The following is a 72,089-nucleotide window of genomic DNA, read 5'->3' on the forward strand; positions in this document are numbered from 1 at the left end:
ATCCGTTCCAACGACGGATTAAGCGAACCTTGTAATTAAAAGCGTTTTTATTTGTAAATATTGGAGTTTTGAATTGTTTTCCTATCCAAATGGTTTTGTACAAAAATAAACGGACTTGTATGCTTAATCACGTTTTTCCGGTTAAAGATTCTTATCTCACATTTTCAAACGCTCGAGTCGTTCCAACGGCGATTCGAGTGTAAATTAACGGGGTTTTGAAACGTACCTAAATTGTTCCAACAGCGATTAAGGTATGAACCATGTAAATAAACTCGTTTTTGGGGGAGTGAGATTAGTGTAGATTTAATATGTAAATTGAAGCATAAGTCACACTGTGAATAAATCAATTCTTTCTTCTATCTCCCTCTTCCTCTCCTAAATACTTTAAATTCATGCAAAATGGGTGATTCTTTACTAAAATGGCTTTCAATAACATGCTCAAAACGGTCTTCAAAGCGAGAAAGAAAAGGTTTCAAATGAATTTTAAACTTAAAGAGATATACGATTAGTCCGTTATCGCCTAACACGCTAAGTAGGAGGCCGGTGGTTCATAACCGGGCGATGTCGGGGTGCCTAGTAGCCTTTCTTCGGAAAGGAGCTAGCCTTCTAGGCTTATACCTAAGTTTCCCGAACCCTCACCGGTCTCTCGCAAGGGATCTGTGTTCATTTTTCCATTCGTGGGTGGCGACTCTTCCATACTCCTAGCTCCGGCCCTGCCGAGTAGCTTGATTCCGCGATTGGTTGCTTTCGGCGCCAATCACAACATCTGTCGTCAACGATGTCCACCCCCCGGTTCGCCCGGGCGAGGCCGCGACACCTACAGCTGTCTTATGTACCATTGACGATGCTGACACCAAGGTCAGAATTTACTATTTATACCTCATTACATTATTCAACATGCTAGCATTTACTTCCTACTTTCTCTTGTAATGTGTAGCTCTTAAGTTTATTCTGCTTACTCATGAGTCCCTCTAGCCCTCCCTTCTACTCTTCGATTTCGACTCTCTCAGATTTGATTTCAATGTCGGCAGACAGTCTCAAACCAATCGATTTGAAGCCCATCGTGAAAAAATAATGAGGTTTCATCTCTCAACGAAGAAGTTAAATGACGTTCAACGGTCTAATTTTAAGTTGTCGAAGATATTATCTGGTTTGCATTCTTCTTGTTATATTTCATTGCCTCTTAGGAATTTCATTCCATGTGTTAAATGAATCTTGTAGAGAAGCTAACAAATTCACTAGGATTTTGATTGATTTGATGAGATTTGGATTTAGTAGTTATTTCACTTGATTCTGATATTGATTATGCAAAACCATGACATAATCTCTGTGTTTTTCTCTCCTATGTTTGTTTCTTCAGTTTCTTAATAGAATCTTCCTACATGTTCTTGGTATGTTAAAAGATTTATTTTGGTGGAATCTGATTGCAAGACTGTCTTTCCTTCTTTTGTTTTTCCATCCTGATAATTAACTTGTAGAAACGTTACTCATTTCCTATCTTTATATTATATTTTCAGAAGATCAATTTCAACTCTAAACACTTAGAGCAGTGGTCTTTGTCATATCTGATTTTATTTCAATTCCATATTATGATGCAAGCTCTATATTAAGAGATTAACCATTAGTGTGATTCTGTAAATGAAGGTTGGAAAAGCTGGGGGTCAGAAGTGGAGATCATTATCTCTTGCTGTAAGTACAACAATATTTTCCATACAATCTTGTACCAAGCTTCTATTGTCTTGAATATAGTAAATGCATTGTGGTTTCATGTATACCAGTGGGATTCATATAAATTGTTCTTGGAGTTGACGTAACTCTAGATCTTTTTGGGTGGAAATTGGGCATGATTTTGTAATGAATTTGTGTTATTACGGGGACTCCACTCATATTGGAAGTTAAATTTTTCTCTGTTATCGTTCTATTTGGATTACCATTCTGAAATAGCAAAGTTGCTTTGTCATTGAACAGGTTTTAGATAGTCGTGGACACTTGCTGGTAGCATTGAGGTATGGATTATGGCCTTCTATGGTTCTTATCTCTGAAATTGTCCATACTTTCACCTTAGCAGACTTCTGTTATTATTATATTAAGAGGTACTTATTATTTGAACCTCTTTCTTTTACCCAAGTACAAGATAGATGCATGGAAATTGATTATGATTTTCTTTTTGGTTTTGCAGTGTATTTAGAGGGCTACTTGTTCTTCGTCTCCTTCAGGAGTGGTGTAGTTGCAGGTCCTCGTCAGCCGTGGTCGTTGAGCAATATCACGAGTGAGTGAGAAAGGGGTGAAATGCTGCATAAATCAAGGAAAGTACTTTATAAGGGTCCTTATATGGTTATTGATCTATGATTGTAATTTTGGAAATATTTTTTCTTGGTAGCTTGATTGTCCTATCTTTTTGCTACATTAGGATTATGATTTTAGAATAGTTCATACCACTTTCAAAACTCTAGCCCTTAAAGCTCAAAAACTAGAACATTAAAGTAATTTTGGATATATTGTGTGATTATTTTGGATATATTATCTTATTAGTTTGATGACTTGATTAATATTTTTTATTATTTTAGTGTATGAGATATTATTTATTAGTTTAAAATTATTTAAAAATTATATAAATTTGATGATTTATTATTGCCAATGACAATATTACAAACGACTTTTATATTATTGAATTTACAAACCACATACAAATAATTTCTCGACAACACATGTTAGCAACGAGATAGCAACACCTGAATTACCGATGACTTACAAACGATACATATATTTCTAAATTGGCGTCAAATATTATTTACCGACTATCCACCGACGACAAAGTTGTCTTTATTTTTCGCGCCAATTAATTGGTGCCAAATTCACGTGAAGATTACCGACGGTATGCCGACGACATATATATTAGCGATGACTTAATGATGACATACCTCGTGTCCAATAACGACACCAGTTAATTCTTTTGGTTGGTCACTTACAACTTACCAATGACAATGTCGTCGCTAATTCAAACGACAATGATTTTGTCGTCGGTAACCATTTTCCCAACAAGCAATCTGACTACGACATGAGTTTCGTTTGTATGTCGTCGGTAACCGATATTACTTACGAAAATCTTGTTATTACCGACGACATTACGTCGTAAGTAAGCTGTTTTTTTCTTGTAGTGAAATCGCAACAAAACAGAGTAGATACGTACCTTTTTGCCGCTTCTTGCCATTGAAATCGAAGAAAAGAAACACAGAGATTGAAAGTTCGAATTCGTAAATGGTAAACACTTCGAGTGCACAAAGTGAAAGAGAAAGAAGAAAGAAGGAAAATGCATTAAGTTGTTATATAAATATATATATATATATATATATATATATATATATATATATATATATATATATATATATATAGAGGAGAGATCGGGTGTGACACATTTTTTATGGTGTGACAAGGCTTATTGTGTGACAACAGTGGCTTTTTAGTAATTGTGTAAAAAATGGAAGGGTATATTTGTAATTTGCCGCGCTTAGTCTAAATAGTTGTTAAGTCAGGGGTATAGTTGTAATCTCCTTTCTTTCTCTGGTTCTTTCTTCTCTGGTTATTCTCCGATCTTTCTCTCATTTTTTTTCGATTGCTTTTTCATTTCCGATCGTTCTTTTGTGGAATTTTTTGTTCGATTACTTTGTTCTGGCTCTCATTTTGTGTTTTTGGGAAGATATCGGTGAGTGCCTCTATGTTTCCGTTTTCATCGTATTTATGTTTGTTGTTTTTCATTTCCCTTCGTTTTTTTGTTGAATATTTTGTTCCATTTATGGCTCTGATTTCATATATTTTTTACTTTATCGGTAGGTTCGGCTCTGTTTTTGTGTATTTTTGAAGATATCGGTGAGTTCCTTTGTCTTTTCTTTTTTCATTTTAGATATTGTGTTATGCATGTTCTTAGTTTTTTGTTTATATGTTCTGTTTAGGTTTTGTATTTTGTTTTTATTTTGTTTCTTATTTTTTAGGGTTTCAACGGTATTTCATTTTGTTTTTTCATTCTTTCCGTCTATCATTTGTTAGTTTTCTGGCTTGTATATGTGTTTTTTTGTTGTTTTTCATTATATATCAGAATGTCTAAAGCTACTTCTAGTAGGAAAGATTGTTTGCGTGAGAATGTTATTGAACCTGCATTGCTTGATGCTATAAACTCTGATTATATTGGAGATGATGACGACAGGTACTATTTTGTTATGTTTTTATGGAACAATATATGCATTTTTTTGGAACAATATATGTATTCGTTTGGAACAATGTATGTTTTTGTATGGAACTATATATGTATTTGTTTCGAACAATTTATCTATTCGTTTGGTACAATATATGTATTCGTTTGGAACAATTTATAAGTTCGTTTGTAACTATATATGTATTTTGTTGATCCAGTATTGTTGTTAATTTTGTTATTTGTTATGTTTCAAGGGTCTTTGAAAAGAATAGTAATAAAGGAAGTAAACAGAGATTTGTGAAGAAATCTCATGTTTTGAATAAAAAGTCATCAAATATTGGTGTTCCTGTTGATGAAAGTTCTTCTGATGCTTTGAAGGATGTAGAAAGTTGTTCTGATGCCGATAAAAGTTCTTCTGATGCTCGTGATAATATGAATGATCCTGATTTTGTTATCACTGCGAGTACACCATCTGAAGAACAAGCAGATGATGAATATGTTGTTTCTGGTTGTGTTAGAAAGAAAAGAAAAGTTGGAGTTAATTTGAAGGGAGATGGTTCTTCTAGATTGAAGATGAAGAATGTTGAGGTTGTGAAAGTATCTGGTGGTTCTAGATTGAAGAGGAATAAGGTTGAGGTTGTGAAAGGAGTTGGTTCTTCTAGATCTGTGAACCGTGATTGTGAAAGAAGGATTGTGAAGAAGGATAGTTGCTATTCTATTATGGAGGAAGATTTATCTGGTGCAGTATTGAATCAGAGGGTGCGTCCAACAGCATTTATTAAGTTTGTTAAAACTATGCCAGAGACACACAAAGCTGCCATTAGGAAGATATGGTTTGGTGGTTTTTTGTGTCTGGATATTGGGAAGCTCAATGGAATGTTTTGTCGCAAGGTTGTGGATTATGTTGATCCTGACAGATGTTGTTTTATTCTTCCTGGTAATGACCGGATTGATTTGAGTGAAGAGGATTTCCATTGTGTTTATGGCCTGCCATGTGGAGGAAAGGAAATTAAGGAAGCAGATAGTAACAGTGGGGATAGTTGGTGTAATTTTTTAGAGACTTGGAGGAAGTCTTTTGGTCTAAGTAGTGGCAGTCCTAAGGATAAAGATGTGCTTTATAGGCTGAAAAATCTGTTGGAAGTGGATGTTTGTGATGAGTTCATTTGGAACTTCATTGTTATTGTTGTCAATTGTTGCATTCGTTCAACCAAGAATAGGTCGTTGTACAATAAGTTTTTATTCAGTTGCATGAATGTGACTGAAATTTCGAAGTTGGATTGGTGCCGGTTTAGTTTTAAGCATCTTATAGATTCAGTTCGTTCTTTCCAGAACGATTCTAAGCCATATTTTTTCACAGGCCCTCTTCCATTTATACTGGTAATTGTTTTAATATGTTGGAATTTATTTTGAATAATTTATGTATTTGCTTATAATTTGTTTTTCTCATTTTTTATTGTAGATATGTTATTTTGATCGTTTGCAACGTGGGGTGGATTTGAGGCCACGTTCCTTTCCACTAACTTCTATGTGGAATAATGTTCTAATCTCTGAAAGAATTAAGTTGGAAAAAGCCAGTGGTTTTGGCAAGGGAATTGTATGGAAGAGATTAGTGAAATCTGAACCAGAGGTAGAATGTGAAGGCCCTAACGTTGAAGGTAAGAAGAAGAAGAAGAAGAAGAGGGAAGAAGAGAAGAAGAAGAAGCATGTAGAAGAAGGAGAAGAAGAAGGTACTCAAGAAGGAGTTTCTGGCTGTCCCAGTTACTTCATGGTATGCATTTGTGTTTTTCTTTTATATAGAAGATTGTGTTTCGTTTTGATAAATTAGTAAATAGTGTTTTTATAAATGCAGGAATTCACTTTTAGGTTTAAATCAGTGGCTAGAAAATTAGCTAATGTTGTAACTGAGATGTTTATGTTGGTGGATGAAGCTGAAAATATGTTTGAGGAGAATGACTTACCTGTGCGGATGAATACATTTGTTGAAAATATTTTTACTAAGTACAGAGTAAGGAAGAGAGGATGAGCCAGCGTTCCGAGCGAATGCCAGCAAGTGAGCATTCGAGAAGATTATTTAAAGAATCTGATGAGGATAATGATTTTTTTAATCTGCCTGGCTTTTAGGAAGAATATAATGCTGTTAATGAAGAATATAACAAGCAGGTACAGAGAAAGATAGCTGAAGATTTAAAAAAAGAGAGAGGAGGAGCACAGAAGGAGAAGAATAAGAAGAAGAAGAGAGGAGTAATGAAGAAAGTTAGAGGGAAAGTAGGGTCATCTGAAGGTCTGAGGTTGAAAATAAAGATGAATTCTGCTCCTCAATTTGAGTTGTTAAGCCAGTCTTTAGCTGATGAACTTGTTTCATCTGAAATGTAATTTATTATGGTTGAATAATTCATGTTTTTTGATTTGGAACATCTCAAATAATATTTGTGGATTAATTGATGTTTTATTTTGTTTCTAGGGCTGCTTATATAGTTTCTGGGGCTCGTGCTTTAGTTTGTGTAAATCAAGATCAATGGGATGAGGTTGTTGATCGTACTGATGAAATTGTGTAAGTTATTATTTGTTGAACAAATGATTCAGTTTTTTGGAACCTTTCTTGTATATGTGTGGAACAAATTTTTTTTTTTTTGTTATATATTTGAGTTGTTTTATATTTTCACTAGTGATATCGATGATGTAATTGAGACAGAGATGTCTGATTCTGATGATGATGATGATATAGACTTGGAGTCTTTGCCTGGAGATGTTCCAGATGAATTTACCGATATGTGTAGATGGGCTAACAATTATTTATGTCATGGGAGGACGGTTTTTACGACGTTTGAAGATTACATTTTTGGTCATCCGATGAAAGCAGTTATATTGAGGAGTGATATTTGTGAATTGGCTGATCTAGCTCTAATAGGGTGTGGCCCAATTTTGTGTTACATGAGGTTTTTTTATCTATAATTGCATGTTTATATTAGTGATTATATTGTTTTATTTTTTTGAATGACATGTTTACTGTATATATTTTCGTGTGTGTTTTGTACATGCACCTTTATGATGTGATTGTGAATAATGATAGATTGGATACCACTTTCTGCCTTGTTGATCCAAACATAACTAATCATTTTGAAAGAGTTAATACGTTTGGGGAGAAGATCAAGTTTTTGACAGAGAGATATGAATAGTCCGGCAACAAATGTTTGTATCTGATACCGCGAAACAAACATTATGCATTATTTGTCTATACTGATGATTTATTTTATTTGGTTAATAATGTATTATAGTTTTACTAATGTGTTTGTTTTCTTCAGGTATCATTGGACTTTGACTGTCGTTAATCTTGAGCGGAAACGTGTTTTTCTTTTGGATCCATTGAAATCTCGTTTGGTCTTGGAAAATGATCAATAGAGATATGTTGTTGATGAGTATGTTTAATAATCAAATACTTTTTTGTAATGTATTTTATTTTTTGAATGCAATAGTTTGACATATATATGAATTTGTTTTGCAAATCTATTATTTCTTTTTATCATGAGAAGTTTTTGGTAAAATGGATTTGCCCTGTGGTACGTGTTTAATTTGTATGTATATTTGTGTATTTTTGTTTTATTGTTTTTAAGTTGTTTGTATTTTATTTTGCAGAATATTCCATCTCAGACAGATACAAAAAGCTGTGGTTATTATGTGATGAAGTACATGGATGATATAGTGTTTGAGAAAGTGTTGAACATTGATAATATTGTAAGTGTTTATTCTTTGAACAATTGGTGTTTCTTCTTTGAACAATTGGTGTTTATTCTTGGAATAATTAGTTTTAATATATGACATGTTGAAGTTATAGTTTTGATGCATGATTTTAATTGTGATATGTTTTTTAGTGAGATAAGTATGCTAGGAGGTCATCTTACGGTATAGATGTGATGAATGAATTACGTCGAGATTTGGGAGAAATTATTTTGAGATATGGTATTGATAATGAAAATGGTGGAGGAGGTCGTGTAAGGAGGACTGTTAAGGAATCTAAGTACCTCCGTTCTCCATTTATTTCTCGGCATCCAAAGTTGATGGAGAACATGGATAGTAAAAGGAGGATTGTTGAATTTGCACTGAGTCCTGGTTTAAGCAGGTAAGAAGTTGAAGTTATGTTTGTTATATGAATTTATATGTTATTTTGGCATATACTGATAGTTTTTTTCCTTGTTTTGAAGTGATGGACAAACCTTTATTGATAAACGGGAGATTTTATCACTGTCTGGCAATGATCATATTGTCAATAATGTTGTGGATGCTTGGAGTTCAATTTTGAACACTGAAGAATTGAAGAAATATAATGGAAAACTGAAAAGATTTTTTTTTCAGTACATATGCTTTTGTATGTTTCCTAACTTTGTAAGTTTGTTTTTTGTTTTCATTTTGTAAATAATTGTTGTGCTAAATGTTGTTTTGATTATTTTGTAGAATCTTCTGTTATCAAGAGCTAGTAGATCAAGAGAATATAATTTTAAGGAAAGGCTTCAGAATGAACTTTTTTTTTCAATTTTAAAAACTTGGCTGATGTTGAATTGGTAAGTTTTATGGTGGAACAGCAGCAGTTGAATACTGTAGAATGTATTGAGATACTAATGTATTTTGGGTTTATTAGGTGTTTTTCCCTGTTATTTCTCATGTCCATTTTTATCTGATTGTTGTCAACAATCTTTCAAAGACTGTTGAAATAAAGGATAATAGTACACTCCCTCGAAGAATCAGTCGTGCTGATAAGTATGACGATTGTCCATAACAATTGGTATGTTGTAATATGATTTACTTCATTCTTTGTTTTTTTTTTGTATATGTGATAACATATTTTCTGATTTGTTTGTTGTAGTTAAAATCCTATGCTCATTTTGTTTTAAAAAATTATGCTTCTTCATTAAAACAAATGTGTGCATACAAAGTGCAAATCCTGAGGATGAAGTGGAGAAGCAACAATAACCACAATGATTGTGGTATTTTTCTTTTGAAACATATGGAAACATACATGGGTCAGAGTGTGAAGGAGTGGAATATTGGATTGACAAAAAATTCTAAGGTATATGTTGTAAATTCTTTATGTAACAGTTTTTATTACTATTATTCTATTTTTTTATATCATTTTTTTCGTAGGGAAAAGATTTTAGAAAGCTTAGAATTCATTATTGTTGGAACATTCTTTTGAATCCAATAAATCAGCTTATTGAAGAAATTGATAAGAAGTCAAAAGAATGGGTTGTTGGAGCTGGACTAAATTTAGAATAGCATATTTGTATTTTAAATTTGTAAATATATTTTAGAATTTGTAAATATACTTTAGAATTTGTATATAAAATTTTATATTTAAAAAGGTTTTTCAAATTATATTTGTTTATTCTTAACAGATGTCAATATATTCAATATTTAGCAGATATAATTCATTTAGAACAGACGTTACATTTAATTGGAACAAATGGTACATTCATTCGGAACAAATTATATAATTATATGGAACAAGTGGTACAATTTGGTAGAATTCAGTCCACAGTCTTTTTCAATACTCACAACCACTTAATGGTACATTAAGTTGAAATAAATGATATAGTTATATTAAACAATTTGTACAATTTATGTATACCTTTGGATCAATATAAGAGCATATCCAATGGTTCATACTCACAACCACTTTATATACATCATCCATTTAATAAACATCATTTTATTAAACAAATTGTGTTGTAACATAGTACTAATTATGTTGGAATGGGAAATGAGTTTAGATCACATTAAAGTAAATAAAAAGAATGTAACTATTTCTGATGGAACAATGTAATATTTATTCCGGAATAACATATGTATTCGGATGGAACAATACAGTTCATTGAATGGAACAAATAGTACATTCATTCGGAACAAATGATATAATTACATGGAACAAGTGGTACAATTTGGTAGAATTCAGTCTACAGCCTTTTTCAATACTCACAACCACTTAATGGTACATTAAGTTGGAACAAATGATATTGTTATATTAAACAATTTGTACAATTTATGTATACCTTTGGATCAATATAATAGCATATCCAATGGTTCATACTTACAACCACTTTATATACATTATCCATTTAATAAACATCATTTTATTAAACAAATTGTGTTGGAACATAGTACTAATTATGTTGGAATGAGAAATGAGTTTAGATCACATTGAAGTATATAAAAAGAATGTAACTATTTCTGATGGAACAATGTAATATTTATCCCGGAACAACATATGTATTCGGATGGAACAATACAGTTCATGGAATGGAACTTATTATGTATACCGTTGGAAAAATATAAGAGTATATCCAATTGATCAGTAAGTTTGTTTTTGAGGATTCATCCTGTAAAATAGAAAATGAAATGATATAGTTACATTTGTTTCAGTAATAAGGGATCAATAAGTAATCACTGTTTGTTTGAATATAAATAATACATGGTATATGTTTCATTAAAGTTTTAATTGTTAATAAAATGAATACAGATTTATTTTAATTTGATTTTAATTCATCCCCTTTGCAATAATAAATAAATGAGGAAATAATTATTGATTCTGATATTTTATTAGTACTTAAATTTCAATTAATATAGGAAATAATACCAATAGTTTAAGAGACTGATTCACAGATTTATTTTAGTTTGCATTTAATAAAAAATTTCATATACGTAATAATCTTAATACTGTTGAGATTCCCAATATACATTTATTTTGAATGAAAAGCCGTGTTTCATTGCAGGAAAAGTAGAATTTGAAGAGTATCAATAAATTAAAGCTGCTGAGTTTCCCAATAGATAATCATTTGAATGAAAGAAAACGTGTTTGATAGTAGGAAGTTAAAGAGACTAAATAAAATTCTATAAATAGTATTGCTCTCTTTATTGATCGTATTTTTTTAGTAGAAGTTGAATTGAAACAAAGATGTCAGGAAGCAGTTCGAGTTCGTCTAAGAGAACGAGGTCTTCTTCTCTTGTTGAACCTTTAGTACCTAAAGAACGGAGTGAAATTCCTGATGAGCTATTTAAAGTTATTGAAGATATGGAGGAAACTTTTATGGAAGGGGATATTGACGTCATAAAGAAGCTGAAGGGTATGAAGGCTTTCATGTCTTTATTTTGTGACTCAATGATGTCTTTCATTGAGAAAGGAGTGGAGGAGAAAGTGGAGTTGAAGGAGGAGCTGGAGGAAGTGAAGATGAATCTGAAGGACCACATTAAGAAATATAACAATGATGTTTTGGGTCCTGATAATGATTTTTTTAATGATTTTTTTTAATTGTGAACAATTGTTTTTATTTTTATGTTTGTATGTTTTTTATGTTTATGTTTGTATGTTTTTTTTATTTAATGATATACTTTTTTGTTATGTTTTTTATATTACTATATATTATTGATGTTTATATATTGTTAGTGTAAGCATATGTTGTTTGAAATTAACACACAGGTTCAGTACGTAAAGCAGGTAGTGATATTCCTGATGAACTTTTTAAGGTCATTGTTGATATGGAGGAAACGTTTATTGAAGGGGATGTTGATTCCATCATGGTGAAGCTGAAGGGCATAAACGCTTTTATGTGTTTATTTTGTGAGTCCGTGATGTGTTTCATTGTGAAACGAGAGGAGAAGAAAGTGGATTTGAAGGAGAAGTTGATTGAAGTGAAGAAGAATCTGAAACACAAGACTAAGCAATATAACAATGATGTTTTAGGTTGCGATAATGATCTTATTTGATCTTTTTAATTATATTTACTATGTTTTTTGTTTTTATTTATTATGAACGTTTGTTTTTATATTTGTGTTTATATGTTTATTTTTATTAAGTTTTTAATGATATAATTGGTTATGTTTTTTCTTATTGCTTCCAGAAGTAAATTTATATTTTTGTATTACTTGATTAAACATGAGTTCTTGTAACAAATCATATATTATCTAGGAACAGATCATAAATTAATTCGGAACAAATGATATATTTATTTGGAACAAATCATATATTTAGTTGGAACAAATGTTATATTTATATGGAACATGTTGTTCTATAGTAAGAAATGTATTATCAAGACATATAATAACAAGTTGTTCCAAAAAAAATCACAGGTTTCCAAGTTAAGTCAAATAACAAAATATACTGTTAGAGGAAAGAAAATTTAAACATAGGGATGTTACCTTATCTCTTTGCTTTTTCTGGGCAGTTTCTAATGTCGTGGTTGCACAATTGGTGACATCCTTTGCACATCTTTTGTTTTTTCTGTGATTGTTCAATTGCTTTCTCTTTTTCTCCCTTCAATATTTTCTCACTGTTTGTAAGCTGAATCCCAGTTCCTTTGTTTTTAGAAATTTTAGGTTCTTTAATTAGAACTTCAGAGGACCGACTTGTTCCAACCAACATTTCTATGTCTTGAATTTTAGTAGAATTGTTGATGTTCTTTCTTTTCTTTGCTTCCAGCTCTGTCCTCAATGATTGAATTTTTCTTGTGAGACTATTTAGGTCCTCTTCATCCCCTTCAGCCAAACACACAGTCATGTGAATCTCACTCCATAAGTTATTCAACATTATTTTCTTTCCCATTGTTCTAGCACATTCTTCTATAACATTATTTTGCAATGTTATCTCTGGTAATATTTTCCATCTGTTTAGCACATACTAGTCAGGAATTTTTTCCAGCATTCTATCCTTCCATACGAGCACCATATGTCTACAGGGAATTCCTGCTCTATTGAACATCTTGCACAAACATGTTGTGTCACTGTTTTCTGTATTATAAACAACCTGATATGTTGTTTTTTTACCTTTTTCCCTTACAGTGATTCTGCATTTGTCAGTGTGTTTCTGTATATCATCAACGCCACATTTAAATGAAGCATCTATCACTTGTTTTTGAAATTCATAGAAGATTGTTCTTGTAAATACTTCTGATCCATGCTTTTCGATAGGAATTGGTGTTTGAGTCATAGGTATTGAGTGTTTAGAATCATTGTCATTTTTTCCTTGTGCATGTCTTTGTGCTTCCATTGCACCCTCAAACCGGAGGAGGAATTCAATGAGAGTTAAATGACTTTTTGTGAAAGAAGTGAAGAAGTGATTTTCACTTTCTGACCTTGAGGTTGTTCTCATTAAGCCCGCTAGGAATGAGTCTCTGAAATAAGTAGGAATCCATGTTGATCTTATATCATACATGTGTTTCAGTCATCCATGTTCTTGTAAATTGAATTCCAAAATAATTTCCATCCATTTTTGTTCAAACTCTTCTGGTTCCAATTCTACACTCCACACGCAAGAATTTATCTTTGTGATAAAATATGTTTCTTGCATTATTTGTCTTCCAGTATTAGTAAGAAAAGAGTTTAGAATAAAATGAATGTATGCGTATTGAACAACACATATATCCTGTTGGAACATTTTATGTATTCGTATGGAACAACACATGTATTCTGTTGGAACATTGTATTTATTGAATGGGATAATAGAAAATAAATATCATAGAATGATTTTTCGTACCTATTTTGTCTGACATCTTCTTCATAATGTGCCACATGCAAAATCTATGTTCTGTTTTTTTTTAAACATTTTTTATTGCAACTATCATTGCTGGATCTTGGTCTGTTATCAAGCAAGTCGGCTCAGTGTTGTCCATTGCTTTGAGAAATGTTTTAAAAACCCACTCAAATGATGCAATATCTTCGTTAGCCACGAAACAAGATGCAAATGTAATACATTTTTTGTGGTTGTCAACCCCAGTAAATGGTCCAAATATCATATTATACCTGTTCATTGTAACATAAAAATAAGTTTTCTGTTTGAAGAACATGACACAATTTTTGTGTTTCAAAATCAGTATATGAATGGCAGAAGGCAATAATTTTATGTCAAAGATTATTATGTAGTACCTGTTTGTGCTATATGTGGTGTCAAATGAGACCATATCACCATAAAGAGCGTAGTTTTTGATACATACAGGGTCTGCCCATAAAGCTCTACAGAGTCTGCCTTCTTGATCTACTTCAAATTCGAAAAATAATGCACTCCATAACTCCTTTTTTTTAAATTATCTACAAACATTTGTGCATCTGAATCCTTAATATATGCTTTCAAGTCTCTCTGGAAGTTCTTAAAATCTATCTTCGATGCACCAATATTTTCATATCCTCCATAAAGTTCCTTTGCTTGTCTATAAGTTCTTAGAGGACCAACATTCATCTGTTCAACCAAATCAGAATTTATTTATTTATAGATGAAATGAGCAAAATTCTATAAGTAAACAGTTTAGTATTTATAATTCATAACTATTATGAAGAAGATGTTTTACCTTTGCATTATTAACTACCATCTTTTTGAGTAGAAGGTTCATTTTCCTGCCCTCTTTTTGATATTGTACACATCCTGGAGTGTATAGAAGATGATTATGTTCTTCTTTAAACTGTGTCACTTCATAGTTTCCATTGTCGGAAAGTTTGATAATCATTTTAGCACTGCATCCTACGCGACTGAGTGTCCTTTTTCTGGTTTTTATATCACTGGATGTTGCTTTTCTTTTGTGATATTTGTAACCTTCTTTATTGCATACAAAAAATTGTTCTTTTATAACACCTTGTTTCTTTCTTGAAGTTGATATCCTACTATTAAATCCAGCAGCACATGCATATGATTTATAGAATTCTTGAGCTTTATTATAATTCTCAAATATCATTCCAAGAGCAGGTTTTAACTCATTTGAACAATTAGGAATCCATAATTTTGTTCCGTTAGGGCTGAGTCTTGTAATTACTTCTGGTGTGTAAGGTACAATTGCAGTAGAAGAGTAACTAGGCGAAAGCAAATCTACAAAACAGGTAAGAGAATCGAGAATAGGACAAATATGTACTTGGAACAAATGGTACATTAGTTCGGAACAAATAGTATATCTAGTTGGAACAAATAATATATTAATTTGGAACAAATGATATAGTCACATGGAAGAAGAAGTACAATTTGTTAGAATTCACAGTACAGTTTTTGTTAATAATTAGTGTAAGAAAGCTATTATCAAGTCTGAAAATAAGTTTAGAACAACTATTATCAAGAAATCCATATATATCAGATAAATTTCAGATAAATCTATTATCAACAAATCCATATATATCAGAGAAATGTAAAGTTTCAGATATAAGCAAAATACCTGGAGATGATATTGTGGTGTATGCCATATTGCACTGATTGTTGTCTTCAGATTCCATATTTTGGTGTTCGTATTCCATATTCAGATTGAATTATATGAATACAGATGAGAAATCGATCGATAATGTTAATGTCAAGAGAATCGATCAGTAATGTTGAGAGTAGAAAATCGATCGATAATTCAACGGAGAAGAAAATTAGAGTTTAATCTCAATACAGATTAGAAATCGATCGATGATTGTGAGAGAAGAAAATCGATCAAGAATGTTGAAGAATGATGTTTGATTCGCGCGTTTTTCCTGTGAGGAACAGAGGAGTATTGACGCGTGTTTTTTTGTTTGAATTTTATTGCCAAAACGACGTAGTTTTGTTATGTCACACAATAAGCTTATTGTCACAACTTAAGTCCTTGTCACGCTGGATCTCACCCCTATATATATATATATTGTGAGAACCCTGAACCCTGGCCACTTCACATACACTCCATACTACTTACCACTGAGCTAATCGTTTTCCTTGTTTATTATGGAGCGCGCTGATTAATATACCATTATCCATGTAGCTTCCATTGTTTAATATTTGACACATGCACTTATTAATATCGATTAAATATGTATAATAATAAATTATTAATAGAAAAAAAAGAAATGTGCATAATAATGAATTATTAATAGAACAAAAAATCCAAAAATATGCTCCAATTTTTTATTTATTTAATTCCTCTATATTTTTTTAAGAAAACTCAATATATTAATAACAGAAAGAAGCATCCCGAATTAGAATGCTTCGAATAAATACAGGACTAGACCAATGAGTTAAAGAATTAGCATAGGAACGAGCATTTTGTGCCATAGCGTGAGCTGCTTCGTTCGCTAACCTTGCAACAAAATTCACCTTAAAATTTGGGTGATCATGAATGAAATCTCTAATGTCTTGAATAATTTGCCCAAACTCAGTAAGATCTCGATGTTGTGATTGGATTGAATCTAGCACAACCTTTGCGTCGCTTTCGAACATAACTGAATTATAACCTAAAGATAGAACCCAACCCATACTTTCCTTAAGTGCCATTGCTTCCGCCATTTTGACCGACACCACACCCAGCTGATGTGGGCTATAGCCTTGGATGAAACTACCAATACAGTCGCGCAAAACTACTCCTGCACCGATAGCTCCCTCGTCATTGAACATTACGGCGTCAACATTACACTTTAGATAATTACAAGGTGGCGGGCACCATTTGGGATTTTGAGGTAATCTATTGCTTTTAGTTCCGAGCCTGACCTCGCTGTTCCCCTGCATTCTGAAGGTTTCGTTGAAGACAGAACTGTTTTGAGCACCTATGGGCGTAGCTGCTGCGGCATCTCCTAAATTAACTGCTCCTGAAGCTGCGTTACGGCTCTGCTGTTCGGAAGAAACTCCAAAAGCTTCATCGCGTCTGATCTTCTCCTGATGATAAGCTTCCAGAAGATGCCTGTCTGCTCCCGCGACCGAGGTTCCAACATGTCCGCCGTCGTTTTTCGGAGCTGCAAACGCAGCACTAAGTCGGCGTCTTTCTGCCGGCCCTGCAAAACAAAAGTTGTTAAGAATATACGTTATGTTTTTTTAGAACATGTGTTATGTTTTTTCGAACATGAGTTATAAATTATTATAGAACAAATGAAAAAACGATCCAGATATCTACTGATTTTTTTAGAACATTATACTTAATTTTTGGAATACAAACTATAAACTTTAGAACATACGTTATGTTTTTTAAAACATGCGTTATGTTTTTTCGAACATGAGTTATAAATTATATTATAGAACAAACACGAATTATGAAGTTTAGAACGTACGACATATTTTTTAGAACATACGTTATGTTTTTTTAGAACATGTGTTATGTTTTTTCGAACATGAGTTATAAATTATATTATAGAACAAATGAAAAAACGATCCAGATATCTACTGATTTTTTTAAAACATTATACTTAATTTTTGGAACATAAACTATAAACTTTAGAACATGTGTTATGTTTTTTAGAACATGCGTTACTTTTTTTCGAACATGAGTTATAAATTATATTATAGAACAAATGCAAAAATGATCGAGATATTTACTGATTATTTTAAACATTTTACTTAATTTGGAGAACGTAAATTATAAAGTTTAGAATTATGTAACATTATTTAGAACATCGTCCTTAACATTTAAAAACATAAATTACAAAAAAATATAGAGGAATTAAATAAATAAAAAATTGGAGCATATTTTTTGATTTTTTGTTCTATTAATAATTCATTATTATGCACATTTCTTTTTTTTTTTATTAATAATTTATTATTATGCATATTTAATCGATATTAATAAGTGCATGTGTCAAATATTAAACAATAGAAGCTACATGGATAATGGTATATTAATCAGCGCGCTCCATAATAGACAAGGAAAACAATTAGCTCAGTGGTAAGTAGGAAGTGTCCTCACCTAAAAAAGGGTTCTCACAAGAGCTCTCTCCTATATATATATATATATATATATATATATATATATATATATATATATATATATATATATATATATATATATATAGACACTTTCTTATGGTGAGAACACTCAAAACTACGTCGTTTTGAGTATAGAAATCAATAAAAAAATAGACTTAATACACAAATAACCCCTTGAACTTGTCCAATTGTAAAATATAACCCCAAATTGCTGACATGGACTACAATTGAAGGGATACGTGAAATGCAAAATCTGCAACGCTCGTGGAGTGTGATAATCAGATCTTTAGCGTGATACGAATCCGGGGAAACGCTTTTACTGTTGCTTCAAGTACGGGATAAAAAAATTCTCAATTTGGGGTTATGTTTTACAATTGAACAAGTTTAAGGGGTAAGTTGTTACAATTGAAAGTTGAGGGGGGCAGTTGCAACATTTGGACAAGTTTAGGGGGTTATTTATGATACTAGTGGGGGTCGAACCTGGGACTTCCCACCTACACTCCACCCTACTTACCACTGAGACAATTACTTCTCTTGTGGATTATATCACGCGTGCTGCTTAAAATACCATTGTACTAGTAGCTTCTATTGTTTAATATTTGACGCATTCACTTATTAATATCGATTAAATATGCATAATAATGAATTATTAATAGAAAAAAAACAATGTGCATAATAATGAATTATTAATAGAAAAAAATGTGCATAATAATGAATTATTAATAAAAAAATCCAAGAACATGCTCCAATTTCTTATTTATTTAATTCTTTTATATTTTTGTAATTTATGTTATATAAAAATATATATTTTTTAAAACATACCTTAGAACATATATTTTAACTTTTAAATTACGAACTATGAAGTTTAGAATGTACGACATATTTTTTAGAACATACGTTAAGTTTTTTAGAACACGTGTTATGTTTTTTCGAACATGATTTATAAATTATATTATAGATAAATAAAAAAACGATCCAGATATCTACTGATTTTTTAGAACATTATACTTAATTTTTGGAACACAAACTATATATTTTTTAAAACATACGTTAGAACATATATTTTAACTTTTAAAACACGAACTATGAAGTTTAGAACGTACGACATATTTTTTAGAACATACGTTATGTTTTTTAGAACATGTGTTATGTTTTTTCGAACATGAGTTATAAATTATATTATAGAACAAATGAAAAAATGATCCAGGTATCTACTGATTTTTTTAGAAAATTATACTTAATTTTTGGAACACAAACTATAAACTTTAGAACATACGTTATATTATTTAGAATATGAGTTTTTTTTAACCAAAAAAAAATGGTCCATATATTTACTATTTTTTAAAAACATTATCTTAATTTTTAGAATACAAATTATAAAGTTTAGAACATATGTAACAATATTTAGAACATCGTCCTTAACATTTTAAAACATAAATTACAAAAATATAGAGGAATTAAATAAATAAGAAATTAGAGCATGTTCTTGGATTTTTTTCTATTAATAATTAATTATTATGCACATTTCTTTTTTTTTCTATTAATAATTTATTATTATGCGAATTTAATCGATATTAATAAGTGAATGCGTCAAGTATTAAACAATAGAAGCTACAAGGACCATGGTATATTAAGCAGCGCGCGACATATTACAGAAGAAAAGCAATTGTCTCAGTGATAAGTAGTGTGGAGTGTAATTAAGGAGGCTATGGTTTGAACCAAACTAACAGCAGCGATTTTTTTAAAATTTTATACTCAAAACGACGTAGTTTTGAGATGCATTCTTATGTAATATATATATATAGGAGAGGGCTCTTGTGAGAACCCTTTTTTAGGTGAGGACACTTCCTTATGGTGAGAAACGTCGGAGTGACATGTTTGGCGGAAGAGACGGAGAGGGCAAAAGTAGCACAAGATAATGGATTTTAATTGCAAAAGTTAAAATTGGAGATGCAGGGAGTCAAACCCTGTTTACTCTCGCATTCATGCGTTAGCTCTACCATTTGAGCTACATCCCCATTTATTTAAAAAAAATAAATTATATAATCTAATATCTAATAAATTTTAATTTAGCGAATAGAAAAAAATTAGAGATGCAGAGTATCGAACCATGTACCTCTTGCATGCAAAGTAAGCAATGCTACCATTTGAGCTACATCCTCTAATGATAAATGGCTGAACATATAGATATATATATTTCGTTTAATTAAATCATAGCATTGTTAATTTATTTTACATTTTTACCGAGGATTGTAACATTGAAAAATTAGATTCAATGAAAAATAGATATTATTCCGTTATTTGATTTTTTAGGTAGGATTGTAACACTTGGTGGCCTTTACAATCGGTCTCAAGCTCAAACATAGGAGGAGGGTTGCGGTAGGTTTGTGGCGGCCAACGTAAAACTTAGCCACATCTTATGACATGAACCACAATATAAATATCGTGGGGGCGTTCCCTACTCAGCGACGCGCTCCACTTCCTAGACCCGAGTGTAGTGATAAATGTGCAAGGGTTGCTAGGTCATCACCCCGAAGCGGCGCGCCACCCCAGGACCCGGGGGTGGTGTCAAATATGCAAGGGTTGCGGGTAAATAAGCTAGTCCACAGTAATGGTAGGGGTAGGGGTAGTAGGTTACGCTTTGGGACATGGAACATAGGTTCTTTGACAGGAAGATTAGTAGAAATTGTAGATGTTATGAAGAGGAGGAGAATAAATATAATGTGCCTACAAGAAACCAAGTGGGTTGGAGCCAAGGCTAGAGAGATAGATCCTTGGGGTTATAAGCTTTGGTACTCAGGAAAGGATAAAGGTAGAAATGGAGAGGGTATTCTTATTGATCGGGAGTATATTGATGATGTAGTAGCAGTGTCTAGAAAGAGCGATAGAATTATGAGTGTTATGCTACTGATAGGGGATGAGGTTGTGAATGTCATCAGTGCATATGCGCCACAAATAGGATTAGACGTCTCTATAAGACAAGCTTTTTTGGAGGACTTGGAGGAAGTGGTGCAATAGGTTCCTAGGGATGAAAAGATGGTACTAGGGGGTGATCTCAATGGACACGTGGGTTCTAGGCAAGATGGGTTTGAGAGTGTTCATGGAGAGTATGGTTTTGGAGATAAAAATGAAGCATGAAATGATATTTTGGAATTCGCATCAGCCTATGACTTGAGTATCATGAACACATGGTTTATGAAGAGAACATCCCATTTAGTGACTTATCAGAGTGGCGGTAATGCGAGCCAAATTGACTTCTTCTTAGTAAAGAGTGCTTGGAGAAAGAGTTATATTGATTGTAAGGTGATCCCTGGTGAGAGTACGACAACCCAACATAGAGGAGTGGTGCTTGATTTTCGAAGTAGGAGATGTATAAGAAAACGAACACCACAAGTGGAGACTAAGATTAAGTGGTGGAAATTGCAAGGGGAGAATCAACAAAAATTTGTGGATGAGATGGCCAAAAAAGATATTTGGACTTGTAATATGAATTTAAATATAGATTCGATATGGACTAAGATGGACCATAGTATAAGGGAAGTAGCGAAGGAAGTTCTAGGGGAATCTAAAGGTAGCATGCCACCGGGTAAGGACATATCTTAGTGGACAGAATGTCACACCCGACCCTAGACAACCTCAATCGGCATCGGGCGTGAAATAGAAAGATCACAATTGACACTTAAGAGTCTCCAAATTATCTCAATATCATATTATATTACAATTGAATTACCAAAGTTCTAACCATAATTTTAACAATAAGCAGCTAACTTCCAAACATCGCCTAAACGATCGGTAACCTTCTCTATATCCTGTACTTTCTCACCTAAAAACATTTAAACATTTAAAAACGTGAGACAAAAATCTCAGTAAGAAACTATCAGCTATAAAAACCAACTTTACTTAACATAGCTACATATATACCTTTATAAAGGGATTTAATCAAAACCTTCTCAAATATACTCAAAACTTAACGTTTCATCTAACCATTTCATAATCAAATAAATCTTTTATCAAACCAACTCATAATCAATCAAACGTAAAACCTTATATCAAAATCAATCATAATCGAAAATATAATCCAAATGAACTTAAAACACTGTATCCATCCTCGAGTTTCTCCTCTTAAGTATCAATCCATAACCACATATATAGTCGAGACGTCTCTTAACATTGTCTATCCCATATGGTCGTACCCAACACTTCGCTGCCATACCCAATAGGTCTTTCAGTTTACGAAATATATCAATATTATTCAACCAATTATTTCCTCAACTAAAAATATAACATAATCTAATATTGAGGACTAACGACTATAAATTTTAGGCACGAACGTGACACAGAAGAAGTACGACAAGCAGTAAAGAGTAAGCGAGAATCCTATAAAATATTGGGGAAATGTAGGAGTGATGAGAACTACGAAAAATACAAAGAGGCTAAAAAGGAAGTAAAGAGAGTCATACGAGATGTTAGAGCAAAGGTGAATCGGGATCTGTATACAAGATTGGATACGAAAGAAGCGGAAAGAGACATATATAAAATTGCTCGGATGAGAGATAGGAAGACGCGAGATCTCGGAAAAGTTAAATATGTGAAAGATGTGGACCAAAAAGTCCTAGTTGGAGATAAGGATATCAAGAAACGATGGAGGTCCTATTTTGATGACTTATTTAATGGAGATCGCAGACAAGATGTTGGAGATATAAGTATCCCTCACGATATGATAAATCATGAATGCCTGCGGAGAATTCAAAAGGGTGAAGTCAAAATGGCATTAAATAAGATGATGTTGAAGAAAGTAGTAGGACCTGATGGCATACCTATTAAGATTTGGAGATGTTTGGGAGAGAGAGGAATCGAATGGTTGACGACGTTCTTCAACAAAATTTCGAGAAACAATAAGATGCCATCAGAATGGAGGAAAAGTATCTTAATCCCTTTGTATAAGAACAAAGGCGATGTCTAAGATTGTGCCAACTATCGAGGAATCAAATTAATGAGTCACACTATGAAACTTTGGGAGCGAGTGATCGAACAAAAGCTAAGGAGGACGGTGAAGATCTCGGAAAACCAGTTTGGCTTTATGCCGGAAAGATCAACTATGGAAGCCATCCATCTAATGAGACAATTAATGGAGCACTATCGAAATAAGAAGAAAGACTTGCATATGGTTTTTATTGACTTGGAGAAAGCATATGATAAGGTACCAAAGGAAGTACTTTGGTGGGACTTAATAAGGAAAGACATTTCGCGGAAATATATTGACATCATAAAGGACATGTATAAGGGAGCATGCACGAATGTACGTACTAGTGTTGGAAAGACTGAAGAGTTTCCTATTACGATTGGAGTGAATCAAGGTTCCGCACTAAGCCCATTTCTTTTTTCCATCATTATGGATGAACTAACAAGTTCACTTCAAGATGGTATATCATGGTGCATGTTGTTTGCAGATGATATTGTGTTGGTTGATGAGATGGAAGAAGGAGTAGAGAGGAAGTTGGAACTATGGAGACAAATTCTAGAATCTAGAGGCTTTAAGTTGAGCCGAAGTAAGACAAAATATTTGGAGTGTAAGTTTAGCGGCCATAGGAGTAGGGAGGCAGGGACAATCACCCTAGATGGGAGAGTTGTTGAAGCCTCGGATTGCTTTCGATATTTAGGATCTATTATCCAAACGGATGGAGAAGTAGATGGAGATGTTGCTCATAGGATTAAATTGGTTGGTCGAAGTGGAAGAGTGCTACGAGTTTCCTTTCTGACCCCGGCATGCCTAATAGATTGAAGGGAAAATTCTATCGCACGACAATCAGACCAGCATTGTTATATGGTACGGAGTGTTGGGCACTGAATTATATAGTAAGAGATATATTGTGTAACTGGAATAATTTTATAGCTAAATTATACTCCATTCATTTTAAAATAATGGTTACATTTGACTAAATCACATATATTAAGAAAATTTATTGATTTGTATTAAATTGAGGAAAAATTGCAAAATTGGATCAAATGGGAGACATATTTACATATTTAACCCATTTACTCAACCTACTACAAATCTAGATTATTTTTGTGTAACTTTCCCATAATACCCTTACCCTTTCATCTTCCCCCTTACGCGAAAGATTTCTCTTCCTTACGCTTCCTTACGCGAACGGTTTCTCTTCCCAGACCTTTGATCTTCATTTCTTCCTTTATATTTCGTGAAATCTGCACCATTTCTCTTCATCGCCATGTCTTTCTCTTCTTCCTCTCTTCATCTCTTGATTCTTCATCTTCCTATTGCTAGAAAACGACGTCATGGTTCTTCATGTTTCTGTTTCTGCTCGTCTCTTGGTTTCTTTCTTCTTGTGCGGTTCAAAGCAATCGTTATTCTACATTATTTTCATCATTTTTCTCAGTTTATCATATGGTTATTGTCGAAAAATGTAAGTATCTACTGTTTTCTCTGCGTTTTTTTTCTTCAGAAATTGACTTAGCTTCTTCCGTTTTCGCGAATGTATGCGAGGAGAAAGAGCCTGAAAGGTGTCGATTTTACTTCGCGAAACGATGATTACGCGAAGTCTGCGAGGGAAATAAGTCTTCGCAGATATGAGTTTGTTTTGCGGTTTTTGCTCAACCGCAAAGATTTTGCTTCATATTTTGTGAAAACCGCGAAGCAAACTCATATCTGCGAAGACTTTTTCTGGAACAAATGAACTCTTCGCAGTCATTTCAAACTGTTTCTAAGTTCCATTTCGCAGAAAATAGTTATAAACTAACCAAATAACACACCTATATCATAAACCCTAAATTAATCACAAAAACATAAAAATACTGAGAACACATATCCCTAAACCAAACAATATCGCAACAAAACACAGTAGATACGTACCTTTTTGCCGCTTCTTGCCATTGAAATCGAAGAAAAGAAACACAGAGATTGAAAGTTCGAATTGGCAAATGGTAAACACTTCGAGTGCACAAAGTGAAAGAGAAAGAAGAAAGAAGGAAAATGCACTAAGTTGTTATATATATATATATATAAATATAAATAGGGGTGAGATCTAGTGTGACAAGGGATTAGGGTGTGACAATGAGTTTATTGTGTGACATAACAAAACTACGTAGTTTTGATGATAATTAAAAAGGGCAAGGTGGTAAATTTGTAAATAAAAGGAAAGAGATGATAAAGAAAATTGTTTTATTTCTTTTCTTTAAACTATATTTCCCGATATTTATAACCTCGTTTTTCGAAAAATTTTATACTATTAGACTCGTCTAAATTAGACGGTCATTTTAAGATCCCCGAAGCTCAAGTAAAAAAAAATTCCGGTGAACGGAATCCGGGTGGACGTTTTCTGGTGAAAACAAAAGTGTCCAGAAAATTCTCAAAAAATTTCAGAAAATGTAAAACATTATTCTGAGAAACTTTAATTCTTGAGTCAAAGTGAGATTTCTTACGGTTTAGTCTCAATAAAACTTGTTCCTTAATTTTATCCATTTTACATGCTTCAACAATTTGTTGGGTCAAAATCGTAATGAATCTCGTTTTGAGCCAAGAATTAAAGTTTCTTAAAATGATGTTTTACATGTTCTGGAATTTTTTGATAATTTTCTGAGCACATTGTTTTTTATCATACTTACATTGTTCCGACAGTGTACGAAATTGTTCCAAATCAGTGTACCATTTGTTGCAACATAATACTTATATTGTTCCAAGAGAATAAATTACCGTACTAATTTTTCCAATAAAATAGTTCTATTATTCCAGCATAAGACTTGTATTGTTCCAACATAATAAATCAGTTTACCAATTGTTACAAATCAATTTTATCATCTATGTCTTCAATTTCAATTTTGTTTCTTAGTATTTAATATAGTATCTTCAAATTTATATTAGTTATATTATTTAGAAAATAATTTTAATTCTTATATTCTTCCAACACAATAAGTATATTGTTCCAACAGAATAGTTATATTGTTCTAACAGAATATTGCAACACATAGTGCTGAAAGGTAAAAGTAAAAAGTGCTCAGAAAATTATCAAAAAAATTCTAAAATATGTAAAACATTATTTTAAGAAACTTTAATTCTTGGATCAAAACGAGATTTCTTACGGTTTTGACCCAATAAATTATTGAAGAATGTAAAATGGATAAAATTAAGGAAATTGTTTTATTGGTACTAAACTGTAAGAAATCCTGATTTGACCCAAGAATTAAAGTTTCTTAAAATAATGTGTTATATTTTCTGGAATATTTTGAGAATTTTCTGGGTACTTTCTGTTTTCTCGCCGAAAAATGCTCACCTAATCGCCAGATTCCGTTGATTTGGGACTAAACCGTAAGGAATCTCACTTTGAGTCAAGAATTAAAATTTCTCAGAATGATGGTTTACATTTTCTGGGATTTTTTGAAAATTTTCTAGAGATTTTGTTTCTCACAGAAAAACAAATCGTCGGATGCTATTGACCGGAAATTTTTTTACCTGAGCTTCTAGGATCTTAAAATGACCGTCTAATTAAGACGAGTCCAACGGTATAAAAGTTTTTGAAAAATGAGGTTGGAAAAGTCGGGAAAATGCATTTTAAAGAAAAAAAATAAAACAATTTTCTCTTTCCTTTTATTTACAAAATTGCCACATTCCCCTGTTTAATTACAAATTTGGTCCTTGTCACACCATAAGAAATGTGTCACACCTGATCTCTCCTCTATATAAATACATATATATATATATATTAAATGGTGTCCGCTATAGTTACTTTGTTTATATATATATATATATATATATATATATATATATATATATATAAAGAGTATTATGGATAATTCCTAAATTAAAAAATCTAAATATGTAAAATGTTGCGTAATATGTCTTAATATATAAACAAACCTTCAATTTGGCCCAGTTTTATAATTTACCCTACAAAAATAATTGATCCATTAAGACTTAATCAATTAAAAATGAATTGATTAAGGGTCTAAGTATACATTTAATCTTTGTTTAAATGGAAATCATTTTGCCAATCGCAACTCCCATGAAGGGAGTCGAAGTTGCAATATGAAAAAAAAAAGATTTTGTGTAGCACCGCGAGGCTCTCGGCAGAATCAGAATGAGGGCCAAATACTTGGGGGTCAATAGACCCAAACTTAGTAATTGAGGGATTAAGAACAAGGGACCCAATCCTGTATCTGATTTGCAGATTCTGGAAATAACAGAATTACCGCCCGAATGTACATATTCGGCGTCGGAAAGTTACATCAGCAAATATAATTATTGTTATTTTCTTCCCGGAATCAGGGGTTGAATTCGGCCCTACCGGAAGTTTGCCATGTTAAGCAAACAAATATTAGAATTTTATGGGTGAGCTGCTCTATTTCTCCGCCTCTCCCTAGTAGCCATTTTCTCTCCATACCTCTGCAATATATCAGCCAAATCAACCATTCCTGCCTCCCTCAATTTCTTCCCAATCTCTTCAAACATAACCACACCTTCCTCACTTGAAAAATAATGCAAAAACTTATTATAATCAAATCTATCCACTTCAACACCACCCTTTATGCTCCTCTCCACATACTTACTAGCATCTAATGATCTCCCTGCCTTGACCAAACCACCAACAAATATTGTATCAAAATTCACAATTGGGTCTCTTTCTTTCCTCCCTCTCTTCCCCAGATGCCCTTGCAACAGCATTATATATGTGTGCATTATAGGTTCACATCCTCTCTTTATCATCTCCCTAAAAACTTGTGTAGCTTCACTTGCTCTTCTCAATTTCAATAGCCCTTTAATCAAACCATGGTATACACTTATATCTGGATTCTCAATCCCTTCCATAACTCTATATGATTCATTGACTCTCCCTCTTGATAGAAGTCCATATAGAAGATGCCCCAAAGTTACATTATCAGGTTCTATTTTTCTCTCAAGCATTTCGTCGAACACCATCTTTGCTTGTGAGATTTTCCCCTTTTTGCACATCCAATTGATTACAAGGCTGTATGTAGATAGCCCCAAATCATCCATTCTGTTCACTCTCATTGTATGAAACACCTTCAAAGCTTCATCATACTCGTTTCTTTTGAAAAATGTCTCCATCATTTTCTCAAACACATCGATTCCGGGCTCGGATCCTTCATCCACCATTAAATTCCAGATCTTTGAAGCTTCAATCATATTTCCCACATCACAAAACCCTTTGATTAACAATCCATAAGTGACACCATTAGGTTTAATCGACTCTTTCAATCTCAATACCACAAACTTCGCCTCATCAACGAGTTTGTTACCTTTACACAAACTCTCCACAACCTTGTTTAACCTCTCCACGCTGTAATCACACCCATAATCATTCATCAAGTGAAAAAATTCGACGCATTTTTTCAGCTCTCTGGCTGAAGCTAAAGTATTCAAAGCAAGGAGAAAAGTTTTGTCGTTAACTAATCGGAGTTTGCCCATTTGATGAACGGTGGTCCAGAATAGATCGATGTTTCGTGATTTTGATATGACGTCTAGCAATTTGTTGAAAGAGACGGAGGTGTGGGAGAAATGCGGGTTAGGTGTTTGATGTGTGTACTGAAAGAAGCGATAAACGGGACGCCAAGAGGAATGGAACTTGTTGCATACTTGGAGGAAGAATTCGTGGGTGATTTGGGGATCGAACGATGAAAGTTTGGAGTGGAGATTAGAGTCCGGTGAATTTTGCTGTTGATAAAGGATTGTGCAGACGCGGAGAAGGTGATCTGGGTTAATTGGGGATGGAAAAGATTGTTGTTGCTGATCGGAGGCGGAGGTGGTTAGTAGACGGAGGTGGAGATGGCGGTGGAAAAGGGAGTTAAGGGAGGGTTTGTTGAACGATAAACGTCGGAGTAACATGACGGTTCTCAGAGTCGGGGAAGAGATGGAGAGGGCAAGAGTGGAACAAGATAATGGATTTTAATTTCAAAAGGAAAAAATGGCTGAAAAACAAAAATTTTAGAGATGCAGGGGATCGAGCGCTCTACCATTTGAGCTACATCCCCATTAATGTTGTAGGAATCTGAAAATATATAAGAGGCTACATCCCCATTAATGTTGTAGGAATCTGAAAATATATAAGAGGTAATTTGTTGGATTTGACAAGAGAAAAAAATGGAGATGCAGGGAATCGAACCCTGTACCTCTCGCATGCAAAGTGAGCACTCTACCATTTGAGCTACATCCCCATGTTTTAATAAGCAGAAATATATAATATATGTAGTGTATCTATGTCGTTTCATTATATCACAAGATGGCTATTTTATTTTATGTTTTTAATGAGGATTACAACAACAACAAAGCCTTAGTCCCGAAATAATTCGGAGTCGGTTAACATGAACCATCATATAAAACCGTGAAATCAAGTCGTGTCAGCGATACAAATTCGCTCCCTCCACTCCATCCTATCCACTACCATATTTTCCTCAATTCTGAGTAAACTCACATCACTCTCGATCACCCTCCTCCAAGTTTGCTTAGGTCTTCCCCTACCCCTCACCACTACATCCCTTTGCCACTCTTCGGTTCTCCTAACCGGCGCATCAAGCGCTCTACGTCTCACATGACCAAACCACCTTAGTCGGTTTTCTCTCATTTTTTATTATATGATTTTGAGGTTTATATACGCTTGTTTATTTTTATACTATTATTTATGAATTCTTGACAAAATATCTTAAGTTATCTTTATTTTTATATATAAGAGAGATATTGGCCCTGTTTGGTAAAGAGCGTTTTGGGATAAAAAGAGCGGTTTTGACCAACTTTAGCGGTTTGACCACTGAAACCGCTGATTGGAGTGTTTGGTGGAAAGAGGTTTAGGAGAGAGTTTTGGGATGAAAACGCTAATTTAGAAAAAGCTCCTTTTATGAGCTTTTTCAATTAGTGTTTTGCAATATTAAAATTAATGGACTTCTTTAACCCCTAATAGATAGACTTCTCCTCCAATATTAAAAAAAGAAATGCCAAACCGCTATTATCAATCAGCTAATTTTTACCAAACAGGTCTACACAAACAGCTAATGTAATCAGCTAACAACTAACAGCTAATTCCCAAACAGGACCATTGTGCAAACAATCTTATAACTAAATCATAACAAATAATAAATAGGTCTAATACATTCTCAGCTCTTTGAACTTGTCTAAAATAGTAAATTGGCTCCTTGAACTTTGCAAGTATCTTACCAGTTCCTTAAAGTTGCTTATTTCATATCACCAGCTTCCTAAACTTATCCATAAAAAATAGATTAGCTTCCTGAATTTTGCAAGTGTCTCACCAACTCCTCAAACTTGCTTCTTCTGTAACAACTAAATAAAAAAAACCATAATACTAACTTTCGATCCTCACTCATTCAATCTCTCAAACCTGCAATACTAACTCTTATAATAGGTTGAAAGCTAAAAGAAGCGAAAAAAATTATATCTCGAATAGATGAAGACGTATTTTTAGAATTTAGGTTTAATAAATTTTTGTATTTATTTGTTACAGAATAAGCAAGTTTAGGGAGTTGGTGAGACACTTACAAAGTTCAGGGAGCTAATCTACGTCTATGGACAAGTTTAGGGAGTTGGTGATACGAAATAAGCAAATTTAAAGAACTAGTGAGATATTTGCAAAGTTCAGAGAGCCAATCTATTATTTTGGACAAATTTAGGGAGCTAGTAATATATTAGGCTTAGTAAGTAAGAAGAGAAAAGATTTGTTTTTGCATGAAAACCGCACTAATAAATGTACTAATGATAGATCTCATATTATAATAATCTAATAAATTTTATTAATTTTCATGAAAAAACTTTAAATACATATAAAAAGAAGGCATTCTAGCTTCTCTCTCTCAGATCTGTTGTCATGGTGAAGAATTTTTATGAAGATGGAGAATTTTGAGATCTATCTTCTCTCTCTCAGATCTATTTCTCTCTTTTAGATCTATCTCCTCTCTTTCAGATCTCTCTTCTCTCTCTAAAACACAGGATCAATTTTATAACTCAATTTTCTCTCTCTCTCTCTCTCTCAATTAGTTATAACTAAATTAACTATAACTAATAGTAGAATTTAAGAAAAGTAAATCTCTCTCTCTCTCTCTCTCGGCGATGACCAAGGCGATCGTGAAGGTTAAGGGGGATGGGTCGGTGAAGGCAGGCGGCTGGCCTGTGTCGGATCTGGTGGTGGCGGGGCGCGGGCGGGGCAATGGCTCCGGGATCGATGAGGCGTGGGCGGCGGCGGATGATGGGAGATCCGAGGGATCTCCTCGGGGGAGGAGGCGGAGCAGCGGGATTCGGAGGGATCGGTCGAGGGATAGGAGTAGATCGGAGTGGGTGGATGGTGGGGAGGCAGATTCGGCGGTTTCGACGGGGGGTGCTAGGGGTGCGTCGGTGCCGTTGGGGGCTTCTAGGGATGCGGCGGCCGATCGGGGGCTGGAAGGTGTTGGTGCCGCGGCCGCGGCCTTGGACTCGTTTTTCGCGGAGGGACGCGCGTATGATTCCGGAGTTAGAGGGCCGCTTCCGGTGCTTGGGCCACAGGGAGTACCGGCCGTCTCTCCCCAGCAGGATGAGCATGCCGTGCGACTTTCGTTGGCCGCGCAGGCCGTGCTGGCCGCGCAAGCCGCACAGACTACGCAAGCCGCTCAAGCGGAAGTTTCCGTGGATTTGGGAGGCCCCTCCTGGAGGGATAAGTTGCTAGGGGTGTCAAAGGAGGATCCCATGATGGAGGTGGATGCTTTTGAGAATGATTCCGGGGATTTTCTCTCTGATTCCGATTCTGAGGATGGAGAGCCTGATAACCCGCTGTGTCCTAGGATCCGGCTGTCCTCAGATGACAAGCGGGTCATGAGATCGAAGTGGAAATTGGCGTTAATCGTCACTGTGTTGGAGAAAAGGATCAGTTTCAATTATTTTGCCCAGAGGATCCAGGCTCAATGGGCAAAGAAAGGAAAGGTTACTATCACAGACCTTGAAAATGACTATTATGTCATTAAATTCACAAGGGCTGAGGATTTCAATGCTGTTGTGAATGGTGGTCCGTATATTATCTCCAATCATGTGTTGGCTCTGAGACCTTGGGTCCCAAATTTTGATCCCCATGATTGCTCTGTTAACAGGATCCTTACTTGGGTTAGGTTCCCGGGCCTACCTCTTGAATACTACAGTGATAGGTTCCTGAACAAGATTGGTAGCCTTATTGGGAAAGTCCACCATGTTGATAAGACTACCATTGGGGCAGTGAGAGGCAAGTTTGCCAGGGTCTGTATCGATATTGATCTCGCTAAGCCTCTTCTTTCTCAGTTCTGTACTCAAAACAAGGTCTATCATATTGAATATGAAGGTATACACAACATCTGCTATGAATGTGGTATGTTTGGCCATACCCTTGAGGGTTGTCCTAAGAGGAGGAAGGACGTGGAGGAGTTGGTGCAACCTATCATAGGCGAAGCTGAGAAGAGTCAAGGGGAAGTAAGGAGCTTTGGCCCATGGATGCTTGCCAAGAGGCCAGTGAGAAGGAAGCCACGGGCTAATGTTAATGCTAATCATTCACCAGATATCAGTACGAAGATGACTACTCTCCAGATTGCTCCTGAGATCAAGGTCAGACCCCCGGATATTAAGAAGGGGATTGAGACTGGAGTGGACTCAGCTTCGGGTTCCGGGTCAAGGTTCGGTGTTTTGTCTATGGAGGAAGATCAAGACTCGGATCCTTCTGATAAGCAGATTGATTTAAGCATGCCTGGTCTAGAGTCGGTAGAGCATGCCTCTAGTCTGGGTAATTCTATTAATCCTCTCTTTGTCTCTAATGCTTCTGCTAAAGGCAAAGAGATTCCCCAGTCTATCCTGTCAGCTGGGAAGGGTTTGAGTAGGGAGGCGAGTACTCTACATCCTCCTGTTGATGCTCCTATTGGTAAGACTATAGGAGTGAGTAAGTTAAACATGAAGAATCCCAAAGGGAAACCTAAAAAGAACCTTCATGGTTTGAATTCTTTGGATAAAAGGGGTCCTTCTGGGACCGCCTCTAGGCTCTCCGGAGCCCCAAACAAATACCTGATCTAGGGTTTGGGCCTGCGTCTGTAGTCTCCCCCTCTGATGGACTTCTTCGTTTGGAATGTTAGAGGTGCGGCGAGCAAGGCTACCCGCATTCATGTCAATGATCTCATTAAACAGTTTAACCCTTCCTGCTTTGTCCTTCTTGAGACCAAGGTTAGTGGAGCCAAAGCAGATGAGGTGGTTAGAAAGTTTAAGAATTGGAATTGCGTCAGGTCGGAGGCTACTGGCCGGGCAGGGGGGATTTGGCTCTTTTGGAAGCCAGGTCAAGTCAATATTGATATTGTTACTATGGACAGTCAATTCATCCATAGTAAGGTGTGTTACCCGGGTAATAAACCCTTCTTTATTACCTTCGTCTATGCTGATCCTGTTTCGACTAACCGAAGAAGGCTGTGGGAGATCCTTCATTCTTTTAGCTCTAACATGGTGGAGGCGTGGTTGGTTGCCGGGGATTTTAATGACATTGCCCTCTTGAGTGATCAGAGAGGAGGGGGTAATCATTATGTGAACCGGTGTCTTAATCATAAGCAAAGTATGGATATGTGCGGGCTTTCGGACCTGGGTGCTGCTGGCCACAAATTTACCTGGAAAAGGAATAGTGTGTTTGTTAGGTTGGATAAGGTGTACGCTAATGTTGCAGCGATTTATAGGTTTTCTGAGGTCAAGGTACTTAATCTCCCTTTCCGTCACTCAGACCATTGCCCTATCCTCATTAATTTGGTCAAAGGAAATCGGCTGAAAGGTAATAGACCTTTTAGGTATCTGGTGGCTTGGGAGTCTCACCCCGAGTTTAAGGATTTCGTTAAAAGCAATTGGCATCCCCACTCTGATGTTCTCCTCGCTACTGAGGAATTCAGGAGGAATGTGGCTGTTTGGAATAAAAATACTTTTGGTCATATTATCAGGAGGAAGAACAAACTCTTGAGGAGAATGGAAGGTGTTCAGCGTTGCTTGGAGGTTCGTTTTGATCATAGCCTGAATGGTCACCTAAGAGCTCTTCAGAACGAGTTGGAAGCTGTGCTTAGACATGAAGAGCTTCTGTGGTTCCAGAAATCTAGGAAGGCTTGGATTCAAGACGGGGACCGGAATACCAGGTTTTTCCACCTCTCAACGATCATTAGGAGACAGCGAAATAGGATCGAGGCTATTAAAGACGCCAGTGGTGAGTGGATTTTTGAGGAGGAGGACATTCGGCGCCTTGCCCTTGATTTCTACAAGGACCTGTTCAGAGAGGAAGCTGTGGACCTAGAGAGTGCCCACTCTGGCATTTCCTTTCCTCGTTTGGGGGAGGATGCTATTAATAATGCTTTCCATCCCATTGAGCTTAAAGAGATTGATCTGGCCTTCTCCAGCATCGGTTCCACTAAGGCTCCTGGTATTGATGGTATCCCCGCTAGTTTCTATCATAAACACTGGGACACTGTTAAAGAGGGTATATACAGCTTTGTGTTAGGTGTCTTTGGTGGTTCGAACGATATCAGTTTGGTTAATAAAACCCTCCTTGTCTTGATTCCTAAGGTTGCCAAGCCGTCTTCCTTTCTCCAGATGAGACCCATCAGTCTTTGTAATGTCTTGTATAAAGCTATTACTAAGATTGTGGCTAATAGAATCCGGAAGATCCTTCCGGATATTATCAGCCAAAATCAAGGGAGCTTTGTTCCTGGAAGACAATTGATGGATAACGTTGTTATTGCCCAGGAGGTTGTCCATTCTATGAAGATTAAGAAAGGCAAGAAAGGGATCGTGGCTCTCAAGCTGGATCTGGAGAAAGCCTATGATAGGTTGAACTGGAGCTTTCTTCTGGATAGTTTAGCCAAAGCTGGTATCCCGGAGAACTGGAGGAATTTGATTGGAAAGTGTATCTCCTCTCCTGTTTTCCAGGTTATGATCAATGGGGATATGTCGGATGAGTTCTCTCCATCCAGGGGTATTCGTCAAGGGGATCCTATGAGCCCATTCCTTTTTGTTATTGCCATGGAAAGATTGTCTCACCTGATCCAAGAGGCGGTGAGCAAAGGGACTCTCCACCCTGTTTCCATCAACAGACATTGCCCCCCTGTTACCCATTTACTCTTTGCTGATGATGTCATGCTTTTTGTGGAGGGTAATGAGGAACAAATTAAGGCTGTGATGGATATCCTCGACTGCTTTTGTGAGGCTTCTGGCCAGAAGATTAACATCCATAAATCCCGTATGCTTTGTTCCAAGAATATGGATAATAGCTTGTGTAGAAGACTGAGTGAGATGTCTGGCATTCCCCTGACTCAATCGTTTGGGAAATACCTTGGGGTCCCTCTTCATAGTGACAGGGTGTCCAAAGCCTCTTTTAAAGACATTTTGGACAAATCTAACGGTTTGTGTGCTAGCTGGAAAGCTAATTCTCTTTCACTTGCAGGTCGCCTTACTTTAATCCAGTCTATCAACTGCGCTGCTCCAAATCACATCATGCAAGCCTGTAAGCTCCCTGAGCCGGTCCTCAACGACCTTGATAAAATTAATCGGCGTTTTCTGTGGGGAGAGTCTGGGGATGGGAGGAAGATTCACCTGGTCCCTTGGAAGGAAGCCTGCCAGCCTAAGAGCAGGGGGGGTCTTGGTATAAGGCAAGCTAAGGACAATAATAAAGTCCTGTTAATGAAGCTTCTTTGGAGAATGTGGCAATCCCCCTCCTCCCTTTGGGTTCGTCTTCTGTGCGGCAAGTATAGGAAAGATAGAATCTTTGGTGGCCCGAAGGAGAGGGTTGTCAGCTGTTCCTTCCTCTGGAAAGGGCTTAGTGCTGTTTTTGCTGAGTTCTGTACGGGGATTGGCTTGGAGGTGGGTAATGGGAGATCCATTAGTTTCTGGTATGACACCTGGATTGGTGACAAACCGTTGATTGAGGTGTGCATCGCCCCTCCGCCGAATGATCTCCTCTCCTGGAGAATTGCTGATGTGGTGGACTCGGAGGGAGACTGGATCTGGTCTAAGTTCGACTCCTTTCTTAGCCTGGAGACCCTCCTTAATATTAGAGGTGTGAAGATTAGTAATCAGGAGGAGGATAAGGACAGACACTGCTGGGCCTTGACTAATAATGGTTCTTATTCTTGCAAATCGGCCTATGAAGCTTTTACCCCTAATAGGGCTGATCCTCCTTTGGAAATTTGGAAGTCCATTTGGGCCCTCAAAGTCCCCTACCGCATTAGGAGTTTCCTATGGCTGGGAGTCAAAGACAGGCTCCTCACGAATGCAGATAGACACAGAAGGCACTTGGCTGTATCTGGTGCCTGTAGCAGATGCAGCGGCCATGTGGAAACCTTGTGCCATGCTTTGAGGGATTGCCCGAATAGTAGAAAGGTTTGGGAAGGGGTCCTTCCTCACCACATCCTTCCTTCCTTTATGGGGTTCTCTGATATTGACTGGTTCTCTGAAGGCGTTAATGGGAATTTGTTGGCCAGTATGGAGCACGGGGCTATTCTCTTCGCTATTATTTGTCACCAAATGTGGAAATGGAGGAATGAAGAGTTATTTGCTGAGAAGACTGTCTTTATTCCTGACCTCCGGTTTTACTTCTCGAAAAAACTCTCTGTTATTACAAAGAGTTTTGAAGGAGAGCCCCTGGTTCACCCCTCCCCGGTTAAAGAGGTCCAGTTAGTTGGTTGGAGGAAGCCCAGGGAAGGGGTTGTCAAGTTGAATACGGATGGCTCCTGCCTTAGTAATGGCAGAATTGCTGCTGGTGGAGTTCTTCGGGATGCTGGTGGCGCCTGGCTGGCTGGGTTTACCCATAACTTAGGTACGGGCTCCTCCTTTACTGCAGAGCTCTGGGGGATCTTGTCTGGCATTAAACTCGCCATTCGCATGGGTGTTAAAAGACTTTCGGTGGAGTCTGACAATTTGGAGGCTATCAACAGGATTTCGGATAGACAGACTGTTTGTCTTAAGAGTCAGAATCTCATTAAAGCCATCTTGAGGCTTCGTCCTGCCTTCGATTCTCTTACCTTCTCCCATATTTATAGGGAGCAAAACCGCGTGGCGGATCGCTTGGCAGCTGCTGGGCATGGGGGGATGTTAGGTGTTTCTACCCTTTCCGTTCCTCCTTCTTTTCTGTTACCTTCTCTTCTTGAGGATAGGATTGGGGTCAGTCTTCCTAGACTGATCTCGGGTTAGGTTTTTTTTGTTTGTTTTTTTTCTTCCCTTCTTACCAAAAAAAAAAAAAGAAGGCATTCTATCTATTTGGGTCCATAAACTAAAGTTTTAAAATCAATTAGGATCCCAAACTATCAAAATCATCATCAGGTCTTTGAATTAAGCAAAAATCATCAATTAAGTTTTTATTCTATCCTAAAATAAAAAAACTGTGACTATTTAATATAAACTGTAATAATCTCTCTGTTAGTTCAAAATGAGTTCAGAGAAAATGATCTGAAATTGTTTTACAAAATGATTTCTGATAAGGCCTTAATTGATGATTTTTTGTTAGGGATCTGATTAATGATTTTGATAGTTTATTATAATTGATATTAGAACCTTAGTTTAGGAAGCCAAATAGATATTACACCTAAAAAATAGAGTAATAATTAAGAATGATAGTTAGTGTCAAAACCTTTATTACGAGTGTTGGTCCCGTGTGATTAGTTCCAAGGGGGGGGGGGGTTAGGAACTAATATAACTTTTTCGTTTAATTGTATGCTGACTTAGTTATTTTGCGAGTTTGTCAACTCAGCTTTTGGTCAGCTTGGCCAGATATGCTATAAGACAGCTTTGGTCAGATATTGACTAAAGCTGTTTTATTTATAAGTTAGATATTGACACTCTTGGAGGTCAGCTTCTAACTCAGCACTTGAAATTACTCAGAGTCAACTTTAAACAATTTTATATGCTGAGTAAACTTCACACACAACACATGCACATATATATATATTGAGAGAGAGTTTAGAGATTACTCAGTATCACTTATCCTGGTTCGGCCTCTCCGCCTACGTCCAGTCCCCAGAGTCTTTCGGGCTTTTAGAATCCAATACTGAGCTCTTTAAAGGTAGAGCACAAACCAATTACAAGGCAGTTGAATATGCAAGAGTACCTTCCTCTATTCGTCTACTCAACTCCTACTAAGTGCTACAACCCAGCACCTAGATTTCTCTACCACTGAATGTTTACAACCAAACACTCAGCACAACACTCTCAATTTTACAATTGATAAACACTTGTTCCTTTTCAAATAAAGAACACTTTAGAAGATTACAAGTAATCACTCTAGCATTTACACAAGGAATAGAAGATGGGTGTAAGATGTCTTTTTGTATCTAAGTGCTTTTGTATCTTTTCTCTCTTGTATTTTTCTTTTTGTAAATCGGCCATGATCCAAGAAGTTTGATTGTCCTTAAATAGGGAAAATCTGTGATGGATCATTTTGAAATGATGTAGCCGTTGATGTTAAAACGGCTCTTTTAGGGGACAGATTCTGGTCAGCTTCAGATTGTTCCGGCCATTCCCTTCCTCTGCATTCCTTCAGACGTCAGGCTTGTCTTCTTGCGTCTGGCTTGTCTTTTTGTGTCAGTTGTCCTTTACCAATAATCCATTGACCCATACATCTCGAAATGTGTCTTCTGTGTATTTCCAAGGATTCAATTATTGGTGCAGAGGGGCGGTAATCATTGTCTTTTAGCAAATGACTTTTTCATGTTGTCCTGAAGAATCACTCAGCTTCTACTGCGTAAATCATTGTCATCGGCAATTTCAAAGCTGAGTATATTTTTAGTCAGCTCAGCTTCGTGAGACAGTTGTTGTGGGCGTGTATGTCTTTGTCTTTTGATGCTAAGTTTGATTCCACTCAGCTTGATACTTTAGGCTTCTATGTTGACCTCTTCCTGTCTTACTTTTTATATTTATCTTTATTTATATTTATACTCAACATTGAACAAACGGATTAGTACAATTAAAATAAAGCACTTAAATTTAATTGTCTCTTAATCATGGATGATTTTGTCAAATCAAAATCTTGTGGAAAGGTGTTTCAACAAACTCCCCCATTTTGATGTTGGCAAAATGCATAATTATGGAACTCAGTTTTGAAATTCCCCATGATTGATTTATTTTTCATATTTCTGAAATTTCTCCCCCGTAAGGGTTGCATCTGTTAATTTACCTCTTAAACCTTCCAAGATTTTATTTTGAGACAAACTAAGGATGTGTGTACTGACTAGACTTAGTTCTAATTTATTTTGAGTCTAGGTCAGCTTTCAGAAATGCTTGAATACTCAGTTTGATTCACTCGTTATTATATATACTGAGTATCAGTTTGTTCAATTTGCTTATGTTAATGAGTATTGACAAGCATGGCATTTGATCAGAATGAAAAACACCGTTCATTGGAACAAGGAATAAAACATACAAATGCACAATACTTGAAGTGCAAAATACTTGTGCCCACACAAAAAAAAAGTCATAAAAAAGAATTTTCACTAGAGTCTCTCTTTTTAATCTCTCTTCTTAAGCCTTGCCTTTTCTTTTCTCATTCTACTGCCTTACCCTTTCCTTTCACTTTGCTTCCTAATACACCTGTCTTTTGTTGAGTTCCAGCTTGAGTTCTCTCCCCCGTTTTGCCAGCATCGGGTTTATAGACAAAGGTGTCATTTCTTGCAGCTGAGGATAGAACATTGGAATAGCGTTGTAAACGCTTCGTGCTCTCACTCAAGCCATCTATCACAGGAACGCAATCATCTCGAACGTTTCGAGGAACGGGGATGGACCCAATGATCAGGTTGATAATACACTCATGGGACTTACTAAGCCAAGTAATGGAGCTGGTAATCTGAGCAAAGGATTGATGATACATCTTCAATAGGGCAGAATCATAGAAGATGCATTGAGCATTGTCATAGCGAATGGCCTGCATGTGAAAGTTTATCATTGATGGGGTCAACATCCATCTGAGCTTTGTTGACACTGAGAAGACTCACGGCTTCACTGAGTTGATCAATTGTACATTGAGAAGTGGAGGAAACAAGCTCTCGTGTACATGTGAGATCGGCAGTCAGCTTGGCAAAGCATCCCTGCAACTCAGCAGATGTGGCATACTCAGGATTGGCCGTTGTCCCAAGGTTGGGTAGTTCTGTTCTCAGTTTGGCAAATTGTTGATCTAACTCAGCCGAAGTTGCATATCCTGGATTAAGGGCAGAGAGATTGTTGATTTTACCTTCAAGGGAGTTCATGTGGTTTATCATCAGAAGGAATAGCTCAGTCAGCTTGGCAATGTGATCTTACTTAGGTTGCTGTGATTGGACGGTGGTCACAATACTGATAAGATCCTTGAGTCCCTTAATTTCCGTGAGAGTTGAGTGATGGCAGAGATATTTGTTGACTCGGGATGAGCAGACCTAGCAGCATCAGAAGTGGTGAACTCCTGGAGAAGAGATTGAGCCGTTTCAATGATGCGACGGCCAGACTGAGTTGCACTAAGATATGCATGTTGCTCAATGGAAGTTGGCTCAGACGTAGGAATGGAGGTGGAGCTGGATGGTGGTGGAGTTGGCTGCTTACTAGCTTGAGTAATTGGGGCTTGATGAGGTGCAGTACCAGGATGTTGAGGTTGAACAGGTGGATCCATAGCTTTCTCCCCATGTTGAGTGGCTGGATCTTCGAGCTCTTGCTCGGCAGGATTTGGATTTTGTGGAGTCTTGGCATGTTCCTCAGTGCGAGTAACAGAGGCTTGATTTTGCTCCGATTCCTTGGGAGGAGACTCAACATGGTGGGAAAAATACTCAAACTGGATATTGGATGGATCCGTAGTTTGCTCCAAAGAGGGAGAATCTGCCAAGAGATCAATGAGAGGAGTTTTGACAGCTTTCTTTTTCAGTCTTCTGAGGGACTTAGTTTTTGGAGGTGACGGGTCAGTTTGAACATCTATATCCTTAACCTCGGCCTCAACATTCAGATCCTCTCTTTGATGTTCCTCTTCTTCTTGTTCAACATGTGCCTCCTGATTTTGCTCAATATTATCCTGCTTAGCATGATCTTTTTCTTCAGCATTAAGCTGAGTATCAACCTGTCTTTGTTCTTCTCCTTCATCAGCTTGCTCAACTGGAGTTTTCTCAAGATCAATCCCAATGTTCTGAGTGCAGTGAGATTTGGGTGTCATAACCCAATCAATTGGATCAGCTTCAACAACTTTCAACCCAGAATTTCTATTTTTCTTCCTCAGAGGTTGTTCTGGGGATTCTTCACTTTCTTCCTCGGGTTCAGCTTGCCCTTTCCTTTTCTCTGCTGACTTAGGTGTAACCTGAGGTAGGTCAGCATCAATATTCTTTCCTCTGGTCATAGCCCTCTTCTTCCTGGGCACAGTTTCAATATCCTTTGCACAAGTGGCAAGTGTCTTTCTCTTCTTCTTTGCCTTAGGGGAATCGGCAGGAACTTCCTCTGGTTCAACTTCTGGCTCAGCATCATCTGCTGCTAGCTCAGTTTCAATTTCTTGCTCAGCATCGTTTTCTTCCTCATTTTCCTCAGCATCTTCAAATCCCTTTAAAGGTTGGTTAAATAACAACCCAAATAACAGAGCCGCAGTTATTTCTGATCCCCGAACCCTTAGTCTCAGAGATTGTCTCGATCTTGTGATCTTCGAGTATTTTGGAGATTAGAGAACCTAGTCGAAGTTTCTTACCTCTACGTTGGAGTGCACCAATCAAAAACACAAGCATATTGAGTGGGCAATATGTTAGCATGTGCCATATAAAGCACTGCTCGAAATTGGAGGCAGACGAAGCTGAGTTGAGTTTAGGGAAGATGAAGTTTGTTAAGATGTAGTGCGCCATCTTCTGGTTTTGCCCCATACTCGTGCTGGGTATTTCTCCTTTGTAATTTTTGGGTTTGCAAAATCCCTTCATCTGGTCAAGCTTTTCCGTTGATACCTTTTCTTTTGTTGTTCTGAACTCGGTTCCTTTGTTAGGCAAGTTGAGTAGTTGCCAAGTAGGACGGAGTGATTACAATCTTGTGACCTTTAACGTGCGTCTCCAAATAGTCAGCATCGTCTTTATCAACATGAAGACCAGAGTAGAATTCCCTAACCAATCGTGGATAGGTGGTTCCGGGGAGAGAGAAAAGGCATGTCCACTCGTTCTTCTCAATCCATTCACAGAATGGCTTTTCGGCAGTAACAAAGCTGGGAGAGAACCAGCGGCATTTGAGGATTTCCAGGTCGTGGACTTTTGTGTGAACCTTTACCATGGTTCTAGCCTTGGGTTTCTTCTGTTTTGAGGAACTTGCCAGGTCCGTTTGATGGCGTTTGCTCGGAGTTAGGTTAGACTGAGGAGGAGATTTGGGGCTTTCATCGGTGATCAATTTTCCAGAATTTTCACCGGAGATTTTCTGAGTGTTGGTCATTTTCAGAGATTTTTGTGGAAGATTTGAGAGAGAGAGATTTTGAATACCAAAGGATTTACGCGTGAAGAGATTTGAAGAGTAATTGTAATTCATCCATTATTTATATATACCTAAGACGGTCCTATTAATTGAACTAGCCGTTTTTTTCTTAGGGCGTTCAACCGACAGAGATTCTGTCATTTATGACATTTCCGGCGCATGGGTTGTCTCATAATTGTTTGCCTCTCCTAGGTGCTTTTTATTACACCTATTGGCATTTAATGGTGCAAGTGGGTTTTAGCGCAGTTTTCCTAGAAAATGAACCGTTTGTGATACTGAGAACTTAGTTCTATCAAGGTGAATTTCCTATCTTAGTATATGATAGTTGCTCAGTATGTGTACCTACTCAGGATAATCACACAACATGTATGTCAACTTAGTATGTGGTGATTTTTCTACATTTCAAGCTTAGTAGTAGTTTATTTTACTCAGCATGGCATTTGCACAACGTTCAAATTTTCACTCAGCATGGCAATCATACAACATTTACTTAGAAAATTATTGAAGGGGATTAGACATACCGATAGCTTCCCTTAGTATGTTGAATTGTTCACGTGCCAAGGGCTTGGTGAAGATATCTGTAAGCTGTTCATTTGTTGGCACATAGGTCAGCTTGATCTCATCTTTTAGTACGTGATCTCTGATGAAGTGATGCCTTATGCTGACATGCTTCATCCTGCTATGTTGGATTGGATTTTTGGACAGATCAATGGCACTCTTGTTGTCACATTTGATCTCTATTGTTTCAGTCTTCACTCCATAATCCTCAAGTTGTTGCTTTATCCATAGAACTTGAGCAACACAGCTTCCAGCAGCCACGTACTCAGCTTCAGTTGTAGACAGGGCTATGGATGATTGCTTCTTGCTGAACCAAGATACTAGACAGCTTCCAAGGAAATGACATCCTCCCGAAGTGCTCTTACGTTCTAGCTTATCTCGTCCGTAGTCAGCATCAGTATATCCAATGAGGGTGAAGTCATTTGAGGTTGGATACCATAGACCTGCATCAATTGAGCTCTGCAAATATCTAAAAATTCTTTTTACAGCCGTTAGATGAGATTCTCTGGGGTCAGCTTGATATCTCGCACAATAACATACTGAGTACTGTATATCAGGTCGACTAGCTGTGAGATAAAGTAACGAACCTATCATACCTCGATAGAGTTTAGTATCTACTGACTTACTTTTCTCATCTTTGCATAGGACAGTATCAGTACTCATAGGGGTTGATATGGGTTTGCAGTCCATCATATTGAATTTCTTTAACATTTCCTTGGTGTACTTGGACTGACTTATGAAGATGCCATTCTTACCTTGCTTGACTTGGAGTCCAAGGAAGAAGTTGAGTTCCCCCATCATGGACATCTCGAACTCAGTTTGCATCTGTTTGCTAAATTCTTTGCACAAAGATTCGTCAGTAGCACCAAATATTATATCATCTACATATATTTGTGCAAGTAGGGTATGTTTTCCCTTTTTCTTAATGAACAAGGTTGTGTCAGCTTTTCCCCTGACATAGTTCCTGGTTAGCAGGAAGTTGGTCAACCTCTCATACCAAGCTCTTGGAGCTTGTTTTAGGCCGTACAGGGCCTTTTTAAGTTTATAAACGTGGTTTGGAAATTTTGGATCCTCAAACCCAGGAGGTTGATTAACATATACCTCTTCGTTTATGAAACCATTAAGAAATGCACTTTTGACGTCCATTTAGTATAACTTAAAGTTCATGAAACTGGCATAGGCACACAATATACGTATTGCTTCTAACCTAGCAGCAGGTGCAAATGTTTCCCCATAGTCAATACCCTCTTGCTGACTATACCCTTGGGCTACAAGTCGAGCTTTGTTTCTTATTACATTTCCATGCTCATCTAGTTTGTTTCTAAAAACCCACTTAGTTCCTATAGGCTTTTGATTCCTAGGTTTAGGCACTAAATCTCATACCTCATTTCTGGTGAATTGGTCAAGCTCTTCTTGCATGGCATTGATCCAATATTCATCGTGCTCAGCATCAGCAAAGTTCTTTGGTTCATGTATTGAGACGAACGCAACATTGCTGAGGTATTTCCTAAGCTGATCTCTGGTCATCAGCTTGTTGTCAGCAGCATCAAGAATGGACTTTTCTGAATGTCCTCTTGGGATTTTTATTTCTTTGGGCAATGTTGAGTCATTTGAATGAGGTGTTTCTACAATCTCTACAGGAATGGACTGGTCAGCAAATGTAATTTCAACTTCTTGCTTACCTTTGGTCAGCCCTTGTATAGATGATTCAGAGGCTTCATTTTGATCAGCGGAAGCTGAGCTTGGTTCATCTTCAGTGAGTTGAGTTGTCTTTCCTGCAGGGTCAGCTTCATCGGTTCTTCCTTTCAACAACCCCATTCTGTTGAGGTGTTCTAGGAGCAGAGAAATTATGGTCAATACCACTGGTTTCACAGAATTCATCAAACTGTTGGTTTTTTAATTCTCCACCATTGTCTCTTCTAATATGAGCTACTTTTAGGTCTTTGTCAATTTCAAGCTTTCTAATAAGTGTAGTGAACATCACAAAAGTTTCATCCTTGCTACTCAGCAAGATGATCCAAGTGTACCAAGAGAAATCATCTACAATGGCTAAGGAAAATTTCTTACCTCCCAAGCTGAGTGGCTGGATAGGTCCGAAAAGATCCAAGTGTAGTAATTCCAATGGTCTCTTGGTTGAGACAATATTTTTACTTTGAAATGACTTTTTGGTTTGTTTCCCTTGCTGACAAGCTTTACATAATTGATCTTTCTCAAATTTCAATTTGGGTAATCCCTCAACTAATTGCTTTCTAGCTAATTTGGCAAGAAGATCCATGCTGACATGCCCAAGTCTTCTATGCCATAGCCAGGAGTTATCCTCTTTAGACACTAAGCATATGTTTTTAGAAAACTGTTTTTCTAAATTTAGCATGTATACATTATCTATACGAGGGGCAGCTAAAATCAATTCATTTGTGTTCCCCTCGAGTATTTGACACTTAGTGTCATCGAATACAACCTTTCTGCCGCTCTTGCAAAGCTGAGCTACACTCAGTAGGTTGTATTTGAGACCTTTGACTAAGGAGACAGACTCAATAGTTGGGTTACCTCCGATAGTACCTGAGCCGACTATCTTACCCTTCTTATTGTCTCCAAAGCTTACACTTCCACCTCGTTTAAGCTCTAGTGTGATGAATTGTGTTTCATCACCTGTCATGTGTCTTGAGCATGCGCTGTCTATATACCACAGCTTTGACTTCTCTATGCATGTCAAGCTAACCTGCATTTTAAACTATTCATTTTTAGGTACCCAATTCTTTTTGGGTCCTTTCTTGTTAGTGTAAACAGGTGCAAAATCAAACTTTAATTTGTGACGACATACTTTTATAGTGTGGCCTGGCTTACCACAAAAGTCACAAAATACTACCCTTTGGGGGTTGTACTGAGTGCGGTCAGCATTGTTGTGCTGGGCATGCCAGCATACCTTTGTGGAATATCCTTTTCTTCCGCAGAAGTCACATTGGACAACTCGCTTGTTATGCCAACACACTTCTTTTGTGTGCCCCCTTTTTCCACAACATTCACATTGAGTGAACTGCTTATGCTGACTAGTACTTGTGTACTCAGCATGGGGTTTATCTCTTTTTGAGCCTTTTATTTGACTCTGTAAGATTGTGACATCCTTTCTAAGTTTTTTTGACTCAGATTGAACCTCCGTGACAAGCTTATGCATTATTTGCATGTTGGTATATAAATCTGAGTTGTCCTGGAGGAGATATTGGAGGTCACTCAGCTTGACCTCTTCAATCTCGTCACACCGCCTGCTGAGTGATTTGATTTTCTTGTTGCACTTTTTAGTTAGTGTACATAAATCACTCAAGGCATTTACCATTTCGTTTCTAAGCAAAAGTAGGGATGTTACCTCATTGTTGTGTTCCTCCTGGTCAGTTTCATCAGAGAGGTCAGCTTGCTCAGTTTGAGATTGGTCAGCTCCATCATCTTCCATGAAACATATATTGGCAGTTTCATTTTGCTCAGCCTCTGATGAGGTTGACTCATCACTATCACTCCATGTTGCCACCATTGCCTTTTTGCTTCCTTTCTTTTCTTTCTTTAAATTAGGACAGCTTGACTTGATATGCCCAGTTTGGTGACACTCGAAGCAAGTGACAGACTTGGAGCTATCTTTCTTATATTTGTTGTCACTTGGCTCAGCTTTATACATGTCACCTCTTTTGTATGGCCTTTTGCTGTTCCTGTAATTTCTTCTGAACAGCTTCTTCATCTTTCTAGTGAACATGGCTATTTCCTCATCATCAGTTGACTCAGCTTCTGTGGAGTCAGCTTTCATCACTGGAGATTTCTGTTTCTTATCTTCAGATTTTTCTTTTGCCTTAAAATTTTTCATAGAGATCTCGTGGGTCAGCAGGGATCCGATTAGCTCATCATATTTGTAAGTAGTCAAGTCCTGAGCTTCTTCTACAGCTGTTTTCTTTGCTTGCCAACTCTTAGGTAAACTTCTCAAAATCTTCTTCACTTGTTCTTCTTCAGTGAAGTTCTTTCCAAGCCTTTTAAGCTCATTTATAATATTTGTGAACCTTGAGTTCATTTCAGAGATGTCTTCGTTCTCGTTCATCTCAAACAGCTCGTAGAGTCTCATATGCTGATTGACTTTTGACTCCTTAACCTTACTAGTGCCTTCATAGGTTACTTCAAGCTTTTTCCAAATCTCCTGTGCTGACTCACAACCTGAAATCTTATTGTATTCTGCAGCATCTAAAGCACAGTGAAACATATTTATAGCCGAAGCATTATTTTGTAATTTTCTGAGGTCATCCTCTGTCAACTCAGCTTCGCTCTTAACAATTTTCTCATTGTTAACAACTTTATATGGCACATGTGGACCTTGAACAATTGCAAGCCATACACTCATGTTTGTGGCTTGGATAAAGTTTTTCATCCTATTCTTCCAGAATGTATAATTAGATCCAAAGAATAAGGGAGGTCTATTGATTGATAATCCCTCAGGGAGTATCTGTGTTGTTTGGTTCCCTGGAAGGAAACGAGTGCTGTTCTCAGCCATTTATGGGGATCCGCTCAAGATAGTTATATCTTTGAGTAGTGAGCTTAGGCTCTGATACCACTTGTTGGTCCCGTGTGATTAGTTCCAAGGGGGGGGTTAGGAACTAATATAACTTTTTCGTTTAATTATATGCTGACTTAGTTATTTTGCGAGTTTGTCAACTCAGCTTTTGGTCAGCTTGGCCAGATATGCTATAAGACAGCTTTGGCCGGATATTGACTAAAGTTGTTTTATTTATAAGTTAGATATTGACACTCTTGGAGGTCAGCTTCTAACTCAGCACTTGAAATTACTCAGAGTCAACTTTAAACAATTTTATATGCTGAGTAAACTTCACACACAACACATGCGCATATATATATTGAGAGAGAGTTTAGAGATTACTCAGTATCACTTATCCTGGTTCGGCCTCTCCGCCTACGTCCAGTCCCCAGAGTCTTCCGGGCTTTTAGAATCCAATACTGAGCTCTTTAAAGGTAGAGCACAAACCAATTACAAGGCAGTTGAATATGCAAGAGTACCTTCCTCTATTCGTCTACTCAACTCCTACTAAGTGCTACAACCCAGCACCTAGATTTCTCTACCACTTAATGTTTACAACCAAACACTCAACACAACACTCTCAATTTTACAATTGATAAACACTTTTTCCTTTTCAAATAAAGAACACTTTAGAAGATTACAAGTAATCACTCTAGCATTTACACAAGGAATAGAAGATGGGTGTAAGATGTCTTTTTGTATCTAAGTGCTTTTGTATCTTTTCTCTCTTGTATTTTTCTTTTTGTAAATCGGCCATGATCCAAGAAGTTTGATTGTCCTTAAATAGGGAAAATCTGTGATGGATCATTTTGAAATGATGTAGCCGTTGATGTTAAAACGGCTCTTTTAGGGGACAGATTCTGGTCAGCTTCAGATTGTTCCGGCCATTCCCTTCCTCTGCATTCCTTCAGACGTCAGGCTTGTCTTCTTGCGTCTGGCTTGTCTTTTTGTGTCAGTTGTCCTTTACCAATAATCCATTGACCCATACATCTCGGAATGTGTCTTCTGTGTATTTCCAAGGATTCAATTATTGGTGCAGAGGGGCGGTAATCATTGTCTTTTAGCAAACGACTTTTTCATGTTGTCCTGAAGAATCACTCAGCTTCTACTGCGTAAATCATTGTCATCGGCAATTTCAAAGCTGAGTATATTTTTAGTCAGCTCAGCTTCGTGAGACAGTTGTTGTGGACGTGTATGTCTTTCTCTTTTGATGCTAAGTTTGATTCCACTCAGCTTGATACTTTAGGCTTCTATGCTGACCTCTTCCTGTCTTACTTTTTATATTTATCTTTATTTATATTTATACTCATCATTGAACAAACGGATTAGTACAATTAAAATAAAGCACTTAAATTTAATTGTCTCTTAATCATGGATGATTTTGTCAAATCAAAATCTTGTGGAAAGGTGTTTCAACAACGAGTTCATTCAACCAAAATTGTTTAGAAGTGAATGTTGCGTATATATAACTTACTCCCTCCGTTTTTTTATATTTCAATTACAAAGTTCATGAAAAATATAATTTTAATTAAACTAAAAAATATAATATTAATTAAACTATCAAATGGCTAATTTATTCTTAATGTTTTTTCTGAATTTTTACTTTTTGTGAAAAAAATTATTTGTTCATAATTTTTATAACTTAATTATAATTATTTGTATTAATAGTAAATCACTTTCTTAACATAAAAAGACAAAATTAAGAAAATATTACTAACCTATCAAAAAAGAAAGAAAATATTACTAAAACTACATTGATAATATACAAAATGATATATAAAATAAATACATTGAAAAACTTTAAATGATATATAATAAAAAAAAAAGTAACTAATTGAAATATTCTCTCTTGATGTCATCAATTTGTAAATAAAAGAATGCAATATTTTCTTTTTTAAAAGAAAACATCCGAGCAATATTTTACATCATCTATCATGTAATCAAATCAACATATCCCATCATCAAAAACTAAGGTTTTAAAAGACGTTAGGCGCTAGTCGGGCGGAGAGGGCCCTTACTGATTAATCGGTGATTAATCGGATTTGTATTTTTATATTTATTTATTTATTATTAAATAAAGTATTATATAAATACCATTAATATATGAATTATACTATGTAAAAATAATAATATAAAATATTTAGGATAAAAAAATATACATATTTTAATATTATTTATATTAATGTCCTTAAAAAAATAACAAATAGATCAATAAAATCATATTTATAGCAAAATGTGTCAAAATAAAATAAAATTAATATTCTTAAAAATAAATTTAATAATTTAAGTTTTTTTTGTTTTTTTGTTTTTTAATATTTTTTTTAAAAATTAAAAAAGTTGACATAAAATTTAAGGACCAATTTTTTCAAAAGAGCCGCCTGGGAGCCGCCTAGGACCGTCTGGAAGCCGTCTGGGACCGCCTAGGAGCCGTCTAGACCCGCCTAGGACCGCTTGAGACCGCCTGATTAGTGAAAATCGGGATGGTGTTCTAAAAATCCCCGCCTAGGCGACCGCCTTGACCGATTTTTAGAACATTGTCAAACACATTAAAATGAATATTTTATTGTATCGCGTTATCAAAATCAACAAATCAATGCACCAGGCCATCAAAGTCAATTTGCACATCATCATACACACTAATATCACTATTCAATTGTTTTACTAACATGTAAAGCACATGATGGCCATGTTTGGTAAAGAGTATTTTGAGGTAAAAAGAGCGGTTTTGACCAACTTTAGCGATTTGACTACTGAAACCGCTGATTGGAGTGTTTGGTAGAGAGAAGTTTGGGAGAGAGGTTTGGATGAAAACGTTAATTTAGAAAAAGCTCCTAAATTAACTGTCACACCCGACCCTAAATGACCTCAATCGGTATCGGGCGTGAAATAGAAAGATAATAATCAATACTTAGGAGTCTCCAATTTATCCACATATCATTATATTACAATTGCAATACCAAAACCCTCATTAGCTAGTTACTCAATTCTCGAAAAATTCCAAATTATGTCTTAGCTTTCACCAAATATCCATATTCCTCAATGATTATCGATTATTTCTTAGTTATCACCAAATATCAATATTCCTTAATTACTATCAACCTTAGGTCCGAAGAATTTAATCTAGAGCTCTGATACCAAACTATCACACCCGACCCTAAATGACCTCAATCGGTATCGGGCGTGAAATAGAAAGATAATAATCAATACTTAGGAGTCTCCAATTTATCCACATATCATTATATTACAATTGCAATACCAAAGTTCTAACCATAATTCTAACAATAAGCATCCAACTTCTAAACCTCGTCTAATCGGCCGGTAACCTTCTCTATATCCTGTACTTTCTCACCTAAAAACATTAAAACATTTAAAAGCGTGAGACAAAAATCTCAGTAAGAAACTATCAGCTATAAAAACCAACTTTATTTAACATAGCTACATATATACCTTTATAAAGGGATTTAATCCAAACCTTATAAAATATACTCAAAACTTAAGTTGATATAATTTTATCAAACCAATTCATAATCAAATAAATGTTTTATCAAACCAACTTGTAATCAAATAAGAGTTTTATCAAACCAAATCGTATTCAATCAAACGTAAAACTTATATCAAAATCAATCATAACCGAAAACATAATCCAAATGAACTTAAAACATTGTATCCATCCTCGAGTTTCTCCCCTTAAGTATCATTCCATAACCACATATATAGTCGAGACGTCTCTTAACATTGCCTATCCCATATGGTCTTACCCAACACTTCGCTGCCATACCCAATAGGTCTTCACTGTGTACACAGGTCATGTCCCTCACTGAACATGGTCTTCAAATATAAAACCACCGATCCGGATAGCTCTCGATGGATATAAAATCATAAAATCATAACGTGTTCAAATGTCCTTTCACAATCAAATTCCAAACTATTTCATAACCATAAATCACTTGCCTTCAATTAGCCCTTTTGTATCATAAAAATCATATTTGAACTTTAATCCAAAATAATAACAACAATAACCGCAATAGATTTCTCAATCCAAAAACAATTCGTAAGAAATCATCAAATTCATTTTGTTCAATATATATACATTGGAACCAAAAACATATATGTATATATGTAAATCAACCAAATCAAGCCTTAAATCAACATAATCAAGTAAAATCTGAAATTCACATAGAAGCATAATCAATAGCTTCATTTGAACCGTAATTCTACAATAAAATGCAAAATCAGGAAAAACCCCAATTTTAAATTCCTGCATAACTCTAAAATATCAATTTCTGAAAAATCTTTGATATATATTTATCTATATACATAAAACTCAAAATATAGTTGATAGTTACTTACCTTGGTCACTAATTGAACAAAATACACCCGATCGATTCGCCGCTAAATTCTGTCTAAGACGTTTCCCTCCAAACATTTTCGAAACTTAAAAACTCTTCGGTTAGGACTTAGAACTATGTATAAGGATGCTATGGTTTCAATTTCGAGTGATTCGGACGGTCGAATCTCCGTAAATCAAAGAAACGGTGGAGAAACGGTTCAGGAACGATAAAAATGACGAAGAGGCGAGAAAGATAAGAAACAAAAAAGAAAAGAAAGAAGAAGACGCTGGAATAGGAAGAAGAAGTTAGGATTTATAACCAACTTTTGGCAAATATCTATTTTAATCCTCCATCTTTATATAATCTTTTAATAACTATCCTAAACTTTTAATTTACACATAAACCCATCAAATTAACTCCAAACTTTTTCTACAGTATCAAATAAAAATCACACACCTAATAATTATAATATATATTACTATCAAGGCACGGACGTGACATTAGCGGTTTGTAATATTAAAATTAATGGACTTCTTTAACCCTAATTATTTTATGTATATTTTTATGTATTAAAAAAAGAAGGGTAAATAATTATAAAGTCCTCATGTTTTTACATAACAAACTAGTAAGTCCAACATATTATTATAAGATCCTTAAGTTTTGTTTTAATCAACTCTTTAGTCCTTCCATTTGTTTTTTAGATGAAAGTACAAAATTGCCCCTATTTATATACATAAAAAAACTTATCTTTTAGTTTCAAATTGGCCTAATGCATACCCAGCCCCCTAAAGTTGTCTGTTTTGTTCATTTAACCCCCTAACCTTACGGGACAACCCTTTAACCTCCTAAACTCCATAAAAATGGTATTTCTCACCCCCTTTAACTTGTCCATTTATCCCTCCAACTCATAGAATGTTCTATTTACCCCCTAACTCCATAAAAGTGGTATTTTTCACCCCTTACAATCCGTTATCGAAGCCTAAATTGATAACTTTTTTTAAACGTTAAACCTATATTTATGTTTTCCATAAAAGTGGAACCTAAATTGATACTTCCCCAAAAATCATAGGCCCATTTCGGTACATTATCCCTACATATAATGTATTTAACTTGTTTATATTAATGTTCTTGTTATTTGTATTTTTTATTCGTTCTTTCTCCATTCAACTTTTTTTACTACTATAAAGGGATAAGAAATACCATTTTTATGAAATTAAGAGGGTAAATAGGATCATAAGTGGTGAAAAATACCACTTTTATGGAGTTAAGGGGGTAAATAGGATATTCGATGAGTTGAGAAGGGGTAAAATGACAAATTTGTACAAGTTAAGGGGGTGAGAAATACATTTTTATGGAGTTTAGGGGGTTAAAGGGTTGTCCCGTAAGGTGAGAGAGTTAAATGAACAAAACGGACAACTTTAAGGGGCTGGGTATGCATTAGGCCTTTCAAATTTAATCTAAATAGTTTTAATGATGTTTTTGAAATATATACATCAAAATTGATATATACTTGTGTATACTATATATATATATATATATATATATATATATATATATATATATATATATATATATATATATATATATATATTATTCTCTTAATTTTTTATATTTTATATTTTTTTAATACTAACATTAATATTATTATAAAAAGTGTTTCAAAAGAAAACATTAATATTATTATGAATTTTCCATGATTTAAAAAAATCAAATTCTATTTGTTGATTCATGAAATTTATTAGAGTTAAATAATGATTATTTTTTATAATTTTATATTGTTTTACTTGTATTTTAATAATTTTTGAAATATTTTTCATTTATTTTTTTAGTCAATAAATTTTACGTTACTAAATTAATGTTCTATAATTATATAAAACTTAATAAATTAATTACTTAATATATGAGAGATTATGATTATGTAGAAAAAAGAGAAAAAAACATAAAATAGAAAAAATATAATATGTTTATTATTAAAACATAGATTAAAGGGTAATTTTGGTATTTTAAAATTTCTTTAGTATAGTTTGACTATTGATTCAAACATAAGGACTAAAGAGTTAATGAAAATAAAAATCGATGGACTATATAATTATTTGTAAAAACAGAGGGACTGACTAGTGTATTAGGTAAAAACACAATGACCTTATAATTATTTACCCAAAAAAGAAATGCCCTTATTCGTCTTTTTGCACAAACCGCTATTATCAATCAGCTAATTTTTACCAAACAGGTCTACACAAACAGCTAGTCAAATCAGCTAACAGCTAATTCCCAAACAGGACTGATGTGTTTTGCAAATAAAAATATTACGTTTCTTTATTTGCAAAATCGTATGAAACATAAAAAGTTGTGTATATTTTTCTTTTTATAATATAGGTTGCTCCGTGTACTTTTATTATGAAATTTAAATTTTTGAAAATAGATTTCATTTCATTTCATAGCTATATACTAAAGCTGTAGACAAACTGATGACATGTATTTTTCTTGAATTTTTAGAATTATAAATAATGATGTGTCAATTCCTTGAATTTTAGGAGTTTTGTATAATTAATCTCAAACATAATCCCTTCCACTACACTCTGCTATCTGAAACTCGGTCCCTCAACTTCTTCCCAACCCATTCCAATAACCGCTCCATTCTTCCTCAACTGCTTCGAATTTCTTTTTCCTTTTTTTTTTTTGGTGGAAACTGATTCAATTTCATTTTTCTCACCCTAATATCTTCGCTGATCGTCTATATTCTATTTTGTTATTGTTTCCTCCTTCACTTTCTGGTCTTTCAAATCTCTTATCTACTAGGTTTTGATTTACATAATTTTTCTATTTAAATTTCCTCCCTCACAACCTATCTTAGTACAAACCTTTTCAGCTTCGGACGGGTTTTCTTCTACATTTGTTTTTGGAGTTATTCCCATGTTATCCCATTTCAATGCAGGTAAAAATACTTGCAGTAAGTTTTCTCCTGAAAATTCTAAGTTTCCCTTTTTATTGTCTTCTTCAGCCAATATGCATGCCCAATTGCAGGTCTTATTGTACGCAGGTTGTCATTGATTGTGTATCCTTCAATCCTTCTTTTTGGTTTTGCATAAGTATATTATTTCACATTTCTCCTCCGAGAGGATTAAAATATGGGTTTTCTGATAATGTTTTCTTCAACAACGCTATTTTACATCAACTGCTTTTTTTTCCAATTTCATTTGCTTCCTCAGTTACCTTATTTTCTCACTGTAACACCCTGTTTGGAAATTAGATCTTAGCTGATTACATTAGCTGATTTGATTACATTAGCTGATTTGATTAGCTGTTTGTTTAGACCTATTAGCTAAAAATTAGCTGATTGATAATAGCGGTTTGTGCAAAAAGACGAATAAGGGCATTAATTGTGGCGCATAAGAAGAGTGAAAAAGCTCATTTTAAGAGCTTTTTCTAAATTAGCGTTTTCATCCCAAAACTGTCTCCCAGACTCTCTCCATCAAACACTCCAATTAGTGGTTTCAGTGATCAAACCTCTAAAGTTGGTCAAAACCGCTCTTTTTATCCCAAAACGCTCTTTACCAAACATGGCCTTTGTCAAATTGAACTTCATATTTACATTAACATGTATATTTAAGGGTTATAGTGTTATTTTCCAATCTCAACATATTTACTCATTTTTTTGCACGAATGGTTAGTTACTTTTTGATCCTCACTTCTCTCTTTTACCACTTTTAGGTTTTCCTTCATGCCTTTCTCATGTCATTGGATTTCTTGGGCTTTATATGGTGGGGATCTGCAATTAGTTAATGTATGTTGCTCTAGGAAATATGTTTGTTTCATTTTCTTATAATGTTGTAGATATATTATGTAATTTTAGGAAACTTACTCTTGCTGGGTAGTAAAAGCAATTGATTAGTAAATTTTAAATTGTCTAATTTCACATCGTAGCACTTAAATTGTTGAAATTTGGATAGGAGATCTCTGAATTCAGATACTAAATCATCATCAGTATCTTGGTCTACCTAAATGATATAGCATATGGTTTCTTTTGTTTAAGGATTGGAGGAGTTTGTTTAGTTGTTGTTTTGTTCTTAGGTGATTCTAATTTGATCAGATCTGAGAGTTTTTTGGTGAAGGAGGATGAGATTTTGGTAGAATTGTAAGATTTGGAAATGGAATTGAACTTTTTCTTGAGTAGAGAAGTTGAATTGAGCTGCTTCTTGAGTAGAGAAGTGGAGTTAAGCTTTTTAGGTAGAGAAGTGGAATTAAGGTTGGATAAGGAAGGAGGTTTAAAAAGAAAAGTTTTAGTTGAATTGGTAGATTTTGAAGGGGGTTAGGAAGAAGCTTAGTTTGGTTTTTAGTGGAAAGATTGGATTTGATAAGCTTAGTTTGATTTTTTTTCTAGTGATCCTAAGTACCTTTCTGAAATTCAAGTACAATAGTGGAGCCATTGTATGAAATCTACCTCAACTCTATCCATTGTATGAAATTCAAATACAAGCCTTTGGTCATTTTTTTTTTCATAAGCTGAATAATACTTTTTGTTTTTTCAATATTGCATATCATAATGCTGATGCTTCACTGGCTTTGGATAATGCTTTCTTGGAACTTTTCTCATCCTAGCAATTATGGAAGATGTAAAATTATTTTATATGTTTGTACTTATGTGTTATGTAGATTGTTATTAGAAAATTTTCATATTGCTAAATGTAGGTCTGTTACCGAAGAGCTAGAAAAACTTGCTACATTAGGAACTAGAGCCAAAAAGATTGATTATATTTACAATCTGTAAGTATTGTAAATTTTATATTCAATTATTTATAAATTTTACATTAATAATATTGATTGATTATTAGTAGATTTGATTTTCTAAAATATTGTATGGAAAAAATTTCAAATGTGTGTGACAGTTTTAAGAGTTATAACTCATTTAGATTTGGGTTTGGTGAATCATAATCTTGGAACCCCAAATTATGTTATGGACACTAAATCATTTACTCTTCGTTATTTTTCAAAATATAGATAGTTCGGAAAATATATTATCAAATGTGACAGTTTAAAGATTAGGTCATTCAATTTTGGGTTTGGGGAATCATAATCGTGAAACCCCAAATTATCTTATAGACAGTAAATCATTTAATCTTTATTATTTTTATGGTAATGTATTAAAATAGACATATGGTTTTTGAAAAAGTATCAATTTAGGTTCCACGTACAAAATAACACCAATATATGCTTAACGTTTAAAAAAGAGTCTAATTTAGGTCTCGATAAAGGAACATAACGCGTCATTCATATTATTCCGTTAAGTTCTGATTTCTCTCTCTATGTAAAATTCACAAAACTTAACAGAATAAAATGAATGACGTGTTATGTTTCGTTATCGATACTTAAATTGGTACCATTTTTTAAACGTTAAGTATATATTGGTGATATTTTATACGCGAAGTCTAAATTGATACTTTTCCGAAAACTATGGCCGTTTTAGTAGCTTATCCTTTATTTTAAAAAATCTCAGTTTTTATCTATGATCAATATATAACAATTTTAAGAATTATGAAAAAAAAAGTATTTTATGACTGAGAAAATGAAGTAGAATTTTTATTATAATTTTTAAAGACGAAAAAACAATAATTATATCATTGTTAGTTTTAAAAAAGTAAAGTTAAACAATAAAAGTGTGAATCATTTCTTTATTATACTATTTTAATACAGATTACAAATAGTATTGTACTATTATTTCAAACTACTAATATATAAAGTCCGTGCATTGCATGGGTCTATAACTAGTGTAATACGATTTGAACTGCAATAATACATCCAACTAATGAATTAATATTAATAGTTATTTGATGTGAGATAATTTCATATGAGTTTTTTAGGATCCTTTGATGCTCAAGTTAATAAGACTAATAGTATGAAATCAGGTATGCCAAAAGAATGTTACATGTTTTTCTATACTATGCACTTTTCTTTTTATAATTTTTTTTTTATAAATTGATAAGTTGTACGTCTTAAATCGGCTTTATTCTACGTGTCAGCTTCTCAATAGAGCAAGTATGCTTTCAACCTCAAATGATTGTATTGTATCGGCTTTATAGTTTTGCGTAGAATCAAGGTTAAATGTGTATGTGAAAATTCCTGACTAAACAAAAAAGATTATTATTTTTTTGGAGAAGATCAAATTATTATTATACTTTAGTATTTCATTTAAACTAATTTGATTTTACGAGTAAATTTATATTTGAGGTAATAAATGAATAATCCCAAGAAAGCCCTTGCAACAGAAAAGAAGAGAAGAAAATGTCCAAAAGAAGGCGCGGAATAAGCAGGGAAGCGAAGATCTGGTCATCCTCCTCACTCTACTCTCTCTCTCTCCATTTTCCTCGCTTTTCCTTCCTCTTATTTTCCATTTCTCTTTTTATTTCTCATCTTCCCTTCCCCTTTTTCTCACTTTCCTCTTCCCCTTCCCATTCCCATTTCCTTCTACTCTTTCTTAATCTCTCATATTATTAACTATGTCCAACGAGAAGGAGAGGGACAATCATGTTTACATGGCCAAGCTCGCCGAACAGGCCGAGCGCTATGAAGGTTTTCTTTTCTTTTCTCTTATCATTTTCATTTTCTTACTCCCCGATTTCAATGTATTTGTGTTTTTAATTTGGATAATTGCAACAGAGATGGTTGAGTGCATGAAGAAAGTAGCTAAACTTGATTGTGAGCTAACTGTCGAGGAGAGGAATCTTCTGTCTGTTGGATACAAAAATGTGATCGGAGCGAGGCGAGCCTCTTGGCGAATTATGTCGTCCATTGAACAGAAGGAAGAGAGTAAAGGAAATGAGAATAATGTTAAACTCATTAAAACTTACCGCCAGAAGGTTGAGGATGAACTCGCTAACATTTGCAATGACATTCTCGCCATTATTGACAAGCATTTGATCCCCTCTTCTACCTCCGGCGAAGCCACCGTTTTCTACTACAAGATGTCAGTATTAACTTTAACACTCTTCAATTATATAATCCTCCTTATTTCAATTTATCTCATTATTCTGGTCCTTTGGTTTCGTTGCCGTTTCTTTTACCTACATTATTGGATTTGTTTACTTTTGATTAGGTATGATTTCAAACATTCTATTCAAAGCTTACCATGTATGAATCAGTTTTTGAAATTTGATAATTAGATTCAACTATTTAATGGTTAATTCATCTAACATAAATCTGAAACTCTAATCAATTAGCATTGTAAATTAGCATCCTGAGGCCTAATAATTCCAATTTTCGTGGATTCAACCTATGATCTTTTATATCAATACATGAGACCTTTGATCCTTTATCATTAAGCATGAAACATCTACTTAAGTTAAAAGAGCATTGTTAATTTTATATGCGGCATGATCTGGTGATTATAAAATTATGTTAGTGCATATATAGGGAAGGATCCTTTCAAGTTGACACTGAATTTGAGAGGTTGTGTTGATCAATCTCAATTGTTCAATACAAAATGAAATGGTTGAAATTTATGGAACATGATCTCTCAAATTGGGTATGATAACTCTGTTTTTGAGTCTCCTGCTTTTTAATTAATGCAGGAAAGGTGACTATTATCGCTATCTAGCTGAATTTAAGACTGATCAAGACAGGAAGGAAGCAGCTGAGCAGTCATTGAAGGGTTATGAGGCATGTTCTTTTGATTATACTTACATAAATACGCCCCATACTGGCCCATTTTATATATTCACATATTGAAATGCACTTGTTTTGCCATTTATGTTTTAGGCTGCCTCTGCTACTGCAAACACAGATCTGCCTTCAACACACCCAATTCGTCTTGGCCTAGCACTTAACTTCTCTGTTTTCTACTATGAAATCATGAATTCTCCTGAGAGGTGCGTTTGGTTATGTCTCTGCTGTAATCTTTCCATGATTGACTGACTTTGTGCTATAATAATTGAAACTTTTGCTGTCAAAACTTGCAGGGCTTGCCATTTGGCTAAACAAGCTTTTGATGAGGCAATTGCAGAATTGGACACCTTAAATGAGGAATCATACAAGGATAGTACACTGATTATGCAGTTATTGAGAGATAACCTCACCCTCTGGACTTCTGACTTGCCTGAAGATGGAGGTATAAAACTATATAGCAACTCTAATTCTGTTTCCCATTGGGAAGTTTTTCAGCAAAAAACTTGAGTTCATTTGTATATTATAAATTTATACCTTTTGTAGCTTTTACCTAAGAAAATGTTGACCCTTGTAGGTGAGGAAACCATAAAAACTGAAGAAGCCAAGCCAGCCGAAGGAGAGGTGAGATTATTGCCATTGAATGAAATGAAATCCTGAATTTGTCTGTCTGAATTGTAATATTGAAAGTGTATTATTATTATATGTTTACAGAGCAAGCAATGATGGGAAGTTGAGAAACCAGCATAAGCCAAAGGGAGGCTAGAGTACTTTGAAGAAGTGGCTTCTTTTTATTAGCTTATTCTCTAGCGATGGAATTGAGGAATTGGATTCCACAAAGTAGGCACTTCATGTTGTTTCAGTCCTTTGGAGGTCACTTACATGGATCAATTGCATTTTTGTTTTTTTACCCTTGTTCCTAGTTTGTTTTACCTTTTATTTCTTTTATTATTTTTTTGGGTTCTTTTACAGTTTCTATAATTTCACTTTTGACATCTATTAATCAAAGATTTTTCCATGTATAATCATTTTCATTTGGGAACAATTGGTGATATTCGTCTTCGATCCAAATAAATAATAACAAAATCAACTTGATCCATTTAATATGACTATAAAAGGAGAAATTATTTAATTGTGAAAAACTTCTTCCTTTATCTGTCACATAAATAAAATAAAGCACAAAATACAAAAAGAGAAAACATCTCTTTGATTTCAATTTTTGTTTGAAAATTCTACAAGAGATATTCAAGTGGTGAACACTTTTTACATAGTCATCGATTTTCTATTTGATCTGATTATATAAATGGACACATATTTAATGATTTTGGGTATGAGTGATTGTGCATTAACAATGTAAATTCAATAGTTTCCAATTCCTTGATGCTACATCATTGTTGGTTTTGAGAAATTTGTTTCACGAACATGACATCTACAACATTAGTCGATGCTAACGCCTTTAATTAGCAAAATGAACAAAAAATCGAAACAAAAACTATTCTATATATAGTATTTTTCTAAAATGTTGGAAGAGATTGTATTTTATACCGATGATTCTCTTCCGTCATTTTTCATAGGTTTGATCCTGTAGAATCTGATTCATTTTCTCATTGAGCAAAGGGTACGAAATAAATCAGATTGATTTTTCGATCAAAAGTACTATGTGAAATCTTCGGTCTTTTCCTTTTTCGCTATCCCTATAATGATGTTGATACACATGACAAACACAGTGAAAATTTGAAATCAGATTTTATTTGTTGTTATTTGGATTGCGAAAATTATATATATAAAAAAAAAGACTGTGATGAAGAATGAAGAAGTTACAGCTCATACGTGGAAAGTTTTGGTGTTTTAGAGGGAAAGTTGTTTTAATTAGTATGTTAAAAGATATTTGCCACACCAACTACACAAGTTACATGTGTAGATTGATTGTATATATATAATATATTAGATGGAGCAGAATAAGTATGCATTTTTGCTTCCTATCTTTCAGTAAAATGTTTCACTGATTTTCATGGTATGGTATTCCATAGTTTTTCATTTGATGGGAAGCCATTATTTATGAACAAGTTGAGATAAGCTAAAACATATCTAAAATGAAGAAAATAGGTTATGTGCAAGTGTTACAAACCCAAGAAGGCAATGAGTTAGGTGAACAAAATGATGTAGAAAAATAAAATCACAATAAAGAAGTGGAGATTGCAATCACAATATAGATAGAAATCGAAATAATGAAGAAAATTAGAGTAATGATGGACGTAATTGTAATTTTGAAAATCACAATCATAACTTCAACAACGATAAGAGGAATCATCGAGTGTTTGAGAATAGGTCTGGGGATTTTGGATTTGAATTCATGAACATGTATGGGAAATAATAATCGCTCATCTAGTAATGATAATCCTCGTTTGATGCTTGCAAGTTATGTATTGAATCGAAATAATTATATACCTTTGAGGAGATCTGTGTTGAATAGTTCATCTAATAATTTTCTAAGAGATGTTACTCAATTGAGTATAATTAGTGGAAAGAAAAAGACAATCTCCTGCTATCTTGGATCAATGGATTTATGAAAGGAATTATAGCAAAGATATGGAGAGAGTAACAGACTTCTGATTTTTCAGTTACGTAGAAGAATATGTGGTTTAAGTCAGGGGAATGTGACTTTGGTGGAATTCTTTAACAAACTAAAAAGGAAGTGGGATGAACATGCCATTATTAAGCCAATAATCACATGTAAATAAAGGGAGTTTGTAAATGTTGCACAAGATCAATGCCAAGAGAAACAGTTGATGTAGTTTCTTTTTAGTTTAAACTCGGAGTTTAATAACGTAAGAGATCATATCCTCTTGATGGACCTTTTACCTTCCATTAATAAGGCCAACTCAATGCTAGGAAGAATTGAAAATCAACGCGATATTACAACGAGGACACAATGATAGTTTGTTAATGCTACAACTGGTAATTTCAAGTCTTATAACAATAGAGGAGATGGAATGGGGAAGAAACGGTTTCAAGGAACTCGCAGACGTTTCAATCAAGGCAATGAAAATGTCAAAAGTTTCAGTAGGAACATAGAATACAAGTTTGATAGATCATGTACTTACTGCAGTAAATGAGGATATGAAAAGGGAGAGTGTTTCAAATTGAAAGGATATCCTATACGGTTTAAGAGTAAAAGAATTATGAGGCCACATGATTATCATGCTCATATGACTCAAGAAGCACAAACTCTATTATATGATTTTGATTCTAAGACTAATGACATAGGGAATCAGAATATGATGAAGCTAATGGTGCAAAAATAAGTGCATATAACTCTTAAAGGGAAAATGATACAAGAGAGTTGATCTAGTGACAGCGAGTTTACATTATTTGTAGGTAATGCATATGCTAATAAGAACAATTTTCTTATTTCTAATGTGTCTAAATTTGATGATTGGGTTTTAGACACAGGAGCCACAACACACATGAGTCACAACTTAGCTAAGTTTCATAATGTAGTTAAGTTGTGAGTCACAACTTAGCTAAGTTTCATAATGTAGTTAAGTTGCATATTCCTCGAGTTTTTCTTCTTGATGTTACACCTATAATGGTTAAACATAAGAGATATATGTTGTTTAAATCTGATTTTAAGTTGGAGAATGTTCTTTATGTTCCTCAATCCAAGTACAATATGTTGTCAATAAGTAAATTACTCAGGTCAAGCTTTATCAAATAAATTTGGAGCTAAGAATTGTATATCGTATGACTTGAGATGCCATGCAATGGTAGCAGTGGAACAAATGCAAGATGGATTGCATTACCTAACAAATTTTTCACTTGATTCAAATGTTATAAGTCATTTGAATTATCATTTACCAGTATTATCTGTTATCAATGGAAAAGACAACAATATGGAGTTGTGGAATCAAAGATTGGGACACATGTCTAGAGATAATATGAAGCATATGTGTAGCTTTAAGCACTCCAACAAGATTTTGAATTGTAACATTTGTTTGAGGGTTAAATAGGTGAAAATTGCCTTTTGAAATAGTTATATCCCGTCAATAAAGATATTTGAATTGATAAATGTTGATCGTTGGGGATATTTCAGACAAAAATCTATAACAGAAGCTAGATATATTTCAGGGAAAAGTATAAAAATAAACCTTGTGGTTACACCTGTTTTCGAACAATACCCATGTAGTTTAAAAGTTTGTAAAATGGTACATGTACTTCATTCCGTTAGCAAACACATACCAAATTGACTAACGGTGTTAAAAGTCAAAGAAAAAAGAGTTAATTTGGTCTTTATATTTATTTATTTTATAAATTAACCCCCTTATTATCTAATTATCACAAATAAACTCCAAAATAAAAATTAAAAATCAAATACATCATCTTCTTCGTCTCTTTAATTTCTTATTTTTTTGTTCTTCTTTCTCTCTCTCCTCTTTGTTAATTTCTCGCTCTAAAATCAATTGAATTTCTCTCTATAAAAAAGAAACAATCTCTCCAAATCTATTTCAAGTCTTCTAAATTACAGATTCTCTTCACCTCTTCCGGACAGAGAAGCCTAATGCTTCGTTGCCTATGACTGCAGTAGAGTGCGAGACCAAATTCTTGTCGGAACCATAGTTGATGGTGATGAATAGATTCCCTCTACTTAGTACATTGCATCCTCCGATTTCCTTGTACCCGGAAACCATAAGCGAAACTCCACTCGGTTGAGAACAACTAAATTGATGAGCACCTGAATGAGTAACATTACAGGTTTGTTTAGTTTCGGTTATTTGATGCTTATCTTGATCGGGTTTTTCAGGCCTCACTAAAGCTTCTATAATGGAATGAACTTGTTTTTTGTTCCTCACATGATTGATAATACCGGGGTTTAGTTCGTTTAATAGTCCACTCGGAGCAGCAATTTTCGTGAACCTATCGACTTGTTCCTTCTTTGCAAGCTCCATGTTTTTCTCAAGAACTTCACTCTTGTAAGCAAATGTTAATATTACTCAAGCTTGAAATCTTAGAAGACTTGATATTGATTTGGAGAGATTGTTTCTTTTTTAGAGAAAGAAATTAACAAAGAGGAGAGAGAGAAGAGAGAAAGAAGAACAAAAAATAAGAAATTAAAGAGATGGAGAAGATGGTGTATTTGATTTTTAATTTTTATTTTGGGGTTTATTTGTGATAATTAGATAATAAGAGAGGTTAATTTATAAAATAAATAAATATAAGGACCAAATTAAATCTTTTCCCTTTGACTTTTAACACCGTTAGTCAATTTGGTATGTGTTTGCTAACTGAATAAAGTACATGTACCATTTTGCAAACTTTTAAACCACATGGGTGTTGCTCGAAAACTAGTGTAACCACAAAGTTTATTTTTGTACTTTTTCCTATATTTTATCTATTGTGGAAGATTATTTAAGAGTCCTTCGAAATATATTGTTTAAACATAAAGATCAAGTGTCTGCATTAATAAAGAACTTTGTTGTTCTAGTTAAACCCCATTTTATTGTTGTGATTCAGAAGATTAGATTAGAAAAATGGGATGGAGTATTTAGGATAAAGCACAAGCAATATCTTGCAAAAGTATGAAGTTATACATCAAAAGTCTTGCATTTATACCATAATGTGGTTATTGAGAGAAGGCATAAAACTTTGACTAATATTGTTCAGCCTTACTAAAATAAAGCTAATATTCCAACCATGTTATGGGGTGAGCCAATTCTGCATGCCACATCTTTGATAAATGTACCACCTACCATAGTTTTAAAGTGGAAGTATTCTTAACATGTGTTGCATAACAAAGCTCCTGACATCATATTGTTAAAGTTTTCGGATGTTAGAGATATGTGATTAATACATATCCAAGAAGATGGAAGTTTGATAATAGATTTCATCAGTGTGTGGGTGTCTACGGGGATCTCCTGGTCAAAAGAAGTTCAATACCAAATTCTAATGGTCTCATTTTAGATGAAAATGGTGATTTGATATATTCAATTTTTGAAGAGGCAACAAGTAACACAACACTACCTAGTCCTTAAAGTAGTTGGCCATGAAGGAAGATTGATAGAAGAAGTACAAAGGCGTGGAGGATCTATGAATGAAGATGGATAAGTACAAAATGAACATCAACCAAGTTTTCAAGGCAATGCAATGAAACCATAGGAAAAATAGATGAAAGAGGTGGAACAAAGTTCAATAGGAGAGTCAAACAACCTAGTTATATGTCTGATTTTGTGGTAAATCAAGTTCAACAACATTGTATAGCATCTACATCTCAATTTCCTATAAGAAACATTTTTCAATTTACAATAGAGCATTCAGCATTTTTTTTTTTTTTTTTTTTTTTGCAGAAGTGACCAAAGTGCATGAACCTAAGAATTATAAGTACATAAACTTGGCAATTAGTTCATTAACTGGAAGGTAAAATGGCTATATCTTCCAAATGGATATTTAAAGTAAAATATGCTCTAAATGGCTATGTGTCTAGATATAAAGCAATGTTGGTGGCACGTGGCTATACTCGGAATTGTGGAGTTGACTATCATGATAGTTACTCTCATATAACTAAGGTAACTACAGTCAAAGTATTTTTAGCAGTAGCCATAACTGTTAAATAATAAAGTCACGTGATGACTTAAGTCAGGTCATGTGAGTGTAGTTAGTGATACGGTGTAGTTTTGGTATATCTGTTAGAGAGGTTAGTTTTGACGGGAATGGTTAGTTGACTGTTAGGAAATCTGTTAGACAGATTAAATAAACACCTGCACAATTAGATCTCTATATAAGTCTGTAAACACTCATTCTTCTTCGATCAATAAGAATACGAATCTTTCTTATCAATCTCTGCTTCCAATTTAACATGGTATCAGAGCTTTATGGTGAAGATCCATCATTTTTCCGCATCCAAAATTCTGTTTCATGAGTAAAAGAAGGAGATCTTTTGCTGAGGTGCTTCGATCAACAGTAAGCACAGAAGAAGATTCAGAATCTGCAGAGATCAACAACAATCAAGAAGATTCGTCACCAACAATTGAGCAATTTGTAAGCAGAAACATGAATGCTCATCAAAATTCTCCAAATGGAGAAAATCCAGGTTTACTACTTGTTTCCAGTGTCCTTGATGGTAACAATTACTTACCTTGGAGTCGATCGATGCTTTTAGCCCTAAATGCTAAGCATAAAACCAGTTTTATTTTGAAAAATGACATGCCTATAGATGTGGAATCTGATGAGTATGCAACTTGGAAAGAAAAAGATGACTTGGTCTTTTCATGGATCTTAAACTCACTATCAAAAGAATTGGCTAGTGTGTTTATGTATGCTCATTCATCTAAGGCACTGTGGGAAGTTTTGAAAGAAAGATATGGGCAAAGCAATGGCCCTCAAATCTTTCAATTGCGCAGAGATATCAGCAGAATGTCTCAAGGAAATTCATCTTTGGTGGATTTTTTCAATAGATTACAGAGAAAATGGGATGAATATGCCCTTATCAAACCTGTATCTACTTGCACATGTGGGGGAGCCTTGAAGAATGCTCAAGTACAGATGGAAGAAGATAAGATGATGCAGTTGTTATCTGGTTTACATCCAGATTTTGACCATGTGAGGGACCAAATTCTACTAAGTGATCCCATTCCAAATATGAACAAAGCTTTTGGAATGCTGATGCGTATTGAAGATCAAAGAAATGCCAGCCAAGAATCTCAGAATGAGTTTGTTAATGCTTCATTCTCAACTGGTAGACAGATGACAAGTGGGCAAGGGAATAGAGGCACAAGCTCAAGCAAAAATCAGGGCAGTAATTCTTCAAGCAAAGGCACAGGTTACAACAACAACAAATCCACAAATGAGAGAGCAGGGGGTGGTAGTAAAGAAGAAAAGTACTGTACCTATTGCAGAAGAGGGGGTCATGATAAGAGTGGCTGCTTCAAGATCATAGGGTACCCAGACTGGTTCAAAGACAGATTCAAGAAGGGATCAGGAAATGGGAACAGGCATCAGGCAAATATGACTCAGGATCTTCAATCCCCTCTGGATGATTCTGACTCAGAGGCAGGAGACAATAATCATCAAGATGCAATGCAGGCACTCATTCAAAGAGAGGTACAGAAGGAGGTCCAAAAGACGATGAGAGGCAAGCAACAAATGCAGGAGAGTAGAGGAAATGACTTCTCTACATTTGCTGGTGTATGTGCCTCAGGTAAAACTACAACATTCACAAATTCAATCCCCTGGATAGTGGATTCTGGTGCAACAATTCATATGACTTATGAGTGCCACAAAATGCAAAATGTAAAAAAGTTGCCTATGCCAAGAAAAGTTTATTTGCCAACAGGAGAGTCTAAAATGGTGTATCAAGTTGGTGAAGTAGTATTGAATGAGTCTCTGACATTAGAGCATGTGCTTTACTTAGAAAATTTCAAGTACAACTTATTATCCATTAGTAGGTTGTTGGAAGACCAAGGAATCACAGTTAGCTTCACAGCTCCACACTGTATTTTGCAGGGCCACAGTGGTAATAGACCACTAGCAGTTGGTGTGATGAAGGATGGGCTGTATTACCTTACTAAAGATTCCTTCAATCACCAGAAAATGACAAAAATAATGCAAAAAGAGAGGCTCATGGCATTAACAGTAAAAGAAAGTAAAGCAGAAGAAGTAAGATTGTGGCACAGCAGGATGGGGCATATTTCGATTGACAGATTGAAGCATGTAATGGCCATTGATGAAAATATTGAAAAATACAAACAAGACTTCAAGCATTGTGATGTGTGCATGAGAAGCAAGCAAACCAGATTACCATTTCATCCTAGTGTATCTAGATCAACACAATTGTTTGATTTACTACACTTAGATGTATGGGGTCCATACAAAAAATTATCCTTGACTGGGGACAAATATCTACTCACCCTGGTAGATGATAATTCCAGAGCCCTATGGATAGTTTTATTCAAAACCAAAGATCAAGTCCCACAGTTGATTACAGATTTTGTGAGATATGTTAGTACTCAGTTCAACAGCAAAGTAAAGAGTGTCAGAACAGACAATGGCATAGAGTTTGTGGGGTCTCAAACACAGATGGCATTGAGAAGTTTTGGTATACTGCATCAGAGAACTTGTGTGTATAGCCCACAGCAAAATGGCATTGCAGAGAGGAGGCACAGAACTTTGATCAATGTGGCAAGAGCACTGCTAAAGCAAGGCAATCTTCCTATCATGTTCTGGGGAGAAGCAGTTCAACATGCTACAAGCATCATCAATCTGTCTCCTACAAAAAGTCTTAACTGGAAGACTCCATATGAGGTACTATACAAAACTGTCCCTAACTATAATCAACTAAAAGTGTTTGGTTGCAGTGCATACATGCAGAACAACATACCACATAGGGATAAGTTTGAAGATAGAGCACACCCTTGTGTTTATCTTGGAGGTTCTATGGGGCAAAAGGGGTGGAAACTATACAATCTGGTCACACAAAAAACTTTGCACTTCCAGGGATGTCAACTTCAATGAGCATTCCTTTCCTTATCACAAAATACCCTTGTCCTTGGATACTGGTTCTACTAGTACTCCAATACCTCAAATATCCCCTTCAAACACCTCTGACACTCACAGCTTAGATGATTTCTTTGTCCCCACACAAGATAATCCAACTGAAATTCATGAACCTGATCATTTTGTCTCTACACAAGATGATTCATCTGAAATCTCACAAATATCCCCACCTCTCAGAAGATCTACCAGAAATACCAAAACACCACAATGGACACAGGACTTTGTATTACATAGTGCCTGTTTTTTCCTTACCACAACCCTGCCTCCCCATGTTCAATACAACCCTACAGCCTATGCTTTCTTTAGTGAAGTTGCTAAAGGACCAGATCCCACTACTTATTCAGAGGCCATTCAATATCCCCAATGGACTCAAGCAATGCATAAAGAATTGCAGGCCCTTGAGGACAATGGTACCTGGATTGTTACTGACTTGCCAAAGGGGAAGAAAGCAATCACATCAAAGTGGTTATTCAAAACTAAGTACCTAGCAGATGGGACAATAGACAAATACAAGGCCAGGCTTGTGGCAAGAGGCTATAATCAAAAGTGGGGCACAGACTACCATGATAGCTTCTCTCCTATTGCTAAGGTGGTCACTGTCAGGTTATTCCTTGCTATTGCTGCTCATTTCCAGTGGAAAATTTATCAATGTGATGTGAACAATGCATACTTGCATGGTCACATAGAAGAGGAGTTGTATCTCATTCCACCTGAGGGTTATACAGCAGCCAAACCTGGTCAAGTTTGCAAGCTCATAAAGTCTCTATATGGCTTAAAACAAGCTGGGCGCCAATGGAACAAAGAGTTCACCAACACTCTACTCCATTTGGGTTTCACTAGATCAATGCATGATTATTGTCTTTTTACAAAGACAGGAGGGGCAGATTACATTGCATTGATTGTTTATGTGGATGATATTTTACTCACAGGCACAAACAAGGGGATGATTGATGACACAAAGAAAGCTTTACACCAAGCTTTCACAATAAAGGATCTAGGTACAGCAAAATATTTTCTGGGGATAGAACTATCCAGGACAGAAAAAGGATTAGTTCTATCTCAACAGAAATATATCAAAGACATGGTTCATGAAGCTGGAATGGATGATGCAAGTCCAGCAAATAGTCCCTTCCAAAGTGGGATCGAGTTGAATGCAGACATCCCTACAATAGCCAATGCAGAGAAGTATAGAAAAACAATTGGTAAACTCTTATATCTTGGTTTCACTAGACCAGATATAGGGTATATCACTCAGCAGCTCAGTCAATACTTGCAAGAGCCTACAGAAATACAGATGAATGCAGCTATGTATGTACTCAAATACTTGAAGGGAACAATGCAATTGGGGCTGTTCTATCCTAGTCAAACTCAATTACAACTCAGAGCTTTCTGCAATCATGATTATGAACTCCAAGAGCAAAGAGACAAGTTAAAGTTAGAAGCTTACTCAGATGCAGATTGGGCCAGATGCAAGGAGACCAGGAGATCAGTAGGAGGCTATTGTGTCTTTCTTGGCCAAGCTCTTATTTCCTGGAAGGCAAAGAAGCAGGCAACTGTGAGCAAATCCTCTACAGAAGCCGAGTACAGATCTATGGCAAATACTTCTTGTGAAGTCAAGTGGTTGACTTATTTGCTTCAAGAATTCAAAGTGGAAATTCATAAGCCTATACCCCTCTACTGTGACAACAAAGCAGCCATACATATTGCAGAAAATCCAGTGTTTCATGAGAGGACAAAACATCTGGATATTGACTGCCATGTGGTAAGGGAACACTTGCAAAGTGGTTTACTTGTTACTCCATTTGTGAACTCAAAAGACCAGTTAGCAGATATCTTAACAAAGCCATTGAGTTTTACTCAAATGTCACCGGTGCTAGAAGAAATGGGAATGATCCAGATTCCAAGCTTATGAAAGAGAAAGAGAAAATTGAAGTGTTCAAAGATAAAGCTGCAAAAGTGTCCAAACAGAAAAAAAGGCACCTTAAAGTTGGTCTGGTTAAAGTGTTTTTGTTTGCTGTAAGAAGACAGTCATCTCGTGAGGAGGGGCTGTTAAATAATAAAGTCACGTGATGACTTAAGTCAGGTCATGTGAGTGTAGTTAGTGATACGGTGTAGTTTTGGTATATCTGTTAGAGAGGTTAGTTTTGGCGGGAATGGTTAGTTGACTGTTAGGAAATCTGTTAGACAGATTAAATAAACACCTGCACAATTAGATCTCTATATAAGTCTGTAAACACTCATTCTTCTTCGATCAATAAGAATACGAATCTTTCTTATCAATCTCTGCTTCCAATTTAACAATAACAAATCAATGACCAACCTAGCATATTGACATCAATAATGCATGAGTCAGTTGATGAAGAATTATATTGATACCTCTTGAGGGGTATTCCAAGGCAAGAAAATGATTAGTATGCAAACTAACCAAGTCCCTTTATGGCATGAAGCAAGCAAGTATACAATGGAACAAGGCATTTTTTGACAAGCTAATTCAGACGGGATCATTAAATCTATTGTTAACAAAACAAGAGGTGATCATGATTTTTTGGGTGTTAATCACATGAAACTCTTTGGCACTAATTAAGGAGTTGAAATAAAAATTGCATACCAACTTTAATATCAGCGATACGAGGAAAGTAAAGTTCTTCTTAGGAGTTGAACTAGCAAGGTTAGAACATAGATTGTTGATTTCATAATCTAAGTATATCATGGACTTGATACGGAACACGTGATTGACATGAGAAACAAAGCACTATAATCCTTTTCCAACTAGCGTTCAGTTTGATGCATCAGTATAAAAAAATGCAAAGAACTTGAAAAAAAAATTGAAGACTTGTGGGAAGATTTATGTACTTAGGATTCATCGGACCAAATATTGCTTTGTTGGCTCAACAATTGAGTCAGTACATGAGTAATCCTGAAGCTATACAAATGGAAACTGCATTACATCTGAAATATTTGAAAGCATATTTGACATGAGATTGTTTTAGTTCAAAGTTAGATTTGCAGAAGATAGAAAGGTGTTATGACTTTGATTGGGGTAGGTGCAAAGTCATAAGGAGATCGGTGACTGACTATTGTGTATTTGTGGGATCATGTTTGGTATCCTGGAAATCCCAAAAGCATGTGAGTAAAAGCTCAACAGAAGCGGGATCTAAAGGAAT

The 72,089-nt window shown here is 35.2% G+C and overlaps 2 protein-coding genes and 1 non-coding gene across 4 annotated transcripts; 1 reads left to right on the top strand and 2 right to left on the bottom strand.

Annotated features, from left to right (window-relative positions):
• Positions 1–26,745: 26,745 nt before the first annotated feature.
• Positions 26,746–28,880, bottom strand: LOC136217823 (putative pentatricopeptide repeat-containing protein At1g26500). Its single transcript, XM_066004488.1, has one exon. The coding sequence runs from the start codon at positions 28,708–28,710 to the stop codon at positions 27,190–27,192; it is 1,521 nt and encodes a 506-aa protein (XP_065860560.1). The 5' UTR covers positions 28,711–28,880; the 3' UTR covers positions 26,746–27,189.
• Positions 28,881–28,966: 86 nt separating this feature from the next.
• On the bottom strand, positions 28,967–29,039 carry TRNAA-UGC (transfer RNA alanine (anticodon UGC)). The gene has a single exon. It is a non-coding gene; the product is annotated as a tRNA-Ala (tRNA).
• A 25,316-nt stretch (positions 29,040–54,355) lies between these two features.
• On the top strand, positions 54,356–60,431 carry LOC136217824 (14-3-3-like protein GF14 iota). 2 transcript variants are annotated; one of them, XM_066004489.1, is made up of 9 exons: positions 54,356–54,658; positions 56,413–56,487; positions 57,987–58,290; positions 58,378–58,684; positions 59,289–59,376; positions 59,476–59,585; positions 59,676–59,824; positions 59,957–60,003; positions 60,094–60,431. In XM_066004489.1, exons 3-9 carry the CDS (start codon positions 58,218–58,220, stop codon positions 60,103–60,105), a joined length of 786 nt encoding a protein of 261 aa, XP_065860561.1. In that variant the 5' UTR covers positions 54,356–54,658; positions 56,413–56,487; positions 57,987–58,217; the 3' UTR covers positions 60,106–60,431. The 2 variants fall into 2 exon arrangements, with proteins under 2 accessions (XP_065860561.1, XP_065860562.1); XM_066004490.1 differs by lacking the exon at positions 56,413–56,487.
• Positions 60,432–72,089: the final 11,658 nt, after the last annotated feature.

Source organism: Euphorbia lathyris, chromosome 2, assembly GCF_963576675.1.
Source record: "Euphorbia lathyris chromosome 2, ddEupLath1.1, whole genome shotgun sequence".
Lineage (NCBI taxonomy): Eukaryota > Viridiplantae > Streptophyta > Magnoliopsida > Malpighiales > Euphorbiaceae > Euphorbia > Euphorbia lathyris.

Bases quoted from the DNA above. Each gene is read 5' to 3' on its own strand.
- LOC136217823 (XM_066004488.1), bottom strand. From the start codon at position 28,710: ATGTTACTCCGACGTTTATCGTTCAACAAACCCTCCCTTAACTCCCTT.
- LOC136217824 (XM_066004489.1), top strand. From the start codon at position 58,218: ATGTCCAACGAGAAGGAGAGGGACAATCATGTTTACATGGCCAAGCTC. The intron at 58,685-59,288 runs GTCAGTATTAAC...TAATTAATGCAG, and splicing joins ACCGTTTTCTACTACAAGAT to GAAAGGTGACTATTATCGCT. The intron at 59,825-59,956 runs GTATAAAACTAT...TGACCCTTGTAG, and splicing joins TGACTTGCCTGAAGATGGAG to GTGAGGAAACCATAAAAACT.